General features: G+C 43.2%; 5 protein-coding genes and 1 pseudogene across 10 annotated transcripts; 2 read left to right on the top strand and 4 right to left on the bottom strand.

Moving 5' to 3' along the window:
- The first annotated feature begins 16,583 nt into the window (after positions 1-16,583).
- On the top strand, positions 16,584-21,487 carry LOC123123807 (actin-related protein 2/3 complex subunit 4). The gene is made up of 8 exons (XM_044544435.1): positions 16,584-16,784; positions 16,901-16,966; positions 17,065-17,117; positions 17,759-17,786; positions 19,838-19,912; positions 20,020-20,124; positions 20,596-20,685; positions 21,057-21,487. The coding sequence occupies exons 1-8, from the start codon at positions 16,782-16,784 to the stop codon at positions 21,144-21,146; spliced, it is 510 nt and encodes a 169-aa protein (XP_044400370.1). The 5' UTR covers positions 16,584-16,781; the 3' UTR covers positions 21,147-21,487.
- A 520-nt stretch (positions 21,488-22,007) lies between these two features.
- Positions 22,008-26,089, bottom strand: LOC123123806 (B-cell receptor-associated protein 31). 2 transcript variants are annotated; one of them, XM_044544433.1, is made up of 3 exons: positions 25,834-26,089; positions 25,148-25,714; positions 22,008-22,627 (listed from the first exon to the last, which is right to left on the bottom strand). In XM_044544433.1, exons 2-3 carry the CDS (start codon positions 25,431-25,433, stop codon positions 22,260-22,262), a joined length of 654 nt encoding a protein of 217 aa, XP_044400368.1. In that variant the 5' UTR covers positions 25,434-25,714; positions 25,834-26,089; the 3' UTR covers positions 22,008-22,259. The 2 variants fall into 2 exon arrangements, with proteins under 2 accessions (XP_044400368.1, XP_044400369.1); XM_044544434.1 differs by having other exon boundaries at positions 25,148-25,709; positions 25,834-26,086.
- Positions 26,090-31,253: 5,164 nt separating this feature from the next.
- LOC123121205 (uncharacterized) lies at positions 31,254-43,344 on the bottom strand (annotated as a pseudogene).
- A 94-nt stretch (positions 43,345-43,438) lies between these two features.
- Positions 43,439-49,616, bottom strand: LOC123123805 (uncharacterized). Of its 3 annotated transcripts, none has more exons than XM_044544429.1 (7): positions 49,240-49,609; positions 48,169-48,339; positions 47,780-48,035; positions 47,389-47,611; positions 47,167-47,290; positions 44,044-46,608; positions 43,439-43,954 (listed from the first exon to the last, which is right to left on the bottom strand). In XM_044544429.1, the coding sequence occupies exons 2-6, from the start codon at positions 48,328-48,330 to the stop codon at positions 44,104-44,106; spliced, it is 3,270 nt and encodes a 1,089-aa protein (XP_044400364.1). In that variant the 5' UTR covers positions 48,331-48,339; positions 49,240-49,609; the 3' UTR covers positions 43,439-43,954; positions 44,044-44,103. The 3 variants fall into 3 exon arrangements, with proteins under 3 accessions (XP_044400364.1, XP_044400365.1, XP_044400366.1); XM_044544430.1 differs by lacking the exon at positions 49,240-49,609 and adding an exon at positions 48,864-49,230; XM_044544431.1 differs by having other exon boundaries at positions 43,484-43,902; positions 49,240-49,616.
- Positions 49,617-53,191: 3,575 nt separating this feature from the next.
- Positions 53,192-56,432, top strand: LOC123123803 (RPM1-interacting protein 4). 3 transcript variants are annotated; one of them, XM_044544427.1, is made up of 5 exons: positions 53,209-53,478; positions 53,664-53,738; positions 54,613-55,104; positions 55,276-55,458; positions 56,167-56,432. In XM_044544427.1, exons 2-5 carry the CDS (start codon positions 53,733-53,735, stop codon positions 56,197-56,199), a joined length of 714 nt encoding a protein of 237 aa, XP_044400362.1. In that variant the 5' UTR covers positions 53,209-53,478; positions 53,664-53,732; the 3' UTR covers positions 56,200-56,432. The 3 variants fall into 3 exon arrangements, with proteins under 3 accessions (XP_044400363.1, XP_044400361.1, XP_044400362.1); XM_044544428.1 differs by lacking the exon at positions 53,664-53,738 and having other exon boundaries at positions 53,192-53,478; XM_044544426.1 differs by lacking the exon at positions 53,664-53,738 and having other exon boundaries at positions 53,204-53,487.
- Positions 56,433-56,554: 122 nt separating this feature from the next.
- On the bottom strand, positions 56,555-62,436 carry LOC123123802 (conserved oligomeric Golgi complex subunit 2). Its single transcript, XM_044544425.1, has 12 exons — positions 61,889-62,436; positions 60,911-61,117; positions 60,076-60,412; positions 59,823-59,984; positions 59,353-59,452; positions 59,058-59,267; positions 58,847-58,961; positions 58,171-58,377; positions 57,884-57,985; positions 57,507-57,629; positions 57,282-57,416; positions 56,555-56,912 (listed from the first exon to the last, which is right to left on the bottom strand). Exons 1-12 carry the CDS (start codon positions 62,369-62,371, stop codon positions 56,799-56,801), a joined length of 2,295 nt encoding a protein of 764 aa, XP_044400360.1. The 5' UTR covers positions 62,372-62,436; the 3' UTR covers positions 56,555-56,798.
- Positions 62,437-70,349: the final 7,913 nt, after the last annotated feature.

Raw genomic sequence — 70,349 nt, 5'->3', positions numbered from 1 at the left:
TGGGCTCCTTCGCAAGGGCAATAGCTCCAGTGTTGTCACAGAAGAGAGTCATTGGGCCCGACGCATTGGGAATCACCCCTAGGTCGGTAATGAACTCCTTCATCCAGACTGCTTCCTGTGCTGCCTCCGAGGCTGCCATGTATTCCGCTTCACATGTAGATCCCGCCACGACGCTTTGCTTGCAACTGCACCAGCTTACTGCTCCTCTATTCAAAATATACACGTATCCGGTTTGTGACTTCGAGTCATCCGGATCTGTGTCGAAGCTAGCGTCGACGTAACCCTTTACGACGAGCTCTTCGTCACCTCCATAGACGAGAAACATATCCTTAGTCCTCTTCAGGTACTTCAGGATATTCTTGACCGCTGTCCAGTGTTCCTTGCCGGGATTACTTTGGTACCTTCCTACCAAACTTACGGCAAGGTTTACATCAGGTCTGGTACACAGCATGGCATACATAATAGACCCTATGGCCGAGGCATAGGGGATGACACTCATCTCTTCTATATCTTCTGCCGTGGTCGGGCATTGAGCCGTGCTCAATTGCACACCTTGCAATACAGGCAAGAACCCCTTCTTGGACTGATCCATACTGAACTTCTTCAATATCTTGTCAAGGTATGTACTCTGTGAAAGACCAATGAGGCGTCTTGATCTATCTCTATAGATCTTGATGCCTAATATATAAGCAGCTTCTCCAAGGTCCTTCATTGAAAAACATTTATTCAAATAGGCCTTTATACTTTCCAAGAATTCTATATCATTTCCCATCAATAATATGTCATCCACATATAATATGAGAAATGCTACAGAGCTCCCACTCACTTTCTTGTAAACACAGGCTTCTCCATAAGTCTGTGTAAACCCAAACGCTTTGATCATCTCATCAAAGCGAATGTTCCAACTCCGAGATGCTTGCACCAGCCCATAGATTGAGCGCTGGAGCTTGCATACTTTGTTAGCATTCTTAGGATCGACAAAACCTTCCGGCTGCATCATATACAACTCTTCCTTAAGGAAGCCGTTAAGGAATGCCGTTTTGACGTCCATCTGCCATATCTCATAATCATAGTATGCGGCAATTGCTAACATGATTCGGACGGACTTCAGCTTCGCTACGGGTGAGAAAGTCTCATCGTAGTCAACCCCTTGAACTTGTCGATAACCCTTAGCGACAAGTCGAGCTTTGTAGATGGTCACATTACCATCTGCGTCCGTCTTCTTCTTAAAGATCCATTTGTTTTCTATGGCTCGCCGCTCATCGGGCAAGTCAGTCAAAGTCCATACTTTGTTTTCATACATGGATTCTATCTCGGATTTCATGGCTTCTAGCCATTTGTCGGAATCCGGGCCCGCCATCGCTTCTTCATAGTTCGAAGGTTCACCGTTGTCTAACAACATGATTTCCAGGACAGGGTTGCCGTACCACTCTGGTGCGGAACGTGTCCTTGTGGACCTACGAAGTTCAGTGGCAACTTGATCCGAAGCTTCATGATCATCATCATTAACTTCCTCCCCCGTCGGTGTAGGCACCACAGGAACATTTTCCCGCGCTGCGCTATTTTCCGACTCGGAAGGGGTGACTATCACCTCATCAAGTTCCACTTTCCTCCCACTCAATTCTTTCGAGAGAAACTCCTTCTCTAGAAAGGACCCGTTCTTGGCAACGAAGATCTTGCCTTCGGATCTGAGGTAGAAGGTGTACCCAATAGTTTCCTTAGGGTATCCTATGAAGACGCATTTTTCCGATTTGGGTTCGAGCTTTTCAGGTTGAAGTTTCTTGACATAAGCATCGCATCCCCAAACTTTTAGAAACGACAGCTTAGGTTTCTTCCCAAACCATAATTCATACGGTGTCGTCTCAACGGATTTAGACGGTGCCCTATTTAAAGTGAATGCGGCAGTCTCTAAAGCATAACCCCAAAATGAGAGCGGTAAATCGGTAAGAGACATCATAGATCGCACCATATCCAATAGAGTGCGATTACGACGTTCGGACACACCATTTCTCTGAGGTGTTCCAGGCGGCGTGAGTTGTGAAACTATTCCACATTTCCTTAAGTGTGTACCAAATTCGTGACTTAAATATTCTCCACCACGATCTGATCGTAAGAATTTTATTTTCCTGTCACGTTGATTCTCAACCTCACTCTGAAATTCCTTGAACTTTTCAAAGGTTTCAGACTTGTGTTTCATTAGGTAGACATACCCATATCTACTTAAATCATCAGTGAGAGTGAGAACATAACGATATCCTCCGCGAGCCTCAACACTCATTGGACCGCACACATCGGTATGTATGATTTCCAATAAGTTGGTTGCTCGCTCCATTGTTCCGGAGAACGGAGTCTTGGTCATCTTACCCATGAGGCATGGTTCGCACGTGTCAAATGATTCGTAATCAAGAGACTCCAAAAGTCCATCTGCATGGAGCTTCTTCATGCGCTTGACACCAATGTGACCAAGGCGGCAGTGCCACAAGTATGTGGGACTATCGTTATCAACTTTACATCTTTTGGTATTCACACTATGAACATGTGTAGCATCACGTTCGAGATTCATCAGGAATAAACCATTGACCAGCGGGGCATGACCATAAAACATATCTCTCAAATAAATAGAACAACCATTATTCTCAGATTTAAATGAGTAGCCATCTCGAATTAAACGAGATCCAGATACAATGTTCATGCTCAAAGCTGGCACTAAATAACAATTATTGAGGTTTATAACTAATCCCGTGGGTAGATGCAGAGGTAGCGTGCCGACGGCGATCACATCGACCTTGGAACCATTCCCGACGCGCATCGTCACCTCGTCTTTTGCCAGTCTCCGTTTATTCCGTAGTTCCTGATTTGAGTTACAAATATGAGCAACCGCACCGGTATCAAATACCCAGGAGCTACTACGAGTACTGGTAAGGTACACATCAATTACTTGTATATCACATATACCTTGGGTGTTGCCGGCCTTCTTCTTGTCCGCTAAATATTTGGGGCAGTTCCGCTTCCAGTGACCACTTCCCTTGCAATAAAAGCACTCAGTCTCGGGCTTGGGTCCATTCTTTGACTTCTTCCCGGTAACTGGCTTACCGGGCGCGGCAACTCCCTTGCCGTCCTTCTTGAAGTTCTTCTTACCCTTGCCCTTCTTGAACTTAGTGGTTTTATTCACCATCAACACTTGATGTTCTTTTCTGATCTCTACCTCAGCTGATTTCAGCATTGAATACACCTCGGGAATGGTCTTTTCCATCCCCTGCATATTGTAGTTCATCACAAAGCTCTTGTAGCTTGGTGGAAGCGACTGGAGGATTCTGTCAATGACCGCGTCATCCGGGAGATTAACTCCCAGCTGAGACAAGCGGTTGTGCAACCCAGACATTCTGAGTATGTGCTCACTAACAGAACTGTTCTCCTCCATTTTACAGCTGAAGAACTTGTCGGAGACATCATATCTCTCGACCCGGGCATGAGCTTGAAAAACCAGTTTCAGCTCCTCGAACATCTCATATGCTCCATGTTTCTCAAAACGCTTTTGGAGACCCGGTTCTAAGCTGTAAAGCATGCCGCACTGAACGAGGGAGTAATCATCAGCACGCTGCTGCCAAGCGTTCATAACGTCTTGGTTCTCAGGGATTGGTGCTTCACCTAGCGGTGCTTCTAAGACATAATCTTTCTTGGCTGCTATGAGGATGATCCTCAGGTTCCGGACCCAGTCCGTATAGTTGCTGCCATCATCTTTCAGCTTGGTTTTCTCTAGGAACGCGTTGAAATTGAGGACAACGTGGGCCATTTGATCTACAATACATAGTGTAAAGATTTAGACTAAGTTCATGATAATTAAGTTCATATAATCAAATTATTTAATGAACTCCCACTCAGATAGACATCCCTCTAGTCATCTAAGTGAAACACGATCCGAACTCAACTAGGCCGTGTCCGATCATCACGTGAGACGGACTAGTCAAGATCGGTGAACATCTCCATGTTGATCGTATCTTCTATACGACTCATGCTCGACCTTTCGGTCCTCCGTGTTCCGAGGCCATGTCTGTACATGCTAGGCTCGTCAAGTCAACCTAAGTGTATTGCGTGTGTTCCGAGGCCATGTCTGTACATGCTAGGCTCGTCAACACCCGTTGTATGCGAACGTAAGAATCTATCACACCCGATCATCACGTGGTGCTTCGAAACGACGAACCTTCGCAACGGTGCACAGTTAGGGTGAACACTTTCTTGAAATTATTATAAGGGATCATCCTACTTGCTACCGTCGTACTAAGCAAATAAGATGCAAAAACATGATAAACATCACATGCAATCAAATAGTGACATGATATGGCCAATATCATCATGCTCCTTTGATCTCCATCTTCGGGGCACCATGATCATCTTCGTCACCGGCATGACACCATGATCTCCATCATCATGATCTCCATCATTGTGTCTTCATGAAGTTGTCACGCCAACGATTACTTCTACTTCTATGGCTAACCGTTTAGCAACAAAGTAAAGTAAATTACATGGCGTTATTCAATGACACGCAGGTCATGCAAAATAATAAAGACAACTCCTATGGCTCCTGCCGGTTGTCATACTCATCGACATGCAAGTCGTGATTCCTATTACAAGAATATGATCAATCTCATACATCACATATATCATTCATCACATCTTCTGGCCATATCATATCACATATATCACTTGCTGCAAAAACAAGTTAGACGTCCTCTAATTGTTGTTGCAAGTTTTTACGTGGTTTGTAGGTTTCTAGCAAGAACGATTTCTTACCTACGTATGACCACAACGTGATTTGCCAATTTCTATTTACCCTTCATAAGGACCCTTTTCATCGAATCCGTTCCGACTAAAGTAGGAGAGACAGACACCCGCTAGCCACCTTATGCAACTAGTGCATGTCAGTCGGTGGAACCTGTCTCACGTAAGCGTACGTGTAAGGTCGGTCCGGGCCGCTTCATCCTACAATGCCGCCGAAACAAGAAACGACTAGTAGCGGCAAGAAGAATTGGCAACATCAACGCCCACAACTTCTTTGTGTTCTACTCGTGCATAGTAACTACGCATAGGCCTGGCTCATGATGCCACTGTTGGGAATCGTAGCATAATTTAAAATTTTCCTACGCTCACCAAGATGCATCTATGGAGTCTACTAGCAACGAGGGGAAAGGAGTGGATCTACATACCCTTGTAGATCGCGAGCGGAAGCGTTCCAATGAACGTGGATGACGGAGTCGTACTCGCCGTGATCCAAATCACCGATGACCGAGTGCCGAACGGACGGCACCTCCGCGTTCAACACACGTACGGTGCAGCGACGTCTCCTCCTTTCTTGATCCAGCAAGGGGGGAGGAGAGGTTGATGGAGATCCAACAGCACGACGGCGTGGTGGTGGATGTAGCGGCTCTCTGGCAGGGCTTCGCCGAGCTTCTGCGCGCGAGAGAGAGGTGTTGCAGGGGAGGAGGGAGGCGCCAAAGGCTGTGTGTTTGCTGCCCTCCCTCCCCCCACTATTTATAGGACCCCTTGGGAGGGGGGAGCCGGCCAAAACCCATCTAGGGTTGGGGGGGCGGCGGCCAAGGGGGGAAGGGGTTGCCTTGCCCCCCAAGGCAAGGGGGAACTCCCCCCCCCTAGGGTTCCCAACCCTAGGCGCATGGGGGGAGGCCCAAAGTGGCGCCCCAGCCCATTAGGGGCTGGTTCCCCTCCACTTTCAGCCCACGGGGCCCTCCGGGACAGGTGGCCCCACCCGGTGGACCCCCGGGACCCTTCCGGTGGTCCCGGTACAATACCGATAACCCCCGAAACTTTCCCGGTGGCCAAAACTGGACTTCCTATATATAATTCTTCACCTCCGGACCATTCCGGAACCTCTCGTGATGTCCGGGATCTCATCCGGGACTCCGAACAACTTTCGGGTTTCCGCATACATATATCTCTACAACCCTAGCGTCACCGGACCTTAAGTGTGTAGACCCTACGGGTTCGGGAGACATGCAGACATGACCGAGACGCCTCTCCGGTCAATAACCAACAGCGGGATCTGGATACCCATGTTGGCTCCCACATGTTCCACGATGATATCATCGGGTGAACCACGGTGTCGAGGATTCAATCAATCCGTATGCAATTCCCTTTGTCAATCGGTATGTTACTTGCCCGAGATTCGATCGTCGGTATCCCAATACCTTGTTCAATCTCGTTACCAGCAAGTCTCTTTACTCGTACCGCAATGCATGATCCCGTGACTAACGCCTTAGTCACATTGAGCTCATTATGATGATGCATTACCGAGTGGGCCCAGAGATACCTCTCCGTTTACACGGAGTGACAAATCCCAGTCTCGATCCGTGCCAACCCAACAGACACTTTCGGAGATACCCGTAATGCACCTTTATAGTCACCCAGTTACGTTGTGACGTTTGGCACACCCAAAGCACTCCTACGGTATCCGGGAGTTGCACGATCTCATGGTCTAAGGAAAAGATACTTGACATTGGAAAAGCTCTAGCAAACGAAACTACACGATCTTTTATGCTATGCTTAAGTTGGGTCTTGTCCATCACATCATTCTCCTAATGATGTGATCCCGTTATCAATGACATCCTATGTCCATAGTCAGGAAACCATGACTATCTGTTGATCAACGAGCTAGTCAACTAGAGGCTTACTAGGGACAGGTTGTGGTCTATGTATTCACACATGTATTACGATTTCCGGACAATACAATTATAGCATGAATAATAGACTATTATCATGAACACAGAAATATAATAATAACCATTTATTATTGCCTCTAGGGCATATTTCCAACACTTTCTTCTAACGATCATCGGTAATTTTACTTGGAGCTATATGTTTATTCGTCACATGATATGCGTAAATCTTGGAGCGTCGTGTGCTTTTTATTTTTCTTTTAATAATGCACCATGCTGGTATGAGATAGTCCTTGATTGATTTATGGAATGCTCCTTTCACTTCACTTATATCTTTTGAGTATGGCTTTATAGAATGCTTCGTGTGCTTCACTTATATCATTTGAAGTTTGGATTGCCTGTTTCTCTACACACAGAAAACTGCCATTTGTAGAATGCTCTTTTGCTTCACTTATATTTGTTAGAGCATGGGCATATCTTTTTTAGAAAGAATTAAACTCTCTTGCTTCACTTATATATATTTAGAGAGTTAACAGGAATTGGTCATTCACATGGTTAGTCATAAAATCCTACATAAAAACTTGTAGATCACTGAATATGATATGTTTGATTCCTTGCAATAGTTTTGCAATATAAAGATGGTGATATTAGAGTCATGCTAGTGAGTAATTGTGGATTGGTAGAAATACTTGTGTTAAGGTTTGTGATTCCCGAAGCAAGCACGTATGGTGAACCATTATGTGATGAAATCGGAGCATGATTTATTTTTTGATTGTCTTCCTTATGAGTGGTGGTCGGGGATGAGCGATGGTCTTTTCCTACCAATCTATCACCCTAGGAGCATGTGTATTAGTACTTTGTTCCGATGGCTAATAAACTTTTGCAATAAGTATGTGAGTTCTTTATGACTAATGTTGAGTCCATGGATTATACGCACTCTCACCCTTCCATCATTGCTAGCCTCTTCGGTATCGTGCATTTCCCTTTCTCACCTCGAGAGTCGGTGCAAACTTCGCCGGTGCATCCAAACCCCGTGATGTGATACACTCTATCACACATAAGCCTACTTATATCTTCCTCAAAACAGCCACCATACCTACCTATCATGGCATTTCCATAGCCATTCCGAGATATATTGCCATGCAACTTCCATCATCATCATATACATGACTTGAGCATTCATTGTCATATTGCTTTGCATGATCGTAAGATAGCTAGCATGATATTTTCATGGCTTGTCCGTTTTTTGATATCTTTTCTATGCTAGATCATTGCACATCCTGGTACACTGCCAGAGGCATTCATATAGAGTCATACTTTGTTCTAAATATCGAGTTGTAATATTGAGTTGTAAGTAAATAAAAGTGTGATGATCATCATTATTAGAGCATTGTCCCATTGAGGAAAGGATGATGGAGACTATGATTCCCCCACCAGTTGGGATGAGACTCCGGACAAAAAATAAAAATAAAAAAGGCCAAAAAAAGAGAGAGCCCAAAAAAGAAAATAAAAAAATGAGAGAAAATGAGAGAAGGGGCAATGCTACTATCCTTTTACCACACTTGTGCTTCAGAGTATCACCATGTTCTTCATATAGAGAGTCCCTTGAGTTATCACTTTCATATACTAGTGGGAATTTTCATTATAGAACTTGGCTTGTATATTCCGATGATGGGCTTCCTCAAATGCCCGAGGTCTTCAAGAGCAAGCAAGTTGGATGCACACCCACTTAGTTTTCAGTTTGAGCTTTCATACACTTATAGCTCTTAGTGCATCCGTTGCATGGGAATCCCTACTCCTCGCATTGACATCAATTGATGGGCATCTCCATAACCCATTGATTAGCCGCATCGATGTGAGAATTTCTCCTTTTTTTCTCCACACAACCTCCACCATCATATTCTATTCCACCTATAGTGCTATATCCATGGCTCGCGCTCCTGCATTGTGTGAAAGTTGAAAGGGCTTGAGACCATTAAAAGTATGAAACAATTGCTTGGCTTGTCATTGGGGTTGTGCATGATGAAATACTTTGTATGATGAAGATGGGGCACAGCCAGAATATATGATTTTGTAGGGATAACTTTCTTTGGCCATGTTATTTTGAGAAGACATGATTGCTTTATTAGAATGCTTGAAGTATAATTGTCTTAATGTCAAATGATAGACTATTGCTTTGAATCACTCATGTCTCAATATTCATGCCATGATTAGATTATATGATCAAGATTATGCTGGGTGGCATTCCACATCAAAAATTATCTTTTTTATCATTTACCTACTCGAGGACGAGCAGGAATTAAGCTTGGGGATGCTGATACATCTCCGCATATCTATAATTATTGATTGTTTCATGCCAATATTCTACAACTTTCATATGCTTTTGGCAACTTTTTATATTATTTTTGGGACTAACATATTGATCCAGTGCCAGTTCAAGTTTGTTGCATGTTTTTTGTTTCGCAGAATACCCATATCAAACGGAGTCCAAACGCGATAAAACCTTACGAAGATTTTGTTTTGGAATATATGTGATTTTTGGGAAAAAAGAATCAAAGCGAGGCGATGCCCGAGGGGCCCACAAGCCCTAGGGGTGCGCCCCCTACCCTGGGCGCGCCTGGGAGGCTTGTGGGGGCCCTATAAGGCAGTTAGTGCCCTTCTTTCGCTGCAAGAAAGATAATATCCAGATAAAAATCGTGTTAAAATTTCAGCCCAATCGGAGTTACGAATCTCCGAGAATTTAAGAAACGGTGAAAGGCCAGAATCTGGAAACGCAGAAACGGAAGGAAACAGAGAGAGAGAGAGAGAGAGAGAGAGAGAGAGAGAGAGAGAGAGAGAGAGATCCAATCTCGGAGGGGCTCCCGCCCCTCCGCCGCCATGGAGGCCAAGGGACAGAGAGGAAACCGTCCTCCCATATAGGGGGTAGGTCAAGGAAGAAGAAGGAGGGGGCTCTCTCCCCCTCTCTCGGTGGCACCGGAACGCCGCGGGGGCAATCATCGTGTGACGGCGATCTACACAAACACCTCCGTCATCTTCCCCAGCATCTTCATTACCTTCCCCCATCTATATTCAGCGGTCCACTCTCCTGCAACCCGTTGTACCCTCTACTTGAACATGGTGCTTTATGCTTCATATTATTATCCAATGATGTGTTGCCATCCTATGATGCTTGAGTAGATTTTTGTTGTCCTATCGGTGATTGGTGAATTGCTATGATTGGTTTAATTTGCTTGTGGTTATGTTGTTGTCCTATGGTGCCCATCATATGAGCGCGCGTGTGGATCACACCATAGGGTTAGTTGTATGTTGATAGGACTATGTATTGGAGGGCAAGGGTGATAGCAGCTTCAGCCTAGCATAGAAATTGATGCATACGGGATTGAAGGGGGACCAATACATCTTAATGCTATGGTCAGGTTTTACCTTAATGAATGTTAGTAGTTGCGGATGCTTGCTAACAGTTCCAATCATAAGTGCATAGAATTCCAAGTAAGGGATGACATGCTAGCAGTGGCCTCTCCCACATAAAACTTGCTATCGGTCTAGTTACGCAGTCAATTACTTAGGAACAATTGCGCAACTCCTACCATCACTTTTCCACACTCTCTATACTAACTTAATTGTTTATTTATCGAAACAGCCCCTAGTTTTTATTCACGTGTTCTTTATTATCTTGCAAACTTATCGTACAACACCTACAAAGCACTTCTAGTTTCATACTTGTTCTAGGTAAAGCGAATGCTAAGCATCCGTAGAGTTGTATCGGTGGTCGATAGAACTCGAGGGAATATTTGTTCTACCTTTAGCTCCTCGTTGGGTTCGACACTCTTACTTATCAAAAGAGGCTACAACTGATCCCCTATACTTGTGCGTTATCGCCTGCATCTACTACTATTACTCCACACATCGACCGCTATCCAGCATGCATCTAGAGTATTAAGTTCATAAGAATGGAGTAACGCCTTAAGTAAGATGACATGATGTAGAGGGATAAACTCAAGGAATATGATGAAAACCCCATATTTTTACCCTTGATGGCAACAATACAAATGCATGCCTCGCTACCCCTACTTTGTCACTGGGTGAGGACACCGCAAGATTGAACCCAAAACTAAGCACCTCTCCCATTGCAAGAAAAACCAATCTAGCTGGCCAAACCAAACAAATAATTCGAAGAAATACAAAGATATCAAATCATGCATATAAGAATTCAAAGAAGATTCAAATAATATTCATAGATAAACTGGTCATAAATCCACAATTCATCGGATCTCGACAAACACACCGCAAAAGAAGATTACATCGGATAGATCTCCAATAACATCGAGGAGAACATGGTATTGAGGATCAACGAGACAGAAGAAGCCATCTAGCTACTAGCTATGGACTCGTAAGTCTTTGGTAAACTACTCACGCTTCATCAGAAGGGCAATAGAGTTGATGTAGAAGCCCTCCATGATAGAATCCCCCTCCAACAGGGTGCCGGAAAAGGCCCCAAGATGGGATCTCACGGGTACATAAGGTTACGGCAGCGGAAAAGTATTTTGGTTGACGCTTCTGGTCGTTTGGGAATATTTGAGAATTTATAGGCCAAAGATTAGGGCTAGAGGAGTCCCGTGGGGCCCACAAGCCAGGGCGCCCCCCCTAGGGCGCATCCTAAGGGCTTGTGGAGCCCTCGGGACTCTTCTGCCTTCGTCTCCAAGTCCTACGTGTGTCTTCTGGTCCAAGAAAAATTATCGTAAAGTTTTATTCCATTTGATATTCCTTTTCTGTAAAACTCAAAAACGAGGAAAAAACAGAAACCGGCACTAGGCTCTGGGTTAATAAGTTAGTCCCAAAAATAATATAAAATAGCATAAAATGCATATAAAACATCCAAAGTAGATAATATAATAGCATGGAACAATCAAAAATTATAGATACGTTGGAGAGTATCATACAACTAGTAGTGTAGAAGTAGCGCGGGACAACCAGGCAGCGCTACTGCTAAGTGGTCCCAACGCCACCCTACCGGGGCTACCCGTAGTACACCGCGGCGTGCAAATCCCATACTAATGCTAAAATTATAGTAGTAGTGCGTGCCTACGACCCACTACTACTGCTATGTGTGTGCACTGTGCCAGAAGGTAGACCCCACTTAGCAGCAGCGCTGGCAGCTGACCCGCGCGACTACTATTGGGCTTAGCAGTAGCGCGCTCCCTGGACCAGCGCTACTGCTAATGCCACCTTATCCAACTCCCCGTGCCCGACCTTCTCCGTCCCCTCACTCCTCATTGCCTCACTCTGCCTCCCTCCCACCGTAGCCACCGCATTGCCATCGTCATCCCTCCTCCTTCCTCGGTATATATGCGGCGACCCTACTCCCTCCTCCTCCCACCGCCCTCCTCCCTCCTCCTCCGGTCGTGCCCTCCTCCCTCTCCTCCAGCCTCCCTCCTCCTTCCTCCTCCTCTCTCTCCTCCCTCCTCCTCCTCACTCCTCCCTCCTTCCACCTCTCCTCTATGCTATAGAAATGTTAGACAATGTTTTAGGTATTATGTTGTTATAGGAAATTTAAGTAGTTTCGTTATAGAAAGTACTATGAATGTTGAGGCATAGTGTTGTTATAGAAAATGTTAGTAGTTTCGTCATAAAAACATTTAGTACTAATTTAGGTATAGAAATTTCAAAAGTTTACTAATTTTGTTCATAGGTTTGGATGTAGTTGATGCCTAGTGAATTTTGAGAGAGAGGGAGAGAGAGAGAGAGAAAGAGAGACCTAATGAAATGAAATGGTTTCGCAAAAAATGAAATGTTATGCTTGTTGTCAAAACTAAACCACTGAAATGCAATGAGCATACCAAGTTTGAATTTTTCTATATAAATGCTCGTGTGTGGCGCAGGGTATATCACCGACGAGCCGGTCGATGACGCCCAGAAGATCACCGACGACACCCGCATCCTCGACACCCATCGTCTATAGTGAGTAAACATGTATATCTAGTGTTGTGTACTAGTGTTTCTCAAATATGATGGAGATATAGACATGTGATATGTTGTGGTGTGTACTAGTAGTGTTGTCACACAAGAATATTTGGAAAATAAAGTATATGTGCTTGCCCAAGTGGCCTATGTTTGGAGGGAACACCTCCGAGTGGCCTATGTTTTGCGGAGTGTTGATTAATTTTTGGTCCGGCAAATTTCGGGCACTCGATATATCCTTTTTAGCAAAGGTCGTGCTGGATTTTTCCGTGAATATTAGCATGGCTTGTGCTAGAATGTAGGAAATATCGAGTGCCTTGGATTTGCCGGAAAGAGAATTAAACGACATTTTGGGTTGACTTTAAGTCCGTCGGGGTTCCATGCATGACAGTAAAAAAACAGTGAGGGAGAGTGTCCACCATATATGAAGAGATGAGGAATGCCGACTGTTGTCATGGGGGTCACTCTTCCTCTTCTTTCTCGTGATAGACCTTTTGGTAATGCACGGGAAGGAAGAGAAGAGCGACCATCACCGACAGTCAAAAATCAATGACGGAGAGTGTCCACCATATATGAGAGAAGAAGAATCCGACTGTTGTCGTGAGGGGAGCTTCTTCTTCATTTGAAGGTGCTAGAAATTTTGGTGTAATGCACTTTCAAATGAAAGTAGGAACTTCCATCACCGACGGTCGCAATGTAAGAGAGGAAGAATTCCGACTGTTATTGTGGGGGTCGCTTCTCCTTCGTTCTCGTGTGCTAGACAATTTGGTGTAATGCACTCGGGGACGAAGGGAGGAGCGACCATCACCGACGGTCGAATATATCAGAGAGGGAGTGCCTACCATATACACCACGTGAGATGAGTGCTTTCAAGGAAGACTCGATAGACCGAAAGTCAACCCTTGATGAATAATAATGATCTAATTTAGTTTTTGTAGTACATATATTGAATTTCAGAAGTTTAATCTTTGAATTATGAACATAAGAAATGTTTGAGGACGATAGGATCCCTGAGTGTGACTACTGCGGCGACGACTGGAGTCTGTGCGACAGGCCTCACCTGGAAGACGGTCGGCGCTTCACTATTAAGCTCGACGAGACCTTTGATGTTTGTACGGTACGCAATGACAACGGGTCTTTTTTCGTAATTAAGCATGCCTTCTGCTTCTTCAATTTGTAATTCCTCTTTTTACAATTCGACTAGTGCATCCCCTGCCATGCAAGATGTTATGTCTTGGAGAAGCTGGATTTCGAAGATCATGAGAATATAGAGACAAAGAGGGTTCACCTCAGGACCCATCATGGTTATGCTTTTGCCATAAAGCTATACATTGCGGAGACCTACTCCCATTTTGGTTACTCGAATTGGGAAGCACTATGCAAGGCGCATGGTTTTCAGGAGGGTATGCATGTCACCTTCGATCTTGGTGATCTTGAAGATGACATCGACGAAGATAATATCGATAATTGGGTCGATGTTGATACGCTTCCACTTCTACCTCTTTGTGAGTTTCTCAAACATATTTATTAAGTAATTTATATTGTTTATTTAAAAATAGTTGACAACTTATTTTCATTGACAGCTTATTTCCAACATTCAAGAAATGCACGAAAACTGATAGACAAAACCTACTACACTTATGGGTCTAAGCTAACTTGCGAGGAGATAAATCATTTTGTTTCATGGATTAAAGATGTTGAGTATTTTAAGACAAGTCGTAATATTTCTCCAAGTTATGATCAATACATGCCACTAGTGCACGTGTTGAACTACGGTAACATCCATCGAGATATCATGGTAAGATTTTTCCTACTATATCACCAGTGCATCTTTAGCATACGTTCTTCTGAAGCTAAACTACATTTTTTTAAGTATGTTATTATGATGTTCTTCAACAGAACCTCCCGGCGGATTGTGTGCCTCATCTTATGGAAATGAAAGGTCAAATGAACATTATTAGCTTACGTCCAAGGTGGCCTACGTGTCACTTTAGTTCATACACAATTCGTAACAGAGATGACATCCTCATGATCAAAGACTGGAGAAAAGTTCTGAATGATCGTAGGGAACTACTTGGGGGTAACATCAAGCGCAACCCACAAATAGTAGACAGTTTCATCTGTATTCTCCATAATGGAGATTCAGGTGTTTACTTGTTTTATGCTATTTTACCTTCGAGAGAGTAGCAGGCTTTAGGTAGTTATGTGCTACATTGTGCTAGAATGATGAGCTAGTTCTTATATGACTATGATTATGAGTTGTTATCATCATGATGGTGATGAGCTAATTCTTATATGACTATGATGATGAGTTGTTATCATGATGATGATGAGTTATGTGCTACCTTGTGCTAAAACGATGAGCTAGTTCCTATATCACTATGATGATGAGTTGTTATTATAATGATGATGATGTATGACTTCTTATATGAATATAATGATGAGTTATTATGATCATGTTGAGTTATTATATCATTGGGTGAAAGAAACATGGATTAGATCCATGTGACCCATAGTTGGATTAGTCGATCTAATCCGTGTTTCTTCCAACTAATGATATAATAACTCAACATGATCATGATGATGTAACAATCCCTTAATTGCTACTATATCAAAATTTGTATAACTATGTATAAATACAGTATAAAATAAAAGAAATAAAATACATATGAATAGTAGTGGCCCAGGTCAAAGCCAACACCGCTACTACTTAGCAGTACCACTAGTAGTAGCGCGGGTAGACCAGCGCTGCTGCTAAAGTTTAGTTGTAGCGCCATAGCAATAGCGCTGGTACCCGCGCTACTACTAGGCAAAAAACCAGCGCTATTACTAGGATTTTCTCTAGTAGTGTTCTCCCTGCGAGCAACTAACGAAGTACTCCTTTGGGAGCCCCACAAGGGTCACCTGGGTGGGCTTTGGCGTGCTCTCAGCCGCCGTCATGTGTCGCTCTCTCGGTGCTACCTTTGATATTTTTTCGCATGTGTTTTGGCTTTTTAGATGATTTTTTGTTCTTTCGGCTTTTCGGTTTCCCCCCAGTTTTTCTTAGTTTTGGACCAAAAAATTGATGAATAAACATGTTTTCTTTTTTTTCTTCCATGAGAGGCACAATGGTGCCTCTTGAAAACGGAAAAATATATTTGTTTTCTTCCTTGCATGAAAGACACGAATTTGCTTTCATGAAAGGCACCATCGTGCCTCTTGGAAACTTGGGAAAACGACCGTGAGAGACACAGTCATGCCTCTTGAAAACGGAATGATATCTCTTTTTTTCTTACGCGAGAGGTATAGATTTGCTTCTGCGAGAGACATAGTCGTGCCTCTCGGAACGAAAAGTTATGTTTTCTTTTTTTTTTTCCTTCTATAAGAGGCACAAATTTAGTTCTCGTGGGAGCACGGATTTACTTCCACGGGAGGCACAGTCGTGCCTCTTTCAAAAAGGAAAAAAAAACATGCTTCTGGTCTGGTTTTTTCGTTATTTTTTTTTAAAAAATTCGTCAAAACCTATCAACATGAAATCTAGTTTAAATATCTCGACGCGAGGAATTCAACAATAAAAATAGTTCGAGATTTGGACACAAGCCACTTGTTACAACATGAGAAGGTGGGAGTGACCTATATATTTATTTAATCCGAGTGACCTTCTACAAAGAGCATGCCTACATGCTACACCAGCCTGTACAGTTATACCTGGCTAAACCTCGGGCCGGGTCGGGCTTCAGGCCGGGCCTGACCAAGCCCGAGGCAAAAAACCTAGGCCCGAGCCCGGCCTAGCCCAGCCCGAACGCGTAAAAGCCCACCGAGCCTCGGGCCGGGCCCCTTCAGAAAAGCTCAAAACGATGGGCCTGGGCCCAGCCCGGCCAGGCCATCGGGCTCAAAATCTAGGCCTGAGCCCGGCCCGGGAGCAGCATCGGGCCAGGCTGGGTTGGGCTTTTTCGGGCCGGGCTTCCCATGGCCAGGACTAGTATAGTGGACACGGCCCAGCCCCACGAACAGTACCGAAGCAGACCTCCACCAGCCAGTCGCCTCCGACGCCGGCGCCTTCCCCTCTCTCTCCCCCACGAACTCCGGCAACCGGCGGCCACCCCGCGCTCCCGATCCACCAGATCCCTTCTCTCCCCCTCGGCCGATCCACGCGTGCGGCGACCCTCCGTAGCCATGGTGAGTCCGTTCCCCTCCCCTCCTCTCTAGATCCTCCCATTCCCTGCGCGCCGCCGCCGCTGCCGGATCCTCCCCTTCCCGCGACTCCGTTCAAATGGGTTCTTGTGTCTCCGCAGGCCAACACGCTGCGGCTGTACCTCACCTGCATCCGCAACACTCTGGAGGCGGCCATGTGCCTGCAGGTACGCACCAGCTCCAGGATCGCCGTTCCGCTCGGCAATTTCTTGATTTGCTCAGAGAGAAAATTAATGTCGCGCGTGCTTGTTCCTTGTGCCTCTAGAATTTCCCTTGCCAAGAGGTCGAGAGGCACAACAAGCCGGAGGTGGAGCTCAAGTAAGCCAATTCTTTCACCTGGACACCGTTTATTCAGAGCTTGTGTTGCTTCTTTCTGTAAGTGATTCGGTTCAGACCAGTAGAAGATTCTGCGTATTTTAGATGAAAATCGACGCAACCTTTTTCTCCTGCAAAGATAACGGCCTTCCGCTTCTATTTTTCGTATGTGCATTTGTGTGTGAAAACCTAGTGCTAGAAACAAACTGGAGATGTCTCCAGTTTATTCATAGGATCTAAATTTCAAAGACAACAATCTAGATTGCACCGATACGGTTACGCGTACCAGTATGAGCGCGATACAGATACAGGATAGTGGGGAAAGGGGAGCGGGAGCACCGGGAAAGGAGCCCCCCACCGGCACTACTAGAGCCTGAGAGGTATTGGGGACGTATGGTCAAAGAATCAGTATCGGATATGGTATCCGATACAGATACGTTGGTTGCTTGAAGTATCTGCGTTTTCTTGACAACAATAGTGGCACTATCTCTGGCTTCCTTTGATAGTTTATATGCCATTGTATCCCTGCAATCGCATTCACATGTGCCCGTGTTCCCTTTTTGTTTACACCTCCCCTCCCTGAAGTTCATGGATGCGAGTAAATCATGTTTTGCTGACATCATCTTTTTTAATTCCTTTTACAGGACTAGCTCTGAACTTCTGCTGAATCCGGTAAGGGAGATTTCAGATATTGATTCTTTGATGTTGCTAAGAAAATCTTGTGAGAGTAATTCCGTTCTATATATGAATGATTTTTATCCATGCGTTCTCCTTTTCTCATACAGATTTTACAGCAATTTTTTTCCCAACTGCAGAATCTTGTGGTGATTAGACGGTAGTGGAAAAATTGTTTCGAATGCCTCTTTGTAATATTTCGTATGCACCAGTATTGTTCATTCCTCAGAATGGCAACACTTATTCTCAGTTTGGACCTAAAATTTCTTTACTGTATTGTGAAGTGAGTAGAATATATATCTGCAGACACCTGCCCAAGAAGTATATGGTAATTGCGTGTCATTTTAAACTTCTAACAGATACACTCTTCATTAGACTATGCTGGAAATCATGAATACATTGTTCTTAGTACTTTAGTTAACGTTGTTCTTAGGCAAGCAAAATTCAGCCTCACAGGACAGTGGATGTTCTTTCATCTTTCATCCTGTCCTATCATGAAATTTCCAATGTTCCCTTTTGTAAGACCTGGTCTTTTGCTAGGCGATCAAGTAACATAGGCCAGCACTGATGCCAATTAGGTGCCTAAATCAAGATATAAACAAGATGCCTATCATTGATTACGAGTCGAGGGACTAGTCGCTAGACTAGTCTATGAGTCGCATTCTGGGTGTCGACTAGAAATCTCGTGTAGACTAGTTCGCCGAGTCGAGGAGTCGAAGGACTAGTCGTAGACTAGTCTAGATCAGTCGTGCACCTTGAGTCGTTCGACTCATTTATTTTTTATTTTTTAGGGATTGGGAGGGGATAAGTGAGCCAGCCACCCTGCCCCTTTCCCTCCATTGCTTATGCTCTTCATGGATCTGCACTCCTCTGCTCTGGCCCTTTCCCTCTATTGCTTCTGCTCTCCCTAGATCTGCCCTACGGTCTCCCTCTGCTGCCTTCTGGCTACTGGATCTGCTCGTCCATCAGGTTGCAGTAAGCAAGCAAGCATACTAGCAAAGTAAATTCTCCCTTCTCTTCTTCCCTTCTTTGATTCGATTTTTACCGCCTGCCCTCTTCCTTATTTCGTTTTGTTTGCTTCAGTTTCAAGATCCTTAGGTCTGAAGTGCAATGTGTATGCCGGAAATATCTCAAGTATTGTATTCAGCAGCTGCAGCTCAGGCCAATGAGCAATATGATCCATCGAAGGATCCTGCAAGAAGCCAACTAGGAGCAAGGATCCAACATGGAAATATGCTTACTGGCCTAATCTGCAGGACAAATTGACGCTCCAATGCACTTTCTATAGTATATATTACATATTAATACTAGGTTTTAGTAATTGATTACTGCAAGTTGTGAGCTACAGTACCATGTCGACTAGTCCAGCAGTAGTCTAGACTAGTCACGATTAGTCTATGAGTCTCAACCTTCGAACGACTCATCGACTCGTCGACTCATAAACGTTGATGCCTATACGATAGTACTAAACTGGAAAAATCACACTTTCTCAATTTTGTACTATTCAAATGGCTGTGAACTCGACATGCTAGAATTTCTGATTTATGTACATGCATATCATATTAGAGTATAGGATCGAATATTGTTATTGTGTTCTAGAATACTTGCCTGTAATTATTTATTGCGTTGAGAACACTTGCCTATAATTAAATAACTCGGCATAGCAAAAGTTATTGAATGTATTACTAAAGTTCCCTATGTGAAATTGATATGTGCTACTCCTTCCGTCCCGAATTACTTGTCGCAGAGATGGACGTATCTAGACGCATTTTTAGTTTTAGATACATCCATTTCTGCGACAAGTAATTCGGGACGGAGGGAGTATTTGCAAAACTCTGAAATGGGTGACACAGAGCATATGCGATAAAGCAGAAGTCTAATGAAAACCATATTGTTTAACACTGCTGAAACCTACTGAATCAATTGGTGATATCTTGCATATGTAGTCTGTACCATCTCTTTATGACTATGCTTCTCTGGAGATGAACTTGAAATAAAAAACAGTTTTTTCAGAATGGTGATCCATAATTAAGGATTTCCTCTTACAGGTGCTTATATGTCGTAATGAAGCCGAGAAGTGTTTGGTAGAGACTTCAATCAATTCTATCCGTATAAGCTTGAAGGTAGTGAATAATAGCTGGTGGATATTATGATAGTTCTTTTCAAAACATTGTGGCTCAATCATTTGTGATCCAGTATGCCATCATATACTTGTTTTCTTATTTGACAGGTTAAGCAGGCAGATGAACTGGAAAATATTCTTGCAAAGAAGTTTCTTAGGTTTTTGTCGATGAGGGCAGAGGCATTCCAAGTGTTGAGGAGAAAACCAGTTCAGGTATTACAATACTGTGTGCATGCATTACTTCTGTACCTCTAGTAATCGACTACTCGTAGTAGTACACAAACTTTATTCAACTGAAGTTGGGCCGGCAGGACTACTTGATACTAGGGGATTACACATAACTGCCTTTTCTAATTAATTACTCTATCCGCTCTGAAAGTTAAAAGGTATACACATTTTAGGAATTTAGTTTGATCAGCAGTTAGACTTGGATTAAGTGGTGAAACTGGAAATTTCAAGTATCAAATTGAAAAACTTGATATCAGCAATAGGACAACTAAATAGTAGTCTCTATGTTGCCTGAAGTTTTACCAGCTTTCGAGTTTTCCATCTTGATGATGTTTTCACAACGTTTATTAGCCATGTGGATCAAATTTGTCTTGGTACTTGCCGGAATGTTAGTGTACAGCATATTATCCAAGGACACCATTGGAAACTGACTAACTTGGTTTTCTTTTGTTTCAGGGTTATGATATTAGCTTCCTCATAACAAACTACCACTGTGAGGATATGCACAAGCATAAGCTCATAGATTTCATTGTTCAGTTTATGGAGGTAAGTAAAGGTCTAGTAAATGAACAGCTGACAGCAAGAGTAAGTTTGGACATGTTTGTAGTTTCTGAAATGTTTGTCTTACGTGCCTCTATGTAAAATAAGCACTCAGCAGTTTGTACTAAAATCACAAATGAATCCCTTATACAAATAATTTTAGAGTACATCTATCATGAAACGGCTGTGCGCCCAGCTTGGCGATTGCCCATAAAGTGTTGCCAGTCTTGGATTGCCCATTTTACAAGTGAAGAAGAACAAAATGCAGAAGACTCACGATCATGTTTTTCTTTCACAGTAGAGCTAAAAAAAATTGCCCATAAAGTGTTGCCAGTCTTGGACATGCTTTGACACACAGATGCTTCTTCGTGTTGTAGGACATTGACAAGGAGATCAGCGAGCTCAAGCTGTCGGTGAACACACGTGGCCGGCTGGTGGCAACTGAGTTCCTAAAGCAGTTCATCTGATCTCGCTATCCGACTTATCATCGCGGAAGGACCAATTCTCCATTGGGAGTTTCTCGGCCTCCTCCCTGGAGGTGTTGGCTGCTCTCCTCAGGGTAAATGTGCTTCTGGAGTACTGGTGCACCCGGTCGATGACAAATGCAAGGAACAGTGTGTCCTGCTAGGAGCGATGAACTGTTAGAAGTGTGGTGCCAGGTTTAACTATGAATGTGTATTCTACTCTACTTAATTGTTTGATAGAGGACAATATTAGTGTATTAGACATGGGAAAAAATGGAGTTCTGCATTCATCAGAGTATAGCCTTAATGCCCGGAAATAAAATCTTTGGAGGTCTTTTTCGTCATTTTAGTTCTGAATCTTCCTATGTATGAACTGTAATTTGAAGGAATATTTGTGTGCTTGTATGGATACAGTACACTGTATGCTACAGAGTACAGACCAATATACCAACTCCAAATGGTACACCATGACTTCAGGCTTTCCCATGAAATATTACTTGATATCGCAATAATTATTTCAACTGCAATGGATTCAGTTGCAAGCAAGCCTTAGATACCAACCTAAGTGAATCATGAAAACCTAAATTAAATCATCTTTGATTTTATTTCACACAAGATGATTTCCAAATTGTAAGGAGATCCTCAATGCAAAGATAGTACACTGGTTACTGGTAATAAAAATGACCAACAAAAAGTAAACAGTACTATGATTAAAAAAAGGGAAGTTGTTTTTGGTATAAAAAAATGCAACTCTTTTCAAGATGCCTTAACAAAAACAAAATGTGCTTATGCATATTATGATTTTCCTTTTCTGGAAACACGGTGAAACATTATAGAAAACTGTTCAAAATCTTTGCGAGAATAGGAGATAAATTACTGCATTTCAACACATGGTCTAATCAGTACTACAAAGTGCATTCTGAAACCCGATCTTTCTCCCATATCCATCTCACCATCCCTGACTTTTCAGTGCCTCAAAACAAACTACAGAGCACAGAGTACATCCATCCATATCACCATAAGTTAGAGAGGGGAATGAAAGCCAAGGACCACATCAAGAGCCTTGGCGATGAGCGCTTCGAGTTCGAGATAGCTACATGCCGCGGGTCAACCAGTTCAGCCTTTGTAGTGAAGCTGGGACTGCAGGATCTGGTTGTCCTCCAGCAGCCGGTCGTACTCGAGGAGCAGCTCTTCAGATTGCTTCTGCAGGGCATTGACATGGGCCTCTGCATCGGACGCTTTCCTCTGGTGATCTTCGGACTCGGATTTCAGCTTCTTCATGTCCTCGCTCAGCTTGGCCATGTCCTGCTGAAGCTTCTTCATCTCGCTGGTCGACTTCTCCTCCTTCTCGCGCAAGGACCGGTTCTCCATTTGGAGCTTCTCGACCTCCTCCCTTGAGGTGTTGGCTGATTTCCTAAGGGTGATGAGCTTCTGAAGGTAGTGGTGCAACCGGTCGATGACAAACGCGAGGAATAGTGTGTATCCTGCAACGAGTGATGAGCCGTTAGAAGGTTGAGAAAAGATCCGGTATTCCAACTCAGTATCAACATCAATAAAAATGAATGTATTCTGCATTCCTGTCGAACTACAGCCTATAATGTCCCATGCCAACTGCTCAAAATAAAATCTTTTAGGCAGTGATCTTTTGAGGCCTACCTTTTGACATTTTAGTTCTGACCTCCCCATGTTCAAGAACGAAAATTACCAGACTGGACTAACAGCTTAGAATTTCGAATGAAATGGTGTGCATTTTACTTGAGACTAGCTGGCATGATTACTTATTGGTGCCTAATTAATTCATTAACTGATAGTGCTGCTGTTAGAGCTTTAGAAGGCCAACGTGTGTCCATGAGATCCTGTTTCTACAGGCCAACAATCCCACTTTATAGTTTGTCTGGAAAAAGTAATGCAGATTCAACAAATCCTCCACCTCTATAGACCCAAACCATATATACCAAGTCCAAATGGGTACACCCTGACTTCAGACTTCCATATATACCAGAAAATACACTTGGTATCATAATTATAAATTGCAACTGCGCCAGAATCTGATTTAAACGGGTCCCTAAATTCCAAATTCAGTGAATCATGAAAACCAGTAGTACTAAATTTGCTCTATCTTTTTGCATGAAACAAATCATCCCTTAATTTTATTAACCGCAACTGCCTACCTTGAAGATCATGATTTCCAAATTGCAAGTAAGATTTATAACACAAGTAAAGTGATATAAATGACTAACTACACAAGTAACCAGTACTAAATTACCAAAAAAAAAGTTAGTTGTTTTCGGTAAAAATAAAATGCACCTTAAAGTCCTGTTTCTTGATCTAAACCTTCATAAGGAGTCCTAAGTATGCTCGAGTAAGATAGTTGTGTATCTAAAGTCACGTCTGCTATTGCCCTTATTTATGCTAACCACTTTTAGCCTTCTACTTCTTCCACTCAGATCATGTTTCTCAACGCTTAACACATTCAAAGTAGCAAGAGCAGCACACTGAATTGTTGCATAATAGAAACCATCAAGTAAGCAATATAGTTAATTGCAACGTTTAGAGACTCTAGAGTTAAGACTAGAAGGGGCCTTTGACATACCCCTTACCTGGTGCATCAGAACTTCAGAGGCCTGAACATTTTCAGAAAACTATGTGTCCAATCCTCACTTATAGTGGACATGATGTTAATTTAAGGCATAATATAGCATGCCATTAATCAAAGCAGATCTTTCCCTAGACAACTTGCTTTCAGCTAAGAATCTGTCATCCAAACTCCAACCAAGCATGAAAGCAGCATAAGCTGATGCAAGCCTAAACAATATTAGTTCCTGTTGTATTGTATCCAACCCAGGCTACTATAATAAAATGGGATCCCTAATAGTATAATATTTCTTGATCAGTTGACCAACACCACATGGAAGACTAATGCTACCGACATGTAAATATAAGAACAGCAATCTTTAACTATACAATCAAATTGTGGTTATCTATTAGATTTCCAGTTTGAGATTTAAAATGCCGTATTGAAACTATAAGATACCAAGTGGATTCACAAGCACGTATGCTAGGACCTGAGACAACATTTGGTTTGATATACCCTTTATTTAGTACATCAGAATCCTGAACATCTTTACCAAACTATTTGTCCAATCCTCACTTATAGAGGACAGGATGCTAATCAAGGCATAGTATAGCATGCCATTAATCAAGGCAGATCTGTCCCTGGACAGCTTACTTTCAGCTAAGAATCTGCCGTCCAAACTCCGACCAAGCAAGAAAGGAACATAGATCTGATGCAAGCCTAAGCAATACCAGCCCCTATTGTAGTCAACCCAGGCCACTACAATATAATCTTTCTTGACCAGTTGACCAACACCACATGAAGGACTAATGCTACAGACATATAAATATAATAACAGGATTCTTCAACTATAGAATCAGACTGCAATTTTGTATTAGATTTCTAGTTTGAGATAGAAAATGCACATGTTACAGAGTGCGATATCGGAACATGCATGCTAGGACTGAAGACTACATTTAGTTTGCGCATTGTTCATGGCCTATTCTAAAGTATACAGTCGAATTACAGATCTATGAGCACGAAAAAAGCATCTAAAAAAGCATCTCCAAATCTACCCCCTTCACAACCTGAGCAGCAAATTCTTGCTTGTAGTCCATAGCGCGTGATTTACACTGTAATTTACATACTCCTAGAATGGACTGCAAATTACCGGTCGGATCCGAAATTCTAAATGCACAATCTTGAGAGAGGATAGAACTAATAGCAGATACATCGCATATTCTAAAGTACAGATTGGTATAATAACAACACATTTCTGTACTTGACTAAAGGCGAAAGCATCCGAAGTGACTAGTAGTTGCCAACAAGTGGTTGCTCGGCCCCTTCAGCAACTAAGCAGCAGCCACCACTATCCCAATGCTAACTAGTAGTAGGAGTAGAGGCATTTGGTGGTGCGGAGTAAGAAATGAATCGAAGAAAGAAGGCTGACCGATGAGCGATGCCTCGAGGAGGTGCGTCCTCCAGAGCACCTGGTCCATGGGGCTGACGTTGCCGATCTTGTGGCCCCTGTTCTGGATCCTGACGATGGCGGCGACGCTGGACATGAGGATGACGGAGAGCGTGCAGGCGAGCGTCTTGACGGTGGCGGGGCCCTTGCCGGTCTTGACCTGCTCCACGCCCCGCATCGCCAGCTCCCGCAGCGGCCCGATCTTGACCATGAGCAGCAGCGCCACCGCCCCCTCCGCGAACAGCACCAGGAACAGCAGCGGGATCATGGCCCCGTTTTCTTTACCTTTCCGACCGACCGGATGTCAGGTCTCCTTGGATTCCGCCCGGGAACTTAAGAAGGGGCGGGGCTTTTCAGCGGGACAACAACCACGGCGCGAGGATTAATTGGCGGAGGTCGCTCCGCCGCGCGAGTAGGGCGGGCGGTCCTTTTCCGGCGGAGGAAAAAGATGGCGAGCGAATCCAGTCGGCGGACGGGGAGATTCAACTTCAACTGGGAGGCGGAGCGGACAAGAACCCACCGCCACCACCTTTTCTTCCCCTGGCTGTCCTGCGAATCGAATCAAGTCAGGAGGGTGGCGCGTCGTCGGCGGGCAAAAGGACCGAGCAGCTAAAAGGGGGAAGCAAATCAGCTAATTCTTCGGGAAGGAAGGAAGAAGAAACCCCCACCTCGTCTCTGCCAAGAACCAATCCTCCTCGGAGGAGCGGAGGGGCGGCCGAGAGCCCGCGGCCTGCGGGCGGGCGCGGATCACGGGAGGATGGAGCCGGGAAAGGGGGGTGGGAAAGGGGCGGAGGGGCGGCGGCGAAAGGCGACGGGGAGGGAGCACGCGCAGCAGCGGGATGGGGGGAGTGGAGTGGAGCGGGGAGTGTGGGAGAGCGTGAAGCTCTTGGCTTGGCCCCCTCTGCCTGCCTGCCTGCCTGCTCATTCCCAGCCACTACTACTACTCCTACTAGTTCTTTTGGACTCTTTTCTTTTCTGCTAAATGAAAAATGATAAAGTGAGTAATAATAGTTCTTTCGGCCTTTGGGCTCTTTCTTTTTCATTAATATAATGATAAAGTGCGCTTTTCCTTGCAGGGAGATTAATTAACAATGTGCTTGATGCCGCTGCAAATCTTCAAGGCTTTAGGCTAAAGGTCTTCCCCCACATGCATGGTTAAGGAAAGGCCGGAGTGCTCCTTATGAGCAATGCTGGACCAACCTTTCGTAGGTGGGCAAAATTACCATCTACTAGTATCGATCTGATCTCATCTTTTTGTAATGTGTTGCTTGCTTCCTTCACTTTTGGGAAAAAAGGGGAGGAGGGACTCTCAAGTAAAGTTTTGCATGTTCCAGTTTCCTCCTCAGTTGCCGCTCGCTTCCCTTTGCTTTCATTGTGGGCATAGTTTTTGTTTGCTCACGGCTCCCAGTGCTAGGCTACTCGAGTAGTCAAGCATCGGCTCGTTAAGTCTCGACTCGTTAAGCTTGTTAACGAGAGGAAAAGAAACTTTGTTCCGTTCTGTTCATTTAAAGCTTGTTAAACTCGCGAGCGCTCACTAACAGACTACAATGTGTTACGGGCCGTAAGGCCCGGTGGAGATGCGCTAGTTTACTTCCTCCTATGGTTAGGTTAGGATGGATCTATTATGCCATGAAATGTTATGACGATAAGATAAGAATATGTGTTATGATGTACTAACGAGTTGCTCGTGAAACTTGTTAGCTTGTTCGTTAAGTTTGTTAAGTTTAACGAGCTGAAATCAGTGATTGACTGTTCATTAAAAAGCGAGCTATGAGCTAAGCTATCAAGCATTTTCATTAAGCTCGTGAGCTATGAGCTTTTGATTCAGACCTACTGAGTGCCCACCCCCCCTAAAAAAAGATGATTCGGCAAAGGGACTGCATGGGAATCTGGAACTTGTCTCTGGATTTATCTTTTCATCAACGAGACACGTGCCCTGCCCCATGCTTTTCCGTATTATGAACCGAACACTAGAAAGATCGTGAAGCCTTCTCCCTCGTGGTAGCAGCTCCATTGCTAACAGGCCTCAAGCCCAAGACCAGCCTGAGTCCATAGCAGAAGTGGCACAATGGAACAAGTCGCTTAGCAACCCAAAACGGTCGGTCGGCTGAACACTCCGCCGGTCGCATGTACACGCTTCGATCACGCAGCGATTTTGCGCTCGCATCGACGTTTTTGCTTGTGCAGGCCACCATTTTTTCCAGCAAATGCCGACTGGTGCTCACAACTTCTCACACGACCGGCGGTGGTGCATGATGGTGGTGGTGGTGGTGGGGGGGGGGGGGGTGACTACTGCAAGCCAACCACACCACTTTTTGGATGTTTCTCCCTCTTGGCCATCGCTGCCATCGATGACCATTGTCGCGGTGAGCGTTGTCGTCGAGGCTGCGAGAGGTTGACACGGGGGGCCTACAACTAATAGCTAAAAGGCTGTCAAGCCGCAATGGCCCGGGATGCAAACGCAATGTGTCGTCGCCACTTGTGATCTACAAGTGCTGGAGACGGCCACCATCATTGCTGCAACTAGCCGGGAGAGAAGTTGCCACCACCAGTCCGCATTGACGCAAACAGAAGTTGTGATCACCAGTCGACATTTGCAGGAACCGTTTGAACGATAAGGTACAATAAGCTACGGCGGAGCTGCGATGGGCAAATGGGATCCGCCGCAACCCTGTGGGACAAATGTTATGGACGACACCATCTTTTGCTGGAACCAGAGAGAAAAAGGGAGATGCAACCACCAGCAAAAAAACGTTACAGCCGATGGAAATTTATATTGGAATCAGAGAGTTGCAACTAGGGACAGAGTTGCCACAAGCGACACAAAGTGCTATTGATATCAATTTTTGCTGGAATCGAAGAAAAGTGAGGGTTGCGAGCACGCCGTCATCTCCACCAATGCCGCAACCATGGGGCAACACCGGCTAGACGCAGAGTTGTGACTGGCGATGCGTTTTTTGCGCGGACCGGCGAGACATGATGCTGCGACCGGGGGCGGGAGCAGGTGTTGTGCTGCCACCGGCGAGGACCGGTGCTGCGGCCGACGACTGGAGTGGAAATTCGAAACCGAAATTATCCGTACCATTTACATTCCTGCAGTGGAAATTCCCAATAAAATTATGTATCTTGAGGAAAAAAAACACGACCTGCTGCTCTCAGGTGCACATGCCTTCAGGCTAGATCGAACAAGCTCTCGTGACTTGTAAGCAGCGGAGAATTTAAAAACTATGAACAATGACATATTTGAATATATTTTGAAATTTTGAACATGTTTATTTAAAAAACAAAATTCTTTTTCGAATGCAAACATTTTTAAAAATGTGAACATCTTTCCAAAACACAAACAATCTTCAAAAAATAGAAACAAAATTTGAAATTCTGAAGAAATTTTGAAGGAAGAGAAAAAATGAAATTCTGAATTTTTTTGAAAACATAAAAAAATTGATGCTCCGAACTTTTATGAAAACGCGAACAAATTTTGAAATTCTGTAAGGTTCCCAAAAATGTAAAGGCAATGAATATATTGAAAAGGATCGCTCGGGGAGAGCAACTAGTTAACGAGCGCTCCTTCGGGAGCCTCGCAACGTTAGCGCCACTTGGCGAGCTCTCAGCCATTCGCCACGTGTCGCGCTTTAGACGCTTCCTCCCGATTTTTTTTTATTTTTCCGCACGCGTTTTCGGCTTTTTAAACGGTTTTTTTCGGGGGTTTTCGACGTTTTGGTTTTCCTCCGGTCTTTCATAGCTTTTCAATCAAAAAAAATGCGCGAATTCGTGTTTTCTTTTTTTTTCTTTCGTGAAAGTCGCGGTTTTTCTTCCGCGAGAGGCACGGTTGTGCTTTAACGAGAGTCACGGCCGTGCCTTTTGGAAACGGTAAAAAACGCGTTTTTTGTTTTTTTTTCTTTCGCGAGAGTCACGGTTTTGCTTCCGCGAGAGGCACGGTTGTGCTTTCGCGAGAGTCACGGCCATGCCTCTCGGAAAGGAAAAAAACGCGTTTTTTATTTTTTTTTTCTTTCGCGAGAATCATGATTTTGTTTTCGCGAGAGTCACGGCCGTGCCTCTCGGAAACAAAAAAAAAACGAGTTTCTGTTTTTTTTTTCTTTCACGAGTCATGGTTTTGCTTCCACGAGAGCCACGGTTGTGATTTCACGAGAGGCACAGGCGTGCCTCTTTCGAAAAGGGAAAAAAACCGTGCTCCTGGTTTGGTTTTTTTGCCCGGTTTTTTCGTCCATTTTTTTCGTGAAAAAAAGTTCGTCAAAACCTATCAACATGGGATCTAGTTTTGAAGATCTCGACGCGAGGAATCCAATGGTGAAAACGGTTCGAGATTTGGACGCACGGTTTAAGAGATAAAACGTTTTGAATAAACGAATCTACGAAAAAGGGAAAACTCCCCGGTTGCGACAAGTGGCGCGCTGCATGTGCGCCACTTGTCGCGACATGGGAAAGTGGAGTGTTCTTTGCAACGAGTACTCCTTAATTAGTAATTTCGTCGCTCGGGCCTGTGCGAATCAGTGACTGTTTGAGGCAATACTGTTGACAGGTCCAATAAGCATTCTCGCCTACAACTTGGTGCTATTGACAGGCCCAATACTGTGGGAGCTCCTATACAGCGCTGCAGGCGCCCGTTAACGATCCGGCGCCTGCAGCGCTGCTAGCATGGGCCGGCCCACTAGCGTGTCGCCCCTAGTTTTTTTTTTGCGAAAATAAAAATATGAGTTCAGAGAAAGGTTTAAAGGTTTAAAGAAAAAAGGTTCATCCATTTGAAAAAAAACGTTCATATCTTTAAAAAAAGTTCATCAATTTTATAAAAGATCATCAATTTGAAAAAAAGTTCATTCAAATTGAAAAAAGTTCATCCAATTTAGCAAAAATTCAATAAAATTGCAAAAAGTTCATGTATTTTTAGAAAAAGTTCATGGAACTGAAAAAAAGTTCAAAAATAAAAAAGTTCATCCATTTTCAAGACAAAATGTTTATTAAATTTCGAAAAGTTGATAGAATTTTCAAGAAAAAACCGTCAACCGGCGCCTAGATGGGCCGGCCCAGTTACGGACGCCACAGGCGCCAGTTAACAAAATGCACGTTACCTGGTGCCTGTGCGCCAAATAGGAAATGCCCAATACTGTTGCTGCGCACGAGTGATTTATGTGTTTTTTCCTGCTGTTTTGCATCAGTTTTTTTTCATTTTCTTTTTTTATTACATATTCAGCTTTTCCTTTTATTTTTAAATTTTCCAAAAATATCTAATTTTGTTCATACACATTGTACATTTTTCGTATACATCAGGATCATGTTTTCACATATATTTCACATTTTTCAAAAACATGATCAACATTGTTTTTTACATATATGTTTTGATGTCTACTTTTTTCATACGCATTGTATATTTTTGGCATACATCTGAAAGATTTTCTATATACGTTTAACATTTTTTAAATACATGATTAACTTTTTTTCAAACACATGCTTTATACTTTTTTTTGAATATGTTTTAAATATTTTTTCAAATACGCATTGAAACATTTTTTTAGTTATATGATTTTTTTAACAACATAATTTTTTAAAATTTGTATAAAAGTTTTTTGAAGTGTCACTAGCATACTTTTCAAATGCATGAACATTTAAAAAAATGTAATGTACATCTTTAATGGTATGAAACATTTTTTACATTGTATAAACATTTTCTGCCATGCCCGTGTTTTGAAATTTTTGAACAGTTTTAAAATGTCACAAAACTTTTTTTTGAAAGCTACCAATATTTTTTTGATAATTATGCTAACAATTGTTTTGCACTGTGTTAACATTTTTCTAATCCGTGGTTTATTTTTTAAGTAAATTAAGTTTTGAAATATATGTATTCAGATGCTTTTCGAAAATATAAACAAAGGTAAAATATAGGGTGGGGTGGGCCCCCGACCCTATGTGTCGCGCTTGGATTCGCTGGGGTTTGCATGCATGGATGCGACTGGCCAAAGCTTCGGCCGGTCGGTCGGCAGGAAGTGTTTCCTTTTCCAAAGCAAAGGAATACTTCCAATATGTTTGAGTCACTGAAAATTTCTATATAAATATATTGCAAGCAACCCCTGACAAAATGTAGTTCTAACAAATACATACGAAAAGTCATATTTAATCCTAAAAATCAAACTCCCTACGGGGAAAAAAATCTAAATTTCCTAATCCTCTAGATTATCAGTAAAAATGCTTTAGATTGATGTGTGGCACTTCTTTTATCTAACACAACAAGCGAAGTTTACCTTCACAGCTAGTCTGATTATTGATGCATTTCCCTGCTACTCTGCATTTATGTTACCCTTTACGTACAGAGAAAAACAAAACAAGTGGGGGACACACCGAACTTGAGAAAAACAGAAGAGAAATTCAGATAAACGAAGCGCCACACCAGGACACCGGAGCTTCAGACACGAAGGCGGGGCAGTTTCACAGCCTCGCCGAGATCGCCGGCCGGAGTAGGTGGAGTAGCTTGGGTCGTCCTTCCTTTGCATCCTCCTGCTCCAGAGCTCCAGGGCTCATGATGCATGCATTTGTTTAGTTACCATTTACCACCCAGTCACTCTTGACGAATTTTTTCGGTGCAGCAAACTTTCTCTGAACAAAGCAAGAAACAGATTTGCATCATACATCATGGTTCTATACAGGAGCAAAATAAATCAAACACCGGTAGCTTCCTACCTTACTCCAAGATATGAATGTTGTTTGCACCACAATATGCATCAGCTTATATATATATAGCTAAACAGCTTGAGGCCTACGAGATCGATTCAGTATGAGGAGGCGCTCCGCGACATCTGTCATCGTGGGCCTTTGTTGATCCGCATCAAAGTTAATACATTCCACAGCAATCTCTGCAAGGTGGCCGAGAATCTCCAAGTCTCCTGCTGTTACTGCAATATCCATGTCAAACAGATGGGTTGCTTTCTTCCCCTCTTTGTGAACATCAAGGAACCTCGTCGCCAGGCCACAGCTGCTATCATCATAATGATTGGGCTTCTTCCCGCTAATCACCTCCAAGATCACAATTCCAAAACAGTAGACGTCAGTTTTTTCGGTCAGCATGCCTGTCTGCACGTACACTGGATCCCTAATATAACTCCCACCGCCAACGAGAATGCTACTGTATCGCCAATCACTCAGATCAATCAACTTCGTTATGCCAACGTCTGAGATCTTTGGCACAAAGTCATCATCCAAGAGTATGTTTGCTGATTTGACATCACCATGCACTGTTTTGGCACGGGCTTGTGAATGCAGATAAGCCAGACCTTGTGCGGATTCTGCCACGATATTCAGACGCACATCCAAGTTGAGAGGCATAACCTTATCGCGGCTATGAAGAATTTCATCAAGGCTTCCATTGGAGACGAACTCATACACAAGCATGAGGGAGCCTGCTTCTAGGCAACAACCTATGAGCCTAACAATGTTCTTGTGGCTGACTTGAGACATGATGACGACTTGATTTTCAAATTCTAAATTCTGCAGCGAACTATAAGTAAACGGTATCTTTACCGCAACCTGTGTGTTATCAACATAGCCCTTGTAAACATGAGAGAAGACGCCTCTTCCAATCAAATTCGTACTATTTATTATTGGCTTGAGCTCCTCTTTTGTGAAGATCTTTATATTATGTAACTTTTCTAATGTGTGCATGTCGATGCTATGGAGGTTCCTGCTTGCTTTCCTGTGGAAGATGTTCAATTTGTTTAACTTGTAGAACACATTAGGGATACAGCTAGAAATGCTTGTGCCACAACGGTTAACCTTTTGCTTCGTATCTTGCACTCCCCGTGATGGTAATTGGTCTATTTTCTGTTGGCCATCCTGGAAATGAAGCCATTCAATACTTTCTGCGACATCTTCCAGTATTTCAGAGTGTTCCTCGACATCCACTTGGAGGCTCCCAGCTGCAAGTTTTCCAATTCTTTCTCCAGGTTGCTCCCTTGGACAACTTACCCACGGCTGAAATAATGAATTTCCAATGCTAGTTTCGTCTAAATAGTCTGCACTTGCCGTTTTATCAAGCCTGTTAACTATGTGTTGTGCAACTGGTCTCTTCTTTGGGTCCAAGTCCATGCACTCTACCGCTATCTTGCAGCATACTCTTACTTGTTCCAACTGTATGTCGCCCTCTAATGCCTCCAATCGAATCATCCAACTTTGAATTACCTATTAGGTTGCAATCATGAGTTAATATTTATATAATAAAGTTTGATGATATATGTGATTATTACATTACAACTACTAGAGCAAAAAAATGCTGGAAATCCTAAGAAAATGGGTTGTCATGATTTTCTTTCATGGGGGCTATTTAATTTCAGTCTGCGTATCTTAGCTTGATTCGTGTATATAGTGCCTATGTCCATAGTATAGAGAATGGGTACGTAGGAAAACAAGGTGCACCTTTGATTTCTGTTAATGCAATTCACACCTTGGTACATTAAAACTACAACTGAAGTATACAAAACATGATAACAGAATAATGATCGGTTTGTTTAGGTGCTATATCAAAATGTAGGACTTCATAGTACAACATACTTCCATAAGTATAAATAGTCCCAAAACTCAACCGCCTCACTGAGGTTGTTTCATAAAGTAAGCATTTAAGGAAATTCTCAAAAATAAATAAGAATGGTATTTAAAATCAACAATTCAAGTTGGAGCGAACGGCTAGATTATGCTTACATCCTCATCTTCGCGATAGCACCTAATTCCTGCCACTATCTCCATTATTATAACGCCAAGACTATACATGTCTGACGAGAATGAGATTTGTCTTGATCTGATGTATTCTGGATCCACGTATCCCCTATGAGAAGATTTATAAAGTCCGGTCCGGTCAATATATATAAAGTAATCATGCCTAGCAAACCAAAGATATGTCTGAGAGGATGGCTTACAGTGTTCCCCATAGGTTTTGAGTAATATAACGGGTTTGCTCTTCACCGAGGCACCTCGAGAGACCAAAATCAGCAATTTTGGGTACCATGTGACCATCTAGCAATATATTAGCAGGCTTCAGGTCCGAGTGAAGAATTCTCTTCTTGTGCAGAAAAAGTAACCCCTCACATATCCCCCTGATTATTTGATAGCGCTGCCTCCAATTAAGTCCACAAGTTGCAGCTGCACATGAGGAGCAGCCAGGATTTACATTTTCTTGTTTATTTTAGGTACTCCTACATGATTACAATGTATGAATATAAGATACACCATGTATTTAAATAGCCTTTATAACAAAGTAAATAAAGATGGGAACAGACGTTGTCATCCTACCAGTAATGTGCTTATCGAGACTCCCGTTGCATACATATTCAAAACAGAGCAACCAGTTGCGTTGATCTGCCATGACAAGATTCCCCTCGTACTCTTCCATTTTACCCTGCGTGTCAGCGCAATACCCCAGAAACCGGACAATATTCTTGTGCTTGGCCTTTATCAGGCATTTGACCTCTTCCTGGAATTTATTCTCGTGGACAGCAAACGTCCTTGACAGCCTCTTCACGGCGACCATACCTTTCCCGACCACTCCCTACGGTGAGAAAATACATTGTTAGTGTTAATCTAAAAAAAATCGTGTGCGTGTGTGGTGGTGTGAATGCTTTTGATATGCTTGTTTACTTTTTAGATTTAGATCAAGCACAACTAAGCAGGACTGGAGAAACTAGCTGAGCAGATGTAACCTTGTAAACCTCCGCAAACCCGCCCCTGCCAATTTGGTGAGCAGGAGAGAAGCCATTTGTGATGCCTTTGAGAAGTGATAGCGGCAGGTCCGTGGGCTCCGCGTTCTCGTCGAGCAGAATCCTCTCCAGGACATGGATGTGGCTTGTGCTGGCCTGACGGTCCATTTGCAATCACGTCTGCGAATGAACTGAGCAGAGAAGCGTTAAAACAAGAAGAACTGCACGATGTAAGCTTGAAGATGCAAGCTTTTCCAAGATGTGTGCTTGACATGACAGGGATATCAAGGAGACCTGAAGAGGAAGTTGAGATGGACAATCACTTTTTTCTTTTCTTTTGTAAACATCCATCACAAAAAATTAAGATAGAGAAGAAGCTAACCGGTGAATGAAGCTACGGATAGACAGATATCGTACGTAACGTACCTGGGCTATGACGATAGATGGACGAATCGGCGGAGCGATCGTCGGCACGGTATGAAATGGATCGATTCGGCTCACGGCGGCATGGAGACGAGCTAGCTATCCATCCATCCTCCTTGGGCCCTGCCGTGCCTTGCTTTGACTCTTCCCGTCAGCGCCTCGCCTACCCAACCCAAGGGAGAAGCGCATGTTCATCCAAATCATTGTCGGCGAGTGGTAGAGTATTATACGTGGCCTTTTCTTATCCATCCATACAGGCGTAAGGCGGGCTTTTCAGGGCCCTGCGGGAGCCTGGGTCGCAGCATGACAAAGTGGACTCACTGGTGGTGGTGGTGGAGGGAGCGCGTGGATCAGGCCAGCAATGCCGACGGCCGACAGGTGGGTGGGAACTCTATAGTTCCTGGCCGCTTCAGCGTGGCCGGGCGTCGGGGGGCGGCGGCGGCGACTTTTGTGGCCGCAAGCGCAAGGAGAAAAGGGGTGTGGCGTCGGCTGCGAAGAAGATGGGCAGCCCTCCTTTCCGTGCATTCGAGCAGGAGCTCTCCTCCGTGCTGGTGGATGCCGGTCTGCCGCCGACAATTTGAGAGTTCAGATTTGGGAATTTCGGGGCCAAAGCAGAGTGAAAAGGAAACAGTGGCTTGGCCTAGCAAAACCCATTGGACGCCAATGTGCAGGGTTAAGCCTTAAGCGAGATATGCATGCGTACGGAGCGTGCACACAACTAGTTATATTATCCCTAAATATGTGATGAGACGAGCCTTTCAATATATGGCGAGATGAGAAGACAAGCTTTTTTATATATATTTTTCTCCTTTAGCCCAACATCTATCTTATGTGGCATTTTTAAGATAGCATCATTATACATGCCTATCCATTTTTCCTTCTTGACCCTGCCTTTGATATATCAGCTTCTCACATTAGTCGTCTTTTTGGTCTACGTTGCAGAGAAAAGGGTCTGCAAAGAACACGATGCAAGAGCCAATCCGTCGCACCCAAGTTGTTTCATAGAACTAGATGATACATCATGTGTTGTTGTGGGAATTGATTATAACATATTTCACATGAGTGAAATGGTTCACAAGAAAAGGTTTGTAGGTTTTTGTCGTCTTTCTTCCGGGAAAAACATATGAAACCCGTTTAGGTAGATGATTTTCATAAATATTCCTACGTTTAGGACTTTTAGAGAAAACAAATGTCATCTTGTTTTGAAAGATGTGAGTCGTAGTGTTCCAATTTGTACGGCTTCTTTTCCCAAAAAATCCAACACATTAGACGATGTATATTTTTTTCCATTACTCCAACATCTTGAAGAGAATTTCACGTGTTTGGGGCGTTTCCTATGATGTATTCAAACAGCTTTCGTTGAAAATTCATTTGATATTCACTTCTATATCGATTGAGGTTATAAGTTTGTAAGTTTTGCATCATTTTTTCCACTTTTTACGAACTAATTAAATTCTACTCTAGTAAATATAGTGCAAACAAATCCATAGAAAAAGTCACATTTATAATCCAACAAATCAAATAACGCACGTGAAAAAAAAAACTGAATTTCTTAATCCTCTCGATTATCTGTAAAAGTTCTTGAAATCAAATATTATAATCATGTGAGGGAGCAGCAATACTAGATGCTGGTTTTCAAGCCATATTTTTTGCACGCCCCTATTAGAAAGAAGAAGAAAAAAGTACATAAAACGTGCCTGTATGGGGATCTGCCAAGTCTGTCATCAGCGCGATTCGGTCCTTCATTTCTCTGCTAATTCTATTTTGCCTCGTCGATGGTTCAAGGGCTCTGAACATGCCGTCCATTTTCAGATTGCATCCAAGTTAGATGATCTAACTATACTGGGTCTTTTGTTTTGTGAAAACTAAAGGGGGTTTAACTTGACAACTAGTTTTAATTTACGCTAGTTAACGAAAATTAACAACTAGTCTGATCTGATGCTAATTAAGAGTACATAAACTAACTTTTTTTTTTACACTAAAGGAAATTTTCATTAACCACTGGGCAGAAGAGCCAAAAGGGGGCACCTAACTTCAGAAAACAGAGCAGAAATTCAGATACAAGAAGCGCCACACCAGGACACGGGAGCTTCAGAGTTCAAGCACGAAGACAGAGCGTTTCAGCCTCGCCTGGTCTGCCGCCGAGATCGCCGGAGTTGGCAGCGGTGAACATCCTCCATTAAGCTGCAGAAACCAACGAATCTTAACGGATAAATTGATTTGGTCAGCCCGTCACTCGATGCAGAGTGAGCGTCACAACTTCCTCTGAACAGAGGAAGGAACAGATTTGCATTATGCACCATGGTTCTATACGACAAATCAAACACTGATAGTTGCCTATCATATTCGAATACATAAATGTTGTCCACACCATAATATGCATCAACTTATATATAGCTAAACAGCTTGCGACCTACAAGATCGGTTCAGCATGAGAAGGCGGTCCTCGACATCTGTCATCGTGGGCCTTTGATCGACGTCAAGGTTAATACATTCCACAGCAATCTCTGCCAGACGGTCAAGAATTTCAAAATCTCCTGCTGTCACCGCAATTTCCTTATCAAACAGCTCGGTTGCTTTCTTCCCTTCTTTGTGAACCTCAAGGAAACTCTTCACTAGGCTGTTATGTTCAGAATGAGTGGCCTTCTTCCTGCTGATGACCTCCAAGATCACAACTCCAAAACTGTAGACATCACTTTTCTCAGTCAGCCGGCCTGTTTGCAGGTACACTGGATCCATATAAGTCATGTCACCGATGATATTGGTAGTGTGTTCATTATATCGTGCAATCAACGGCGATATACCAAAGTCTGAGATCTTTGGTATAAAGTTATCATCCAAGAGGATATTTTCCGGTTTTAAATCACCATGCAGGATTTTTGTATGAGCTTGTGAATGTAGATAAGCTAAACCTTGTGCTGATTCCGCAATGATATTTAGACGCACATCCAAGTTGAGGGCTGTTCTGTTGCCGTCGTGAAGAATACCATCTACACTTCCATTGGAGATGAGCTCGTACACTAGAATGGTGGTATCTGCTTCTAAGCAACAGCCTATGGGCCTAGCGATGTTCTTGTGGCTGACTTGACACATGCCAATGACATAATTTTCATATGCTACATTACCTAGGGAAGAACAACTAATCGGCTTTACCACAACCAGTGTGTTATCAACAACACCCTTGTAAACTTTACCGAAGCCACCTCTTCCAATTAAATTGGTACTCCTCATTATTGGTCTGAGCTCCTCCTTTCTGAAGATCTTCACATTATGCGACTTTTCTAATGTGTGATGGAGGTTCCTGCTTGCTTTCTTGTTGAAGATGTTTAAACTGTTTAACTTGTAGAATACACTAGAGATAGAGCTGGAAATGCTTGTGCCACGATGCTTAACCTTTTGCTTCGTCTCTTGCACTCCACATATTGACAATTCGTCTAATTTCTGCAGGCCTTCCTGGGAATGTCGCAATTCCAAACTGTCTGTGCCATTTTCCAATATTTCAGAGTGTTCCCCGACATCCACTTGGAGGCTCTCGGCTGCAGGCTTTCCAACTCTTTCTGCATATTGTTCCCTTGGTAAACTTAACTGCAACTCAATGATTGAACTGTTGGTGCCAGTTTCGTCTTCTTTGTCAGTACCCTCAATTTTATCAAGCCTATCAATTATATGGCATGCATCTGGTCTCTTCTCTGGGTCCAAGTTCATGCACTCTACCGCTATCTCACTTGTTTTAGTTGCATGTCCCCCTCTGATACTCCCAATCGACTCATCCATCTTTCAACTACCTATAAGGTTGCAATCATGAGTTAGTATCTACTCCCTCTGTAAAGATATATAAGAACGTTTAGATCACTATAGTAGTGATAGTGATCTAAACGCTCTTATATTTCTTTACGGAGGGAGTATATAATGATATATGTGGTTATTACATTACAGCTACTAGAGAGAAAAAATATTGGAAATCCTAGAAAGAGAGGGACCATAAGTATCTTCTTTCATGGAAGCCACTTTATTGCAGTTACCATAGTTTAGCTTAGTCTGTCTATGTACTGCCTATGTCTGTAGTATAAAAAGTGGGCATTTGGAATGATCAGTTTGTTTAGGTGGTACATCAGAATAAGGGATTACATGAGTATATCAGAGTAGGGGATTACATGAGTATATCAGAATAAGGGAGGTATAAATAGTTTTTTTTTTTGCGTGGTGAAGTGCATGCACTTTTCTTGGACGGATGAAGTGAACACATGTGTATGTAAATGTGAGCAACATGCTTTGAATTCCAATGGGTAGAGCCATGCCCCACAAGTCAAGCACCTCTCCAAGGGATTGCTCCCATAATATGGCAATGTATATAAGGAAAATCTAAAAAAAGAATGGCATTGTTCATGATGTAATTTGGCTTGTCAGTTTTACAAATGTAATAATTGCTGGTTAGGCTGACTGGTTGATATATCATCTGGAATCTGATTTTAGGTCAAAGTGCCAAGTGCAGAGGATAAGTGTGGCATGGTTGCATGATGTGCTCTTGGTGCTCTTGGTTTGCCGGCGGGCGGCTTGGTGAGCTCACCAGATTGGATGGTGTGTGTTAATGCGAGGTCGGGCACATCATCAACCTTGTAGGTGTAGCGACTGTGATTGCCAGGAAGGTGGCTTTAGGTTTATCCATGTACTTGTGACGTCAGGTTCTGCTGAATAATATAATAAAAATGATTGTGTGCACCGCTTGATGTAGAGGCCGGGGGTTATATTCCTTTTCGAAAAGAAAAGAAAAATGATGGAGCTCTTGCGTGGGCAGAAGAGGGGCAAGGAAGAAATCTGGCCTGGACAATATTTGAGATAGGGGCTAGTTATTCGGTTGGGACAAGCCCAAATATAAGCTAGTGTGTATTAGTCTATGACAGTGTCGGAAAAAAAGTCTTATATCAAGTTATGGAGGTAGTTATATTTAACTTACATGATCACCTTTTACAAAGACTAGCTTACGGCATGAAAAAGGAGTCATATTCCGATTCTGCCAAAGAGCAGGCATGCCGGGTACTTGGTCGCCTTTTACAACCTTACGTTACTTTTCCCGTTACCTTTTTTTTCCTTCCAGCACCTATGTTGTAGATTCTGCTAGCCCTAGCAGCCGTAGGATTTGGCTCATCTTTGTCATTTTGCACTGAAAAATGATCAATTTACCTCCACAAAAGCAAGGAATCCATGGTGTGCTGGGCGGATCAATTTCCCGTGGCAATAGATATTTTTTCTAACTTAAAGCATAACATAGTTAATTGAAATCTTTTTTTAAAGGAATTATTTCAAATCTACAGTTCAACTTGGGGAAAACGCCTACTAGTTCTCACATGCTCATCTTTGCGATTATGCCTCACTCCTGTCAGTATCTCCATGATTATAACGCCAAGGCTATATACGTCTGATGAGAATCCAATTAGGCCCGATCTGATGTACTCTGGATCAGTATATCCCCTGTAAGAAAATTAATGAAGCCCAATCAACGATGAATATAAAGTCATGCCTAACAAACTAAGAGCTTTCAAGAGACTGGCTTACATTGTTCCAACTATGTTTTTAGTAATAACATAGGTCTGCGCTTGAGTGAGGCATCTTGATAAACCAAAATCAGCAATTTTGGGTATCATGTGACCATCTAAGTATATTAGCTGGCTTCAGGTCCAAGTGAAGAATTCCCTTCTCACGGAGGAAAACTAAGCCCTCAGACAACCCCCTGATTATTTGATACCGATTTCTCCAATTAAGTCCACAAGTTGCATCTGTACACAAGGAGCAGCTGGGATTTGTAATTTCTTACTAAATTTGGGTACATGGCTATAATGTCATGTTAATCAATGAATGCTAGGTAAAATAAGTATATGCCATGCTATGTATTTAATAACCTTTAACAAAGCAAATAAAATACTACGTGTTTAATAACCTTTAAAAGAGCAAATAAATATCTAAAGTAAGTTTATGACATGCTATGTGTTTTAATAACCTTTAAAAGAGTAAATAAATATGTAAAGTAAGTGTACGACATGCTATGTGTTTTAATAACCTTTAGAAGAGCAAATAAATATGGGAATAGACGTCATCCTACCGGTAATGTGCTTATCGAGACTCCCGTTGCATACATACTCAAAACAGAGTAACCAGTTCCGTTGATCTGCCATGACAAGATTCCCCTCGTATTCTTCCATTTTTCCTTGCGTGTCAGCACAATACCCCAGAAACCGTACTATATTCTTGTGCTTGGCCTTTATCAGATTTCTAGCCTCTTCATGGAATTTAATCTCCGGAACAGCAAATGTGTTGGTCAGCTTCTTCACAGCGACTATACCTTTGCCGACAACTCCCTACGGTGGCAAAATACATTGTTAACAAGACTCATGTGTGTGTGCTGGTGTGAATATCTGATATATTTGTTAGTTTTTCAGATCGACTATGATTGGGATTGGAGAAACTAGCCGATGTGATCCATTTGTGTGGTACCTTATAAACCACCGCAAACCCGCCTCTGCCAATTTCGTGATCAGAAGAGAAACAATTTGTGATGCCTTGCAGGAGTGATAAAGGCAGGTTTGTGGGCTCTGCGCTTTCATCAAGCAGAAGCCTCTCCAGGAGGTCGACGTGACTTGTACAGGCTTCACTGTCCATTTGCAATCACTGCAAATAAAATGAAATGCACACCCTTGAGCAATGTATTTATTTTATTGTGAGGCTAGCCCCTATACGTAATTACACAATTAATTAATCATCAAAGGAACAATTATAGAATGTAGATCCCCTGCATCAAGGGCAGCGGTAGAATTAACCAACTCTCCATGTTTGTCTAAATGTATGTCCAGGCATCAAGTTTTCCAACAAGGAGCATCTCTGGTTTACGGTACTGAACACATCTAACATGATCTCCTCTGGTTCTGGGCATCAGCTCAGATCCAGCTTCTCCACCGGTCGTCGACATAATACTAGGTGGAAACATATTCTTTAGATGTGCTGTCGAAATTAAAGGGTAAAAAATTAAGCAGGTGTATTGTTTCTTTATCTGCCTGTTCATAGAGCTGAAGATGTGATCAGGACAATTAATTACCACATCTTGGTGCCAGTTACTTTGACTCGGTGTCTACCAAACATGAAGAGGCTTGAAGATGTAAGCTTCTCCAACAGGTTTTTTTTTTACCAAGATGCGTGATTGACATGACAAGGAAATTAGTTGCTATCTAGCAAGAGGACTTCGAGAGGAAATTAAGATGGAATCGAAACATGGGAGCATGATAATGGAAAACCTGGGTGCCTTCCACCCGAAGAAAATCAGATCTAGCAGAACCAGATTAATAAGCTACAAATTAACACACAAATACCTTGGTTACGTACGGCGATCGGTCGATGTTTTGCCAAAGCAATCCTCTGCAAGTCCCTATTTACGAGTTATGAAATCGATCTTGCTCGCAGCGGCAAAGGTCGATGGATGGAAGTCAATGCGAGGAGGAGCGAGCTAGCCTCCTGCCTGCCTTGCTTTTGATTCTTGCCGTCAAGGCCTAGCTAATTACATGTATTTCTATGTGGAGTGGTACTAGTAGTATAATGTGTACTTTGTCACTTGCGGTGGCAGCTAGCAGAACCATAATTAAATGACTATAGCCATGGTAGACTAACGGTAGGTGGATTAGCGCCAATTGATTAACAATTGGCACTCACTAATCAATCGAGCTTAATTAACTTACCCCTCAGTAATGTGGTTATCAAGACTCCCACAGTCCCATTGCATAGATACTCAAAACAGAGCAGCCAGTTACCGATTAACCGGATGTTCTCCTTCGATTCCACCTGGGAATTTTCAAATACTCCAACAACCTGAAGAGAATTTTACGTGTTTGAGATGTTTCCTATGATGCATTCAAACAGCTTTCGGTGTAAATTCATTTGAGATTCACTTCTAGGTGGACTCAAGGCTATAAGTTAGTAATTTTTGCATCAATTTTTTCACTTTTGTGGACTATTTGATTTCAAGAATTTTTTAGAACATTCAAGGCTAGAAGTTCATCATTTTTTCAGTTTAGGGACAGTTTATTTCAATAATTTTGAAAACAAGGAATATTTCGGGTATGATTGAGTCAGTGAGAAAAAATTCTACTATATAGATATAGTGTAAACAAATCCATAGAGATAAGTCACATTTATAATCCAACAAATCAAACAACCCATATGAAAAAAAAATCAAAATTTCTTCAACCTGTAAAAAAGTAGCTTTAAATCAAATGTCGTAATCACGTGAGGGAGCAGAAAAACTAGATGCTGGGTTTTAAGTCAAATTTTCGCGCGCCCCTGTGAGAAAGAAAAAGAAAATCATAGAGCGTGCGTGTAGGGGAATATGCGACTTCATTCTCAGAAATTGATCTGTTCATCAGCGTGACTCGGCCTTGACAGAGAAAAGCAAAACAACCGGGGTAGAAGCAGCTTTCCAGATCGATCCAAAAGGGGGCAGTACGCAACTTGAGAAAACAGAACAGAAGTTCTTCAGGCATGGAGACAATGCCTCATACTCGCCGAGATCGCCCGGAGTAGGCGGCGGTGAACATCCTCCATTAAGCTTGAGTCCTCCTTCCTTTGCATCTCGCTCCAGCGCTGAAGAAACAAAGGAATCTTGACGTTTTTTTTTCTGAACAGCAAACTTTCTCTGAACAAAGGAAGGAACAGACTTGCATCATACATCATGTTCTATACAACAGCGAAATAAATCAAGCGCTGATAGTAATAGTTGCCTACCTTATTCCAAGGCATGAATGTCGTTCGCACCACAATATGCATGCATCAACTTTTATAGCGCTAAACAGCTTGCGGCACACAAGATCGATTCAGTATGAGAAGGCGCTCCGCGACATCCGTCATCGTGGGCCTTTGATCCACATCAAGGCTAATACATTCAACAGCAATCTCTGCAAGACAGTTGAGAATTTCCAAATCTCCTGTTGTTACTGCAATATCTTTGTCAAACAGCTCGGTTGCTTTCTTCCCTTCTTTGTGAACTTCAAGGAAACTCCTCACTAGGCCGTGATTATCAGAATAAATGGCCTTCTTCCTACTGATGACCTCCAAGATCACAACTCCAAAACTGTAGACATCACTTTTCAAGGTTAGCAGGCCTTCTTGCAGGTATATTGGATCCATATAATTCATGTCACCGATGATGCGTCCAGTGTATTCCTTATCTCCTATAATCAACCTTGATATGCCAAAGCCTGCAATCTTTGGCATACAGTTTTCATCCAGGAGTATATTTGCCGGTTTAACATCACCATGCAGGATTTTGATACGAGCTTGTGAATGCAGATAAGCTAGCCCTTGTGCTGATTCTGCAACAATACTTAGACGCACGTCCAACTTTAGGGGCGCATTGTTGCCGCCGTGAAGAATATCATTCACGGTTCCATTGGAGACGAGCTCGAACACTAGCATGGGGTGATCTGCTTCTCGGCAACAACCTATGAGCCTGACGATATTCTTGTGGCTGACTTGAGACATGTTGATGACCTGATTGTGAAATTGTGCATGCTCTAACAAACTGGAATTAATCGGTATCTTTACTGCAACCAGTGTGTTATCAACAAAGCCCTTGTAAACTTCACCAAAGGAACCTCTTCCAATACTATTGGCACTCCTTATTATTGGCTTGAGCTCCTCCTTCCTGAAGATCTTTATAAAATGTGACCTTTCTAATGTATGCCTGGTGTTCCTATTGAAATTTCTGCGCCCTTTCCAATTGAAAATATCCAAATTGTTCAACTTGAATAACCCAGTAGAGACAGAGCTAGAATTGCCTCCACCACGACGGTTTGTATCTTGCACTCCCCATGGTAAGTGACTTACTTTCCGTTGCTCAGCAAATGAAGAACTAATGTCAGTTTCCTCTGAATAGTCAGCAATTGTATGCCGTGCATGTAATCTACGAGATCGATTCAGTATGACAAGGCGCTCTGCAACTTCTGTCATTGTGGGCCTTTGATCCACATCAAGGTTAACACAGTCCACAGCAATCTCTGCAAGACAGTCAAGAATCACCAAATCTCTTGTTGTTACTGCAATTTTCTTGTCAAAGAGCTCGGTTGCTTTCTTCCCTTCTCTGCGAAATTCAATGAAACTCTGCACTAACCAAACACTGTCAATATAGGTGGGCTTCCTGCTAATGAGCTCCAAGATCACGACTCCAAAACTGTAGACATCACTTTTTTCTGTCAGTCGACCTGTTTGCATGTATACTGGATCCATATAGGTCATGTCACCGATGACGAAGGAAGTGTGTTCATTATCTCTCGCAATCAACCTCGATAGGTCAAAGACTGCGATCTTTGGCACAAAGTTATGATCCAAGAGTATATTTGCCGATTTGACATCACCATGCAAGATTTTGGTACGAGCTTGTGAATGTAAATAGGCTAGACCTTGTGCTGATTCTGCAACAATATTTAGACGCACATCCAAGTTGAGAGGCACCTTGCTGCCGCTGTGAAGTATGTCATGAAGGGTTCCTCTGGGGAGGAACTCGTAAACCAGAATGGGGTTATCCATTTCTAGGCAACAACCTATGAGACAAGCAATGTTCTTGTGTATGATTTGAGACTGGATGATGACTTCATTTTTTAATTGCTTTTCATCAGCATTAAACATTTGCTTTACTGCAAGCAGAGCATCATCAACAACGCCTTTGTAAACTTTAGCGGAGTTAACTTCTCTGATGAGATTACTACTCATTATTATTGGCCTGAGCTCCTCCGTTGTGAAGATATTTATAAAATGTGACTGTTCTGATATACGCCTGTTGTTCCTATCGAAAATCCTGTATGCTGTCTTGTTGTACATGTCCAAAATGCTAAACCCATAGAACAGAGTAGATATAGAGCTAGAATTGCTTGTTTCATGGCGGTTGAGCTTTTCCATCGTATCTTGCCCACCACATAATGATAACTGGCCTAATTTCTCTTGGCCTTCTTCGAAATGAGGCCTTTCGATTGTTTTTGCTGCATCTTCCAATATTTCAGAGTGTTCCTCGACATCCGCTTGGAGGCTCTTAGCTGCAGGGTTTCCAACTCTTTCTTCAAATTGTTCCCTTGGTAAATTTACCTGCAGCTCAGTGAATGAATTGTTGATGCCAGTTTTGTCTGATTTGTCAGGACCCTCAATTTTATCAAGTCTATCAATTATATGGCATGCATCTGGTCTCTTCGCTGGGTCCAAGTCCATGCACTCTATCGCTATCTCACTGCATACTCTCACTTGTTCTAATTGCATGTCCCCCTCTGATACCCCCAATCGATCCATCCATCTTCCGACTGCCTATAAGGTGCAATCATGAGTTAGTATTTATTATAATGATATATGTGGTTATTACATTACAGCTACTAGAGAAAAAAATGCTTGAAATCCTAAAAACAGGACCACAATTATTTTCTTTCACATGTGTTTAAGTTTAATTTGTGTATGTACTGCCTATGTCTGTCGTATAGAAAATGGGTACCTAAAAACAAGTGCGCCTGTGATTTCTTTTCATGCAATTCACTTGGGGTATCTTAAAATGATCAGTTTTTTTAGGTGGTATACCTAAGGGACTACATGTTACTTCCAGAAATATAAATAGCCTTTATTTCGTACTGAAGTGCACACATTTTTTTAACAAATGAGGTGAATGCATGTATATGTAAATGTGAGCCACATGTTTTGAATTCGAATGGGTAGATCCATGCCCCATAAGTCGAACACCTCTCTAAGGGATTGTTTCCATAAAATATGTATAGACACAAAAAAAAAGGAAAGATATTTTGCTAAGTTAAAGCATAACACAATTATTTCAAAATCTATAGTTCAACTTGGGGCAAACGCCTAACTCATTCTTACATGCTCATCTTTGCGATACCTCCTTGCTCCTGTCAGTATCTCCATGATTATAACGCCAAGGCTATATACGTCTGACGCGAATCCAATTTGGCCTGATCTGATGTATTCTGGATCCATATATCCTCTGTAGGAACATTCATAAAGCCCCGACAATAAATATGCAGATAAATGTAAAGTCGTCGTGCCTAACAAAACGAAGAGCTTTCAAAAAGACTGGCTTACTTTGTTCCAAATATATTTTGAGTAATAGCACAGGTTTGTGCTTGACTAAGGCATCTTGATAGACCAAAATCAGCAATTTTGGGTACCATGTGACTATCTAGCAATATATTAGCCGGCTTCAGATCCAAGTGAAGAATACCCTTCTCACGGAGAAAAACTAAACCTTTAGACACCCCCCTGATTATTTGATACCGCTTCCTCCAATTAAGTCCACAAGTTGCATCTGCACACAAGGAGCAGCCAGGATTTGTAGTTTCTTACTTACTTTAGGTACATGGCTATAATGTCATGTTAATCTATGAATACTAGGTAAAATAAGTATACACCATGTTGTGTATTTAATAACCTTTAACAGATTAAACAAAGATGGGAATAAACGTTGTCATCCTACCGGTAATGTGTTTATCGAGACTCCCGTTGCATGCATAATCAAAACATAGCAGCCAGTTTCGTTCCTCTGCCATGACAAGATTCCCCTCATACTCTTTCATTTTACCTTGCGCGTCAGCGCAATACCCCAGAAACCGTACAATATTCTTGTGCTTGGCCTTTATCAGGCACTTAATCTCTTCCTGGAATTTATTCTCGTGAATACCATACATGTTTGACAGCTTCTTCACGGCAACCGTACCTTTCCCGACCACTCCCTACGGTGACAAAATAGATTGTTAAAAACAACTCATGTGTGTGTGGTGGTTTGAATATCTGATACATTTGCTTAGTTTTTAGATTGACTCTGGCTAAGATTGCGGAAGCTGAATAGATATAGCTGTGTGATACCTTATAAACCACCGCAAATCCGCCGCTGCCAATTTGGTGATCAAGAGAGAAACAATTTGTGATGTTTTCCAGAAGTGATAACGGCAGGTTTGTGGGCTCTGCGCTTTCATCAAGCAGAATCCTCTCCAGGACATTGTGGCTTGTACAGGCTTCAAGGTCCATTTGCAATCACTGCAAACGAAATGAGTGGAGCACCCTTAACAATAACAATGATGATCTTAAAAAAGAGAGCAATGACTTCATTTTAAGGTTCGCGCAAGATACATTTTACGGTGAGGCTAGCCACTACACCTAGTTACATGATTTAATTAATCATGGAAGGAATAAGTAAAGTACGAAGATTTGATGTATCATGAAGCATTAGAATCAATTGCCCCAAGAGCATGCTAATTTGAATTTATTCTAAGGAGTCATAGTATTTCAATATGTCTAGGTGCCAAGATTTCCATCAAGGATGGGACGTCTCTGGTCCGCTATACCCAACACACCTTGCATTACCTGCTCTGGGCATCAGCTTCAGTCGATTGGAGACTACTCATTCAGATCACCCCCACATTAATTAATACTGGTTGGGAACATGTTTTTTGACATGCAGGAGTATGGTTGAAACTAAAAGGTAAAATTAAGCAGGTGTGCTGTTGGTTTCTCTGCCTTATTTATTCAGAGTTGAAGATGTGACCATGAGAACTAATTACCGTGCCACTTGTTGGTGCTAGCTACTTTGACCAATTTGCTTTCACCAGAAATGTAAGAGGCTTGAGGATGCAAGCTGTTTTCAGTATGTCTTCTCCAACAGGTGTTTTTACCAAGGTGTACACTTCACATGACAAGGAAATTAGCCACTACTCCCTCCGCTTTCTAAATATAAGTCTTTTTAGAGATTTCAATATGGACTATACACAAATGTATATAGTACTTTAGACTGTGGATTCACTTATTTTGCTCTGTAGTAGTCCATACTAAAATCTCTAAAAAGACTTGTATTTAGGAACGGAGGGAGTACTAGTAAAGTAGTGATCTAAGCGGTCTTATATTTCTTTACAGAGGAAGTACAAATTAGCACACGAATACCTTGGCTATGAGAAGAAGGACGAAGTCAACGCCGAGCGGATTCCGCCTCCGCCGCGCACGGGAAAGGTGGTGTTTTTCAGCGGAACAAGCAGCTCGGCGGCGACGGCAGCGGCAGCAGCTTCCCACCTTATTCAGCATCAGATCCAGGAGGGCCGGCGCAGGGATTGACGAGCTCCAAAGGACCGGTTACAGCGAGAAGGGGAGGGGAAAACTCGGAGGAAGAAGGAGGAGAAGAAATCCAAGAAGCAATTCGCCCGAGAAACTCAGGTCAAGAACATGCGGACCCGGGGAAGAGTAGAACGGGGTGGAGATAAGAAAGACGGAGCTTCTACTGACCCTCACTGAGTAGCAGATAAGAAAGACGGAGCTTCTACTGCTTATCACTGTGGCATAATTGCATCCTCAAGTAGCATTACTGACTCTCACTGAGCAGCACGGTACAACCAAATTGGAACATGACGAAAAATTGCTCTCTGGGTAGACAAATCGGAGCCAAAAATTAATAGGAAAACGCTAGCGCTCAGCCGGGAGCTCAGGTCGCCGGAAGTCTTTTTTTTTTTTGAGTGGTGGGCGCCGGAAAAAATCATAAAATGTACGCGCGTTAAATAGATGTTCTCATTTTGAAAAACTATCCGCATATTCAAAAAACGTATTAAAAAATTGTTCATTAATTTGAACAATTTTTTGCAAATTCAAATAATGTTCATGGATTTTAAAAAGTGTTCCCAACAAATGAATAAATGTTGGGGAAATTTAATAACTGTTACCAAATTTTGAAAAAACTTTATCGCTTTCAAAAAGTGTTCCCTGATTCAAAAAATGTTCATGAATTTGAATAGCATTCATGCATTTCACAAAAATGTTCATCAAAACAAAAAAATGTTCGTGAAGTTCAAAAAATGTTCCCAGATTTCAAAAAATGTTCTTCGATTCAAGAAATATTCATGAGTTTCAAAAAATGTTCACGAATTTGTAAAAACGTTCATGATTTAAAAAAAAGAGTTTGTGGATTTGTAAAAAATATTCACGGATTTGAAAAAAGGTTCATGATTTCAAAAAAAAAGAGCACCGAACCTACAGGGTCACACGCTTAAGGGAATTACGATCTGTTGAGATCTAGTTAAGTGAGGAATATGAAAAAAATATTAGTGAAATAGTTTCAAGAATAAAAAATAATTTTGAGAGTAACCTGAAGTGTTTTGGGGTTACCGAAAGGGTTTAGGGTAATACCGGATAATGATATATAGACAGAAAATGTTTTCGAGGACCTAATATAAATAATAAATGGCTCTAGTAATGATCCAGAGGTCCCTAGGATTTATTTAGTGTTAATGAGCTAAACAAAATATTAATTAGGCCTAATAGGGGAGAGTTAATGGGCCTATGGGCCCAATAAGGAGGTGGCGCCCCCTAGGTTGTTAGACAAGGTTTGGGCGGGTAGTTGGAGTTGGAGAGGGACCGCTCTCCCTAGGCCGGCGTGCCAGGGGAGGAGCCCTCCCCAAGTCGGCGCCCCCTCCTCCCCTCCACCTGAGGGGGATAGAGAAACAAGTCCCTTTGATCTTGGGTGCCCCCCCCCCCCCTCTCTAGTTCTTGATCTAGACTTGAACTAATTTTAGTGTTGTCTAGTCCTCATAATAGAGAAGTCCCATGAGGTTCTCTTCTCGCTCCTCTAGTTCTGCGGTGACGCAAAGCTCTCTGGACAACGAAGCACTACCAGATCGTGAAGCCCGTACGTGCGCAACACGTAGAGAGGCTGTGCTTTAGGTCTTTTGTTCGAGGGATCCTCGTGGATGGTTCAAGGGATCGTCATGTACGGTTTGGGGCACTGCAAGAACGATCTATGCCAACTGTTCTTCCGCTGCAACTCAAAGTTGGTAATTAACTATTTGATCTAACCTTGTATGCATCTTCATGGCCAAACATACAACAGTCCGAGATTGTTTGAATACTCCATCAATCAAGATAAGATGAGTGCTATGCAAAGAAATTGCAAGTATTTATGATGCATAGTCCTACACATTCATCATACGAGGCATACCTATGAGAATCACGTTGATAGAGGTAGAACACATATCCGGTCTACCCACCACGGGGAAGGATTATGTCCCTCATGTTCAGGATCTCTGGTTAATGTTGAAAGATCTTGAAGAGAATATATTGACATTAAAAGGTTTTTCTATATTTTCTAAACCATTTTTTGTTTTATTGATATAGGTCCATAATTTTAGTATTCGACAAATTATAAAAAACATTTTCTCACTTCTGCGTAAAAAGATAATGGGTGATGAGACGTCGGGTTTTGTTAAACCTTTTGTGTTGTACATAATTGGAAAGCTGATTTGCCCAACTACGTAGTACTGCGTTGACTCCAAATATTTGGGGATCGTAGTGGACATATACACTATAAATTACGAGAAGCTTTGTCTGGATCATCTTATGTCCAGTGTCAAGGAGTTTGTGAATGGAGCCGCAAACTTGGTGGGACCATATCCAGTGTCAGGAAGCCGCAAAATTGGAGGGAACATATTATGGAACCGCATGAGTTCACATTACCTATAAGAGAGGGAGGTGAAGGAAATATGCCTTAGAGGTAATAATAAAGTTATTATTTATTTCCTAATTTCATGATAAATGTTTATATTCATGCTAGAATTGTATTAACCGGAAACTTAGTACATGTGTGAATACATAGACAAACAGAGTGTCCCTAGTATGCCTCTACTTGACTAGATCGTTAATCAAAGATGGTTAAGTTTCCTAGCCATAGACATGTGTTGTCATTTGATGAACAGGATCACATCATTAGAGAATGATGTGATGGACAAGACCGCAGTGTTGTATGTTTGGCTAAAACCTGTTGCTGCTCACTTTGTGTTGTACTAACAAGCTTAACAAGCTGCTCATTAAACTCATTAGCTTGTTATTTTAAGCTCTACTCGTTAGCTCGTTCATTAAGCTCATTAAATTTAACGAGCAGAAATCCGTAATTGGCTCTGTTCATTAAGAAGCGAGCTACGAGCTGAGCTTTTCAGCTCTAAGAAGTACTACTCCATATGCAGTTGAGATTTTCATCTATGCACTAGTGTATTGATTTTTTATGTAGATCTACTGATAGCTCATAAAGTGTATTTATTCACTAACCGGCAAAAGATGAGTGCACATAATCATCTAATTTATTTTTTCTTAGATCTAGTGGACGCCAATGTGTATTTATTCACTAACCGACACAAGATGCAGTAGGCCATGGATTGGGATTAATTATATTTTTTTCAGGTGTGATTACTTAAATTATTAATCATTACAGTACAATAGACAGTACAATACTTCTTATTAGGCGTTACAATTAATAACATTAAGAAAGGACAAATATACCCTGACAGCCAATTACCGAGATGTCCTAGCGAAGAAAACCCAGAGGTCAATTCAGAGCATTGGATCAATTATTTATATACTCCACTACACACTATTTTCAGTAGTACGATTTACCTGAAAACTTCCAAAAAAGGAAGTACATCTATCTATATCAGCGTGCGAATGATTTTGTGCCCTGCAAAGGGGTATACCGTGCCCACCCACTGTGTTGCTTTGAGATCCGTGCCATGAGTTTTTGGTAGTCAACGTAACTTGTCTTCGTTTCAGGGTGCTACATGATGTTTCGTTGAGTTTTTTCTTTTTCCTTCGAAGTGTATCATAATGTGTTGGTGTGTACCAACAATATGAAGGGCGTACTTGTTTTGGATCAAAAATTCAGGATAAAGGACGTGTCGGTACATGATGACACACACGGTCAGGGAACAGTCCTACATGCATGGATGCTAGATACATGAATGGTAAATATGATTATTATTTTTCCACATTGGTGGTATTAGGAAGAAGCAGTGAGCCAGTCTACTCTTGTGTCACTGTATCGTTGACGACAGGTTACCGGCAGAGCGTTGCGCGGTAATGGCGTCCGTAGCTAGCTATCTACACCATGATTGATGGAGACTACTCCCTCCCTCCCTCCAGCCTCCAGCACACCACAGCAGGCGAGAGAGAGTATTATTAAGGCGATAGGTAGGAACAGAGGCCCGCCGTAGAAGCCGTGCACCACGGAGCCACCACCACCACCACAACCTCCACTCTCCACCGCATCCGGCGGCGGGGAAGCCGGCCTGGGGGAAGGCAAGCGACAGGAAGCCGCAGCAGCGCCACCAGCAGCAAGAAGAAGAAGAAGAAGAAGAATCGGACGCCATAATGGTCAAACAAGCACGACTCTTCTCCCCTCCTCTCCTCTCCCAGCTACTACTACCTTTTCTCCCTCGCCTAGTCTCGCTAGCCCGGTCCTCCTCCCCCCTGCTGCCGCCCTCCTATTGGCCGGCCCGATTTCCTCCTCATCCCGTTGAATGACGCGCCGGTTGCTTCTCTGAATCCCATCCATCCAGGAGGCCGGCAGGGGCGAGCGCACCGACGCGTGAGGGACTCGCCGCCGACGCTGATCTTCTCCGGCGGAAATGGCCGTAAGTCCTCGCTCCATTGGTTGGTTGGTTGGTTGACCGGCTCGCCGCGCTGTCACCGGGGTGGGGTGGGGTGGCCGTGCTTGCTTGGATCCGTGGGTTGACTGCTGTCCTGAGAGGCGAGCAAGGGAAGAAGATTCTTCCCCTTATTCTTGGGCGGCGCCATGTGGGATTTCTTGCAAGGAATCGGCTTCAGATGGGAGAGACGCCATTCCTTTTCTTCCCCGGTGCTAGCTAGGTTTGACCAACTTGTCATGTTCTGCTTGCTGGATTGGCTGGCTGGTGGGGAGACAGATTGCGCATGGAATCAATTTGTTCTCCATGGAATAAATGTGCCGATTTTTCATTTTCACCAAAATGGCAACCAAGATCTAGTCTTTTTGTTTGTGCATCCAGAAATGTGATCTTGTTGCGTATCCGGCGGTACAAGGAAAAGTTGGTGACAAAGCTTGCCTGAGTTGTTGTTTATACAGTACTGCTACTACTTGATTTGATGAAAATATGTTTGCTTGAGCAAAACTGCAGTTGACACAATAAGACTGCAGTGAGCAAACAATATGCTATCAGGCGTGGTCAAATGGCAATGCTTATTTTAGTGATGATTAGTCAAATGGAACTCCCCTCTACATCTTATTCATGTGTGTGTTATATGAAACAAAACATGCTCAAGTGGCAACATCTTGTATTGTGGATTACTAGATTTTGTATTCTGTATGCTCTGAACGATTATCTTATATATCTTTGTCCAGTTGTGTTTCTAGGGTCAGTCCATTTAGTATGCCAAGTGCATTACCTAAAAAATTACGCGTCTTAATTTAATCTGCTCATCACATGTTAATTAACACTAACAAGCTGCTTCCTTGTTCAACCGTACCAGCAACATCAAGGGGTTCCTAAATTTGGGAACTGGGAGGACGAAGGCCAAGGCTACACGCAGTACTTCGAGAACGCCCGCATGGGCAAATCTCCGGGAAGGCCTGTCAACCAGAACGATCGCAATGAAGGCGCTGCACAAGCACCCTCTAACGACCCACCGTCGGTCAAGGCCTCTCCCTTGAGGCCGGGGTCCGAGCCGGGGCTGCGGAAGAACCGGGACGAAAGGCGTGCCACCCGAGAAGACCTCCGTCGGCACGAGGCCGCTGCCCGGAAAACGCATGCCGAGTCGCCTAACCACAGATATGGTGACCAGACCAACTACGACGGTGCTGCGAGGAAAGCAAGCAATGAGAGGTCACCCATCCATCCTCGGCAGCAGGCAAGGCTTGCAGACAAAGGTGGGGTTTCATCTCCTATTGCGGATCGTAGGGGTTCTGCTCCCACCACACCTGGAAGGTCCAAGATGAGGCCAACTGGGCGCGGCGATGAAACGGTAAGGTCCTAGCTGCTTCTGTGAGTCTCAGTCAAATGAAAACCATTTCTTTTCTTTTTTTGTATACGACTATGAATGAAAAAATATTAAGCAGAATGTAATTGCATTATAAGTATTACTGCTGGTACGTGTACTTTCTGAAGTGCTGTTGTGTGATTTTTGCACGTGCAGCCCGAGAGAGGGTCAGCTGTTCCAAAGTTTGGAGACTGGGATGAGAAAGATCCTTCGACTGGTGAAGGTTTCACTGACATATTTGAGAAGGTGAGGGAGGAGAAGCAGTCCGGCGCGGATACTGTCGGTACCAGCCACGCATATAAGGACCGCTACAACCAAGGGGACAGATATGAATCTTCGGTGAGTCTGCTTTAATTTTGTGTACTGCTGCTGGTTTCACCAAAACTATTATCATACATGTGGAGTAAAGATTCCCTATTTTGCTTGTAGAACTAGTTTTCGCCGCTTCATATCAGCAGAATTGGCCACTGAGAATCAAGATATATAGAGCACCTAGATATCTAAGATAACTGATTGCTTCATCTCCACTGCTTTTAGAGATCACACTGCCATGCTAAAGATTCTTCCACCATTGATACCTAAGATAACTTAGTGCACCTAGATACCTAAGATTGCTGCTTGCTTTATCTCCACCGCTGTTAGAGACTGTACCACCATGCCTAGTTCCACAACAACTGAAAATTGGCTAAGCACTAGTTACTTTGAGCGGTACAAACTACAGTTCCTTAGAATAATCGTCACAAAATATTGAGTACAAACCCAGCAGTTCCGCCATGTTTTTGTTGATGTTGGTTTCACCACAAATGTTGGCATACAGACACCTAAGATAATTGCTTGCTTCATGTCCAACATTGCAATCTACAGTTCCTGAGCAGAATAGTTGCAAAAATATTAAGTACCAACCCAGCAATGTTACTTCTGGTTGTTAAGGGGTTGTGTTATGCAGTAGAGTAGTTGCTTATGGTAGCAATAGCTCTGTCGTGTACGGTTCATTGAAAATGTGTTGATAAATCGCATCTAATAGATGGTACGTGTCTGCTTTTTCAGGGCTGCTCATGCTTCAGCTGGTTCAAGAAGTGACACCCACCCTGTCTGTAACATACCTGTGGCGATTGTATCTTTGTGAAATGAGTAGCCAAATCTGTTGTTTTGTTGAGATGTTATGTTACAGCGAGACATGTATCGGAGCATGAATTATTCGCAAGGCTGTGATTCAGCATTTTTTTTGAGCATTTGTAATCAGTGGTTGGTTTCCTGAATTTTGCAACAATTGTCTCATTGCTGGATTAAAGGGGAAGCAGATTGGGAAATAAGGACAATTTGTAAAACTTATCACAAGCCAACAGATATAGTGAAGGCCATGAAAAAGAATCAAAAGGCCTTGCATTTACAGACACTAGTTGATATTCTGATCATACAACAGCCGAGCAGATTGTCCGGTGAAATTCATATGGTTATTCAGAGAGAAAAGGTATGACACGTTTTGAATATATCATTGTAAAATCTGGATTCTGGAGGTGACCGGCTAGTAAATTCAAACAATGACAGCGATCAAGGTCCAGCGCTCTACCACGTATAAATCTCACGAATCTCCAACCTAATGAACAACACCAGACATATCTACGCAATCCCAAGGACCTATAGGCAACATTTTCTATGTACTGACAATGTGTTTTACATCAAAACTGGATGCTATCTTGCTTGTCTTTAGGGGCGACGCACTGCCAGAGAGATCTGTAGGATTCAATTTCTCTCGCATCTATTCCCAGGGTGCGAAGGTTCCGCGCATATTCCTGCAAAACAATGCATGTGAAACAATGTGTCAGCAGCAGCGCAATGCATCTGATACACATGTACTTTCTAAACATGTTTAATCACATAAGCTGCTTCGACACTTTGTCTGCTATCTTCTCTATTCTCCTAAGTACAATCCTTTGTGTGTGTGTGTGTGTGTGTGTGTGTGTGTGTGTGTGTGTAGTGTAGCAGAGATTGCAAATGTTTCAAGTGTCGCATGCAGAAAACGGAGTTCAGGTTTGAAGAAACTGAATATTGTACATAGAAAGAACCAAAAGGGGGAATGCCACACCCCCAAAAAAAAACAGTTGATGAAAGATGGATCTATAAGATTTATGAGAATGAGCGTAAAAAGACAGTTAGCGGACCTGAATATCAAGGAATAGCTGCATGCAGATCTTGTCGGTGTCAGATATGATGTTATCTGAGGCATCAGTACTACCTCCTATTCGTTTTTGTTGTCCTTGGCGCAGTCTTTGCAACGAAGATTCAGTTTTCCTTGCCTTCATATTGAAAAGATACAATCTGAGTAACTCATAGGTAGAAAGGTAGAACTAAAATTTCGAAGGCGGGCGGGCAATCCTTATACTTACCACATTGACTACTTCAGATACCATGTCATAATAAGTTGCCGTGATCTTGTCTGTCGATCCACGGCGCAGCTTAGTTTTATCATCTTCTGATAAATAGTGCACATGATCTCCTTCAAGAAACACCTAAGAACACAAAGGAAAGCTCATAATGAAATAGCATAGAATGAAAACAGACTATGAATCTGTTAAAGAAGTTGAAACGGGGCTAATAAATTACAGCAAACAAAATAGGCATATGACCATAACTCAAATGCAGACCATAAAACTAGTAGATGTAATATGACCTTGCTCAGAAGAGAACAATAAACTCAGAAATTTTAAGCTAAAATGCTGTCAGTTGAACGGAAACAGAAAACCAAACATGGAAGTTCATTCACCTTAAGTGGATGCAAAATCCCAGATACATACGGAGAATGCCTCACAGGAAGTTTATTGGTCATCCTATACGTGGCCGTTATTCCCTTCAGGTGTTTCAGATCCTACAATCAATTCAGAAAAAATGTAGTTACAATCAGAGAACAAGAGCAACGTAGTCTTAAATGTTCCATTGAATACAACTATTTACAAATGCAACATTAGCTTCTATATTCAGCAATATTTCATGCCAGAACAAAAGATATGTATGATGATAGTATTGCCCTTCTGTTGGCATTGGTCCACTCACCTCATTAGACCTTTTAACTATGACCCCAATCATGACATCCATTATGCTAGGCAACAACTCCTTCAAAGGCTCAACAGCTTGCAATATACTTTGTTTCACAAGGGTAAGTACTTCAATGGGGCATGATGCTAGCAATTGATTCACACGTCCCACAAAGTCGCCTGATTCTGAAAGCTCGCCAATTACAGCATTTACATCATGCATTACCTGCACATCAAATTATCATAACACTTTAATCCAAAGAAAAAAAAATCTGTCAATCCTATAAACTGCTACGTGGTCTGCTCAACATTGTTTTATAGCATATTCACAATGTAACAAGGACTACGGAAGGACGGGCCAAGACAACATGAAAGCTGCACCTTGCCCTTTTATTGCCTCACAGTTGTCAATATGGACCTCACCATGTATGATGCTGGTAAGCTAAAGTACAAGTAGTCAGCCAGTCAGCTTCACACTGACTTGAGCACTAAATCTTTAGCATGGAGTCAACTAATCACCTTATTGTCAACTTAATATCATAAACCATTAACTTGAAACGAAAGCATACACTCAAAAGAGTAACACATGGTGTACACAGCTAAGATGATAACACTCAGTACTGAGAAAAAGTGCTAGGTCTGGGTCACTGAAATGACATGGTAAGACTTCAAATTATTCTGTAGATGCGACATACATATATGAAATCCTCCACAGGAACAGAGAGTGCCCACTCAGAATCTGCAGGAGAACTCGTGCTCCCATCAGAAGCATTACGCGCAGCCAGACCAGAAGAAAGCCATGTTGTATACCTTATTGTGCAAGGACATGGAGGAAAATAAAAGGTCAGCCTCCGAATGATAAGTCATGAAAAGTAAGGAAAAAAATATCATTTGTGATAGTTATACCTTGAAATAAGTTGCAAGGACAATCGGAGGAATTTATCAGAGTGAGAGAAAACAAGAACATCATCACTCCAGCAGGACTGCAAGCTTTCTAATAGCTTAATACTTTGCTTCAACAATAATGTCTTCTGCTTCATTTGGTTCTCATTCACTCCGACAGGGCTAATTGTGGCTGTAAGAGCACCATCAAGACCACCAGCAATTTCCTGGAATCTTGTGTAGTTGAACCAGTAGAAATGAAGTCAGAAACATAGTTCTGAAGTGCGTGTATAACACTAACAGAGATATTTATGCTTACCTCAGTGAAAAGTAGACACTAACATGCCACAGTCGCATGAAATCTGTGTAAGCAGGCTCAGAGCGGAACTTTGTTATAGCAGACTTGGAAGGACAGTAGCCTACAGAAAAAATAATAGGTCAACCATGAGTTCAAATAATTGTAAGCATCATCCTCATAGAACTTAGAAATGGAGATGTGTTGAGCTCTGCAACTCTCTGTAACACAACAAGTAATAGGATACAATGCAAACTTCAATGCCAACACCGTTGCCAGCTGATTATAGCACTTGATTACGTATCAAGGTGCGAGAGACGTTACTTGCTCAGCAGAGCAACGACTCCTTCCATTTGACCAATTTAATTGTCATTACACACACGGTACCAAAAATATACAATAGCACTCTTTGCAGGCAAGCATAGTACTCTAGTAGATTTAGCAGACCAAATCACAGAAAACAAACCACTTTGTGACAGAATAATTAAGCATACCTTCAAGAAAGTCAAGAAACTTTAAGCTCGCTTTGTAGTTTCTCAGGAAGTCTTTAGGTTTTCCAGGAGAACAGGCCCCAGGCTTTCCCTTCATGATTGCAGAATGGACTTCCTTGAGTATTGAATTGGCCAGAAAATCAAAAATATGAAGTCCAGAGTTTGCTGCAAATGAAACAAAAATCAGTAAGATGTTATCTAAGTCCATATGCATTTAGGCTTCATCAGAATATTAAGTAACAGAGATTACAGCTACCTGATGAAGATATTTCCAAAATAAATTTGCAATCTTTTTCTACACATTGCATTATCTGCTCATAGTCATCCTCCAGGTCATCAGAAGATACCCCAGAAACAGCTTTTGCATAGTTTTGAGGGACAATTTTCTGAATCAATGGGGAGACCACTGTTGTACGGAAAAGCTCTTCAGCTGAAGATGTGTTGTCAATGGCAGCATAAGCGCGCAAGCAGTTGTATATTACTTTTGCGTCCCGATGTTCTAGACCAACCACAAAGCAACGCTCTAAGCTACCATCAAGTAGTTTTGTAGCACCTTGGACCCTCTTCTCCATGTTCTCAATAAAAGGAAGGTTCTGTACTGCCATAATGTAACAGAATAAGAATCATATATATGTTGCATTAAAATGTACTCCCTCCGTAAAGAAATATAAGAGCGTTTAGATCACTAAACGTTCTTATATTTCTTTACAGAGGGAGTATATGATGTATCCAGTTAGACATAAAATGAGTGCTACCAATACAAAATTGGGTTGGTACTTTGGCAGTTAGAAATAAGGTTCTAGCACAAACTTCAAGAAGTGAATGAACTTAATCATGGCCATGAAATACAACTGGCTATTTCTCGTACTTTATTAAAACATGATTACACATATTATGATGACAATGTATACTGCCCTTTCAATGGTGACACGCATACCAAATATTTTCGTGTGAACTATCTGTAAACATTTTACGTTGTAATTTTCCTAGGGCTCTGTTCGACAACTTACATAAACCATAGAAAAACCCTATATATTAGAAGCTAGAGATGCCCAAGGAGGCAAGGACCAGTAGTATCTGTTGGCACAAACCTGTGCATGGCTGATGTAAAATTTGAGTCGGTTCATCTCGCTTGCGATTCTTTCTAACAGAATGCTTTGTGTTTCTCTGACATCTGTCCCTGCCTCCACATTTGGTGATGTAGTATCATTGCCGGAGTATCCCTTATCAACTGAACGATCTTCAACATCTGATGAATCAGATGGTGCTGTCGGCAATTCCTTGATCAGTTTCTCAACCTGAATGAACAAAACAAACCTTTAGGTTTCATTAACAACATGACATGAGCTAAAGCAATTTGGTAAACACATATCAAATTTGCTTTGATGAAATAACTCTGGGCGGTCGACGGATGACAAGGCAGAGGAGTTATTTCATTGGAAGAAAATCTCAGCATCATTGATACGCCGCAAATTTCGATAAGTATGCAGTGGCATGTTACCATTTGTACTAAGTGATAAAAATTTAGTCAGTAATTTAGTCATGCGGTCAGATTCATCGGTGTTAATGAACTGGCTACATTGGCATTTAGATTTCAGAAAACAATGGACAGAATCTCTACCTGAAAATGAAACTAGGGCAGGAACAAATTGGTAAACATTTACTGTCAGACTTGCTTTAGTTCCAAGCTTAATAGAAAAAATCTGGATGGTCAAAGGTTCAAATGGCAGAGATCTTTTTAATCACATGGAAAAAACTCAGCATTACAATGTGTTCCGATGATAATTATGGAGTGACATATGAGCATATGATCATTTGTACTAGCATTATGATATTATTGCAAATTTGGATAAGTATGCAATGACATATGATCATTTATTCTAGCATCATGATATGTCGCAATTCCGATGATATGTACGCAAGGACATGTGATCATTTATACTAGGTGCTGAAACTGTAGTGAGGTGAATGAGACGAAGCATCTGTATGCAGGGACAACTGAAGTGTAGAGGGGTGAATTAGCCACATTGGCGTCTGTTCAAAGCGGGAGCAGGTCCGAGATCGGATACCTTGGAGACGACGTGGGAGGTGTCGAGGAGCAGCTCGAGGAGCTCGCGCGCCTGCGTGGCCGCGGCGCGCTGCTCGAGACCCGCGCGTAGGGCGGCGAGGGCGGCGGAGGCGGCGGCGCGGAAGGCGGCGACCTTGTCCCTGAGGTCGGCGAGCGGGGCGCGCATGCGGGCGGCGGCGGCGTCGACGCCCTTGAGGCGGGCGCTGAGGCCGACGAAGTCGGCGTAGTCGCGGTTGATGAGGCCGACGAGCTCGGCGCGGAGGGCGGCGAGGTGGGAGCGCAGCTCGGCGGCGAGGCTCTCGAGGGGCACGTAGGAGCGCAGCTCGGCGACGTAGGCGTCCGGGTCGAAGCCCGCGCGCAGGAAGGCCTCCGGCCGGAACCACGGCGGGTGCGCCTCGATCGTCTCCCCGAAGAGGTCCTTGGCCGCCGGCGGCGGCTGCGGCGGGGCGGGCGCGCGCGGCGCCGCGGCGGCGAGATCCGCCATGGCGAGAGGTGGATCTGAGGGGAGGGGAGGGGAGGGAGTGCGGTGGGTTTGGACTAGACGGAGGAGATCTAGCGGGTAGCGGCGACGAGACGACGCTCCATATTTCTTCTGCTACGGAGGCTGGACCGTCGGCCCGGGTTACTCGTCCTCCTGCTCTTCGGCATTTACAAAACCGAACTTCTCATGAAATTTTCAATTTCCTCAAAAAAAAAAGAAATTTTCAAACTTGTCTAAAAAAGATGAAATTTTCAAACGTTTTTCTGATTTTTCTTCATAAAAAGGGAAAACTGAAAAAGATATAGAGAAAGAAAGGAAAAAAAACTGAACCATATAACCTTCTAGAGGGTTCCCGAAACCGGAAAAACCAGGGAACAAAACCTACTAAATAGGCCGGCGCAGTTGTGTAACATCCCAAAAATCTAAATTTTGGAATGTTATATTAAATAAATATATTTGATTGTTTTTTTTTTGATTGTTGTGTGATTGATTGACTGAAGGTGAGTGAAATTCAAAACTTTTCGAAAGTTAAATGAGAGTGAATAAAAGGACTTTCCCAAACTTTCATATTTTTGCATTTATGATCTCCGTGAATTCAAATTCTTTTCAAATACAAAACCCTAGAGAGAAGATGACATGACTTCTTCCATTTAAATAAATGAAAAGGTTTTTTTTTAATATTTGAATTTCATTTGGAACTATTTCAAATTCAGAAACTTCAAGTAACTCAATGATTTTCATGAGAGAAGATAAAATGACTTCTTAAAAATATATGAAATATGAGTTGGAAGTTTCAAAGAATCAAATTTAAAATCCTTTTGAAATTATTTTTCAATTTGGAGTTATTTGGGTTCTTTTCAAATTATTTTTCTCCAAAACTAAAATATATGAAAAATAGGGTAAAATGATTCCCTACAACAAAAAATTGGAGAGAAATAAATTTGAAATCATTTTGGTTTTTTAAAATGATTTTATGAGGTTTTATTGCAACATTAGCACTATTTGCTTTATTTATTTTTTTGTGCATTTTATTTGATGCTAGAAAAATGTTCATGTTGTAGAAAATCGTTTTCTGAAAATTTTGATATAAAATGTGCCTAGGTTATTTTATTTTATTTTCGTTGTGCTTTAAAAAAACTTTTCGGGCCGACCGACTGGGCCGAAGCCCAGCCGCCCGAGCCGACCCGTAGCCGCACCGCCTTCCACCTCCCGTCGCCGACCGGGACTCCTCCCGGAGACCGGCGCCGCCCCGCCTCCGGCCGTCCCCTTCCCCAGCAGCGCCTTCCCCCCTCCGCCTTTAAAAGGCGAAACCGCGCCCCCTCTCTCCCCTCTCCTCCTCCTCCACCGCAACCTCCCGCCCTCGCCGGAGCTCCCGCCGCCGCGCTCCGTTCCGACGCCCCCGAGCGCCGCCGACCCCACCGCTACATCCGCCTCGACGTGACGCGCCTCCCCGTGCCTCCGCCCATCGCAGCCGAGCCCCGGAGCCGCCGCCCGCTCGAAGCCGCCGCCGTCGCTGCCCTCATCCGTCCGATCTTAGATCGACGGTTAGGATTAGATCGCGTTTTTATTTTATTATTCGAAACGTTTTTGTTTAATTAGTGAATGTTCGTTAGTTTAGGCTCTGGAGCGAACGAAATTCGTCGGATTAGGTTCTGTAGCGAACGTTTGTTCGAGAGGTTTTTCTTTTTATTTTAGATTTCGGCCAGGGACCCATCCGTGAATATTTTATTTATAGATTAGTCCCTGATCTTAAAACGATCACTACTCTTTGCTCATTAGTCGGAATTCAACGAAACCAACGCCCACTTCTTCGTTACGATTCCCTCTATCCAGTAACACAACTTAAACATATTTTTGAAAGTTTTAAAATTTGAATTCAAACATATTTGTATTTGAACTTCGTTTGATCGTAACTTGAGTTTTATAACTCTGTTTGAGTTGTTTCTTTTTGCAAAATTAAGCTCTTGACCTAAACTTTCTGATAAGGACAAATTCACATAATTTTGGTACTGTTAGAAATTGTTTTTTATTTTGCAAGAGTTATTTGCTTGGTTTTGATGTTTTCCGAATTGTCTTCTTCGTTTTTTCCGATCTTTTGAGTGATTGCTTATGTGTGGTTACTATTGCTTGCTTACGTAGATTGACCGGAGTGTGACGAGTAGAACCATCAGGAGTTATGATTGTGAATCATCTTCATCAACAGTACAAGGCAAGTTCACACTTTGATCATATCCCTTTATTACCCAGTTTTATGCATTAGTTTCAACCCTCAAACATTGCATGGTTAGGATTGATAACATGTGGGTATTGGGAAGTAGTTGATGAGGTAGGAACCTATTGTCATGCATTCAAACCTTGGGAGTTACTTCTACGTTATGCTTATACTGCTATGCTATGCTCGTAGACGTGGATTGGGTTTGAGTGTATCCATGACAGATGTGAGATTATTATTTAATGGTTAACTTAAGGTGGGTACTTTAATACACATCTGGGTGGATCGGTTGGGGCACCCTGGAGCACCCAGTGGTTTGCCCGGGCACCTGGAGAACCCAGTGCTTGCCTAAGGGAATCCCGGAGTACCACCAGGATCTGGAGCAGAAGTTAAGATGGACCTGCAGGAAGCCGTATTTGACAAGTATTTCATGAAGGACTCAGGACCCAGAAGCTGAAAGTAGCCAAGCTGGAGGAGCAAAACCCCGAGATACCGGAGATTCGTCAGGAACTGAAGGACAGTAGGACCATGGTTCATGCCAAGGATATAGAAAACCCAGAAGTTTGGAACGCAACTCCAGAAATATTGAAGGACGCCATGAGAGACTTCGCGTCAACAGAGATGATCTGGCAAAAGAACTTGAGAAGGACAAGCACGATCGGAAGAAACCATTGGAGGCATGAACAAGACTTGAAGAGTTTGATGACTTTGAAGATTTATTAACTTTAGAAGACCAAACCCCTATTATATACCTACGTTAGATGCGACGATTGTGAGCTGTCATTTGTTTGATGTTTTTCCGACAGCCACAAAATAAAATATGTCTTTTCAAAACTATTGTTTGTATTGTGTGTATCCCTCTCTCTTTCTCTCTCTCATCCCTCTCTCTCTCTCTCTCATCTCACCCCAAACCCTTGGAACCAATAGAGGATGAATGGAAATGAAATCATATTTTCGGGACCAATAAGCCAATTGGAGACGGACCGATGGATTCAGAACATGCAGGATCACATTAAGAATAACCCTATAGCCGGAAAGGATATGGCCCAGCATGCTCTTCAGTGCTTTAAAAGAAGTGCTGCTACTTGGTGGAGGATGTACCAAACCATCAATGGATGGCAAGAAGTAACCACTTGGAAAGAATTTAAGTTGACTTTGCCAAAGTCTCGGTTTGTGTCCCAGAAATTGAAGCCTTATGGAAGTGATATGAAGAAACCTTGTGCATGCAAGCTCTATGGAGAAATAGGACACAACCATCATGAACACAAGGATGAATGCCCAAATTGTGAAGGAAGTCACCCAGCTGAAGAATGCCCAACTAGGCAGATTACTTGTTTCCTGTGTGAAGGAACTACCCACTACCCTGCCAAGTGTCACATTTACCCCATGGTACAACGAACCATCCAGCAGAAGAAAAAGTAATGAAAGGAGCCCTCATGGAAATTTTAGAAGAACCTGTGATGAAGGTAGAGGTGGAGGACACACCCGAAGAAGACCCAATTAAACCCTGCACCAAATCATACTATTCATGTGGAGAAGAAGGACACATCTCCCAAAATTGTCTGAATGGGGATCTAGTAGAATTCTCGACAGAGGAAGTAGATTATGATCCACAGGGAATAGAAGCCCTGATTGGAACGGAATGGTCCCGGAAGAGAAATAGATTGGATTCCAGGAAGGACCTGAGTCATATCACCTGTTTCAGGTGCAAGGAGTCAGGGCACTACTTCATCGGTTGCCCAAAAAGGAAGCCGAGGACCCAAGGGGGCTATATAATCACAAGGAAACCTCAAGACTTGTCAGAAGTAATACGTTTTTGGTTGTAATGAAGCAGGGCACTTTGCCAGAGATTGTCCCAAGGATCTCGGGCAAGTAACATACCGATGGACAAAGGGAATTGTATACGGGATTGATTGAATCCCCGACATCGTGGTTCATCCGATGAGATCATCGTGGTACATGTGGGAGCCAATATGGGTATCCAGATCCCGCTATTGGTTATTAGCCGGAGAGGTGTCTCGGTCATGTCTGCATGGTTCCCGAACCCGTAGTGTCTACACACTTAAGGTTCGGTGACGCTAGAGTTGTTATGGGAAATAGTATGTGGTTACCGAAGGTTGTTCGGAGTCCCAGATGAGATCCCGGACATGACGAGGAACTCCGGAGTGGTCCGGAGGTAAAGATCGGTATATTGGACGAAGGGTATTGGAGTCCGGAATTGTTCTGGGAGTACCAGGTGACGACCAGCGTGACCGAAAGGTGTTTCGAAGGCCCCGGCAAGCGTTGGGGGCCTTATGGGCCAAAGGGAGGGGGCACACCAGCCCACTAAGGGGCTTTGCGCCCCTCCCAACCCCTCTCATGTAACGTGGAGAGGTGGGGGCGCCTCCCCTAGGGCAGCCATCCCTCCCGGCTTGGGGGGCAAGTTTCCCAGGGATGGGGCGCCCAAACCCATCTGGGGTTTCCCCTGTGGCCGCCGCCCCTCCCCTAGGGAACCCTAGGGCGCCTCCTCCACCCCCTTCCCCCTATATATAGTGAGGGAGAGAGAGGGCAGCGGCACCCCTGGCCTGGCGCAGCCCTCTCCTCCTCCAACTCCTCCTCCTCCTCCGAAGTGCTTAGCGAAGCTCTGCCGGAGAACCACGAGCTCCATTGCCACCATGCCATCGTGCTGCTGGAGTTCTCCCTCAACTTCTCCTCTCCCCTTGCTGGATCAAGAAGGAGGAGACGTCCCCGGGCTGTACGTGTGTTGAACGCAGAGGCGTCGTCTGTTCGGCGCTAGATCGGATCTTCCGCGATTTGAATCGCCGCGAGTACGACTCCATCAACCGCGTTCTTGTAACGCTTCCGCTTAGCGATCTTCAAGGGTATGAAGATGCACACCCTCTCTCTCGTTGCTAGCATCTCCTAGATTGATCTTGATGACACATAGGAAAATTTTGAATTATTGCTACGTTCCCCATCAGTGGTATCAGAGCTAGGTCTATGCGTAGATTCTATGCACGAGTAGAACACAAAGTAGTTGTGGGCGATGATTTGTTCAATTTGCTTGCCGTTACTAGTCTTATCTTGATTCGGCGGCATTGTGGGATGAAGTGGCCTGGACCGACCTTACACGTACACTTACGTGAGACAGGTTCCACCGACTGACATGCACTTGATGCATAAGGTGGCTAGCGGGTGTCTGCCTCTCCCACTTTAGTCGGATCGGATTCGATGAAGAGGGTCCTTATGAAGGGTAAATAGCAATTGGCATATCACCGTTGTGGCTTTTGCGTAGGTAAGAAACGTTCTTGCTAGAAACCCGTAGCAGCCACGTAAAACATGCAACAACAATTAGAGGACGTCTAACTTGTTTTTGCAGGGTATGCTATGTCATGTGATATGGCCAAAAGGATGTGATGAATTATATATATGTGATGTATGAGATTGATCATGTTCTTGTAATAGGAATCACGACTTGCATGTCGATGAGTATGACAACCGGCAGGAGCCATAGGAGTTGTCTTAATTTATTGTATGACCTGCGTGTCAATGAAAAACGCCATGAATTACTTTACTTTATTGCTAACCGTTAGCCATAGTAGTAGAAGTAATAGTTGGCGAGACAACTTCATGAAGACACGATGATGGAGATCATGATGATGGAGATCATGGTGTCATGCCGGTGACGAAGGTGATCATGCCGCGCCTCGAAGATGGAGATCAAAGGCGCAAGATGATATTGGTCATATCATGTCACTTTATGATTTGCATGTGATGTTTGTCATGTTTACATCTTATTTGCTTAGAATGACGGTAGCATAAATAAGATGATCCCTCACTAAAATTTCAAGAGATGTGTTCCCCCTAATTGTGCATCATTGCGAAGGTTCGTTGTTTCGAAGCACCACATGATGATCGGGTGTGATAGATTCTAACATTCGCATACAATGGGTGTAAGCCAGATTTACACATGCGAAACACTTAGGTTGACTTGACGAGCCTAGCATGTACAGACATGGCCTCGGAACACAAGAGACCGAAAGGTCGAACATGAGTCGTATAGTAGATACGATCAACATGAAGATGTTCATCGATGATAACTAATCGGTCTCACGTGATGATCGGACACGGCCTAGTTGACTCGGATCATGTATCACTTAGATGACTAGAGGGATGTCTATCTAAGTGGGAGTTCATTAAATAATCAGATGAACTTAATTATCATGAACATAGTCAAAAGGTCTTTGCAAATTATGGCGTAGCTTACGCTTTGGTTCTACTGTTTAAGATATGATCCTAGAGAAAATTTAGTTGAAAGTTGATAGTAGAAATTATGTGGACTGGGTCCGTAAACTGAGGATTATCCTCATTGCTGCGCAGAAGGCTTATGTCCTTAATGCACCGCTCGGTGTGCTGAACCTCGAGCGTCGTCTGTGGATGTTGCTGTTGGGGACCGTTGCAGAAATTAAAAATTTTCTACGCATCACCAAGAACAATCTATGGAGTCTTCTAGCAACGAGAGGGAAAAGAGTGCATCTACATACCCTTGTAGATCGCGAGAGGAAGCATTCAAGTGAACGGGGTTGATGGAGTCGTACTCGTCGTGATCCAAATCACCGATGACCGAGCGCCAAACGGACGGCACCTCCGCGTTCAACACACGTACGGTTGGGGAAGACGTCTCTTCCTTCTTGATCCAGCAAGGGGGAGGGAGAGGTTGATGGAGATCCAGCAGCACGACGGCGTGGTGGTGGAAGCAGCGGGGATCTCGGCAGGGCTTCGCCAAGCTCAGCGAGAGGGAGAGGTGTCACGGGAGGGAGAGGGAGGCGCCAGGGGCTTGGGTGCGGCTGCCCTCCCTCCCCCCTCTTTATATAGGGGTCCAGGGGGGCGCCGGCCCCCAGAGATCCCATCTCAAGGGGGGGCGGCGGCCAAGGGGGGGGACTTGCCCCCCAAGTCAAGTGCGGCGCCCCCCCACCCCTAGGGTTTCCAACCCTAGGCGCAGGGGAGGCCCAAGGGGGGCGCACCAGCCCACCAGGGGCTGGTTCCCTTCCCCACTTCAGCCCATGGGGCCCTCCGGGATAGGTGGCCCCACCCGGTGGACCCCCGGGACCCTTCCGGTGGTCCCGGTACAATACCGGTGACCCCCGAAACTTTCCCGGTGGCCGAAACTGGACTTCCTATATATAATTCTTCACCTCCGGACCATTCCGGAACTCCTCGTGATGTCCGGGATCTCATCCGGGACTCTGAACAACTTTCGGGTTACCGCATACTAGTATCTCTACAACCCTAGCGTCACCGAACCTTAAGTGTGTAGACCCTACGGGTTCGGGAGACATGCAGACATGACCGAGACGACTCTCCGGTCAATAACCAACAGCGGGATCTGGATACCCATGTTGGCTCCCACATGTTCCACGATGATCTCATCGGATGAACCACGATGTCGAGGATTCAATCAATCCCGTATACAATTCCCTTTGTCAATCGGTACGTTACTTGCCCGAGATTCGATCGTCGGTATCCCAATACCTTGTTCAATCTCGTTACCGGCAAGTCACTTTACTCGTACCGTAATGCATGATCCCGTGACCAAACACTTGGTCACATTGAGCTCATTATGATGATGCATTACCGAGTGGGCCCAGAGATACCTCTCCGTCATACGGAGTGACAAATCCCAGTCTCGATTCGTGCCAACCCAACAGACACTTTCGGAGATACCCGTAGTGCACCTTTATAGCCACCCAGTTACGTTGTGACGTTTGGCACACCCAAAGCACTCCTATG

Source organism: Triticum aestivum, chromosome 5D (genome assembly GCF_018294505.1).
Source record: "Triticum aestivum cultivar Chinese Spring chromosome 5D, IWGSC CS RefSeq v2.1, whole genome shotgun sequence".
In the NCBI taxonomy this organism is placed as follows: domain Eukaryota; kingdom Viridiplantae; phylum Streptophyta; class Magnoliopsida; order Poales; family Poaceae; genus Triticum; species Triticum aestivum.
The sequence above is the reverse complement of the archived record's forward strand: the minus strand, read 5'-3'. Positions and strand labels throughout refer to the sequence as shown.

Coding starts and splice junctions, on each gene's coding strand:
- LOC123123802 (XM_044544425.1), bottom strand. CDS start 62,371: ATGGCGGATCTCGCCGCCGCGGCGCCGCGCGCGCCCGCCCCGCCGCAG. Junction 57,417..57,506: donor TATCTGAAGTAGTCAATGTG/GTAAGTATAAGG, acceptor TTCAATATGAAG/GCAAGGAAAACTGAATCTTC. Junction 56,913..57,281: donor AGCTATTCCTTGATATTCAG/GTCCGCTAACTG, acceptor ATTGTTTTGCAG/GAATATGCGCGGAACCTTCG.
- LOC123123807 (XM_044544435.1), top strand. Junction 17,787..19,837: donor CTGAACTTCTGCTGAATCCG/GTAAGGGAGATT, acceptor TTCCTCTTACAG/GTGCTTATATGTCGTAATGA. Junction 20,686..21,056: donor TCATTGTTCAGTTTATGGAG/GTAAGTAAAGGT, acceptor TTCGTGTTGTAG/GACATTGACAAGGAGATCAG.
- LOC123123805 (XM_044544431.1), bottom strand. CDS start 48,330: ATGGACCTTGAAGCCTGTACAAGCCACAATGTCCTGGAGAGGATTCTG. Junction 48,036..48,168: donor GATTTGCGGTGGTTTATAAG/GTATCACACAGC, acceptor TTGTCACCGTAG/GGAGTGGTCGGGAAAGGTAC. Junction 47,612..47,779: donor TCTCGATAAACACATTACCG/GTAGGATGACAA, acceptor CCTTGTGTGCAG/ATGCAACTTGTGGACTTAAT.
- LOC123123803 (XM_044544426.1), top strand. Junction 55,105..55,275: donor CTGGGCGCGGCGATGAAACG/GTAAGGTCCTAG, acceptor TTGCACGTGCAG/CCCGAGAGAGGGTCAGCTGT. Junction 55,459..56,166: donor GGGACAGATATGAATCTTCG/GTGAGTCTGCTT, acceptor CTGCTTTTTCAG/GGCTGCTCATGCTTCAGCTG.
- LOC123123806 (XM_044544433.1), bottom strand. CDS start 25,433: ATGATCCCGCTGCTGTTCCTGGTGCTGTTCGCGGAGGGGGCGGTGGCG. Junction 22,628..25,147: donor CCTCGAGGCATCGCTCATCG/GTCAGCCTTCTT, acceptor CACTCGTTGCAG/GATACACACTATTCCTCGCG.